General features: G+C 38.8%; 1 protein-coding gene and 3 long non-coding RNA genes across 6 annotated transcripts; 1 reads left to right on the top strand and 3 right to left on the bottom strand.

Moving 5' to 3' along the window:
* Positions 1–12,322: 12,322 nt before the first annotated feature.
* LOC120437597 (coxsackievirus and adenovirus receptor-like) lies at positions 12,323–16,246 on the bottom strand. 3 transcript variants are annotated; one of them, XR_005611275.1, is made up of 5 exons: positions 16,026–16,246; positions 15,473–15,860; positions 15,217–15,276; positions 13,587–13,931; positions 12,323–13,348 (listed from the first exon to the last, which is right to left on the bottom strand). XR_005611275.1 is itself a non-coding variant. In XM_039608145.1 (3 exons), the coding sequence occupies exons 1-3, from the start codon at positions 14,528–14,530 to the stop codon at positions 13,239–13,241; spliced, it is 516 nt and encodes a 171-aa protein (XP_039464079.1). In that variant the 5' UTR covers positions 14,531–15,186; the 3' UTR covers positions 12,323–13,238. The 3 variants fall into 3 exon arrangements, 1 of the variants encoding a protein (XP_039464079.1); XR_005611276.1 differs by lacking the exon at positions 15,473–15,860; XM_039608145.1 differs by lacking the exons at positions 15,217–15,276; positions 15,473–15,860; positions 16,026–16,246 and adding an exon at positions 14,470–15,186.
* A 1,999-nt stretch (positions 16,247–18,245) lies between these two features.
* On the top strand, positions 18,246–18,827 carry LOC120436241. Its single transcript, XR_005610266.1, has 3 exons — positions 18,246–18,357; positions 18,443–18,501; positions 18,579–18,827. It is a non-coding gene; the product is annotated as an uncharacterized LOC120436241 (long non-coding RNA).
* An 8,643-nt stretch (positions 18,828–27,470) lies between these two features.
* Positions 27,471–34,397, bottom strand: LOC120439355. The gene is made up of 3 exons (XR_005612585.1): positions 34,239–34,397; positions 32,715–32,810; positions 27,471–27,516 (listed from the first exon to the last, which is right to left on the bottom strand). It is a non-coding gene; the product is annotated as an uncharacterized LOC120439355 (long non-coding RNA).
* A 13,124-nt stretch (positions 34,398–47,521) lies between these two features.
* On the bottom strand, positions 47,522–49,963 carry LOC120437605. The gene is made up of 4 exons (XR_005611285.1): positions 49,739–49,963; positions 49,186–49,573; positions 48,923–48,982; positions 47,522–47,640 (listed from the first exon to the last, which is right to left on the bottom strand). It is a non-coding gene; the product is annotated as an uncharacterized LOC120437605 (long non-coding RNA).
* Positions 49,964–55,561: the final 5,598 nt, after the last annotated feature.

Here is a 55,561-nt window from a genome sequence, read left to right on the forward strand (position 1 = left end):
AATTTGCTTCCTCTTTTCAAGTCCCACATTTAATTACAAGCTCCAACACATTTGCCCTATATGGCTGTTCCGACGTGTTTCCTGTCAACTTAACAGAGTTATTCTCAAAACTCAGAGCTGAAGTTCCCCTTTTCTAAGTCTGTATGTTCTACAAGAGAGCAAGTCGATAAACAAGTTTATCATCACAAAGGTTATTATATTAAGTTCACATAGACATTTGCTTAGTAACCCTAAAACAGCACATTTCATGTAGCTAATCGCATATATTAACAATTTTCCTTTGACATATCTGTATGTGCACGCCTAAATTATAACCTCTTTTCTAGGAATCAAAAATAACCCAAATGTCATCGAGTAATCCTAAAACCCCTTTCAAATTAAACCTTAAGTCCTGTAACACCCCCCTTTTTGTGACACATCTCATGTGTTACAAACTCAAAATCCTTCACTCATGTTAGGCTATTAAAAACAAAAGTTATATCATATTATGTATAAATTCTCCGCAGCTTCAAACCTGTTTTTAAGGAATGAAATCAAATTAATCATCATGTCAAATCCTTTCTTGGCTCCATCCACAGCCTGCATCCTTGAAACGTCCTAGAACCAAAAACCTGTGTGTTAACCAGAACATCACCTGTTATACTCACTTTCTCCACTTATGATCCAACCTGTGTTATAAAACAAAAGTTAAAACAGAACAATTATCAGTCATGTGTTCAACCTGAGTCCAGTCTTTTATCAGGGTCCAGTCGGTCCAACCTATGGTCTGCCTGGTCCGTCCATTCACCTGTCCATTCCCACACATTCACTCACACGCATGAACATCCGGTAGTGGTAAACGTCCACACAAATAATCACATTTTCCACTCTCTGCAAACTCAGTTTATGTATATAATCATTTATTTTCTTTTTAGTTGTGTCTAGGAAAATATTTCTTGATACTTTTGGACTGGATTGGCTCGCTGCAATCCTTTTAGACAGGGACCCACAATCTGACCCATTGTAATTCGAAAAAGGTCACCTTACTTTTTGTTCTCCTGAGACTATTGTCGGCGCCGTTATGCATTGTTTTCTTTTGCAGGCCTGCTTACAACAAAAATAAGAAAAAAGAGAGAGAGCTGAGTATTAGCTCATCAAAGTACAAAACAAAATCACCTGACAGGTTTTTTCTTTATAAGTGCACTGTTACAAAACCCCTTAAACATGTCCATGTTTATTAAAACTCCCTCTTTAAAATAAAACAACAACCTCAAAAATCTTCAACAATCTTATATTTCACCCATACAACACACCCAAAACGTAAACGTTGTCTGCTTTACTCCTGAAAATAACAAACTAAAACATTTTCATTATTATCACGGACGCCTAAACGACCCATTTCTTTTTTTCTAGTCAAAAATACCAATTATGTCATGTATGTAAGCGTGTTCTTCCTTGCGTTATGTGGTCATGTAAATGCAGTGTAAGCTGTTTCTTAATTGCATGCCAGGTGATCATCTTAATTAAGTGTAAGCAGTTTCTTCATTGCATGAGTGTAAGCTGCTTCTTCATTGCATCCTTATGTATTCATTGCATTTTCATGTATTCATATTTAATTTATGCATCTTTTCACTGAGCTCTACATTCAATCTCACTTCTGAATCGTTTCAAAAATAATCTCACATGTAACAATTTGTATATGTGTGTTTTCTATTCATTAATATAATTGTCAGTTATTTTGATTATCTTTACCTTTTGTATTGTTTACCTCTTTGTTGTGATGTGGTGGACATCCCTAAACTATCCCAAGTTCAGGGTTCAATTTCAATCCAATCATCTCCTATCTTCTCGCAGTCAAACTCGTCCAGCTTCATCTCTCACTGGTCCTTTTCATTCACAGTGTCCTGTTCGGGCTTCAGAGCTCCAGCAAACACAGTGTGTTTCTTCTCTGTTTTGATCTTTCAGTATTTCCTCTTCCTTCAGTCTTATTTTCATTTGCTCTGTTTTCTTCTCCATTCATCTTTTCAGTCTTCTCTTCCAAGATTGCTCCAAGCTTGGCAAATATGCCAGTCAGTGCCTTCAAGCAGACATATCACGCTGTTCTTCACCAGCATGCATGTTGCATCTCGTGCTATCTCCCATGCTGCTGGGCTCATCAGTCGTTGTCAGTGTTACTGCTTTCACCTGCACTGTCTTTTAGCTTCTGTTAAGGTTCGTAATTGGTGGAGAGTACAAAGGCAAGACAGTCCAGAAGGTTTGGGTCAAAGCGATCTTTTATTGAAGTACACGCGCGGGAAGACAGTCACTGCATACATCAGCAAGGGTCTTCGCCCAAATTATACTTCAGACTGCTTTTATAGCATCAGGGTATTATAACGCCCCTTCTTGCGTTTACAAGCACATAATTTGCATGTACAGAACATTCATGTATTTTAAGAATTAACTGCAGCATAGAGGTTCCTCATTTTGGCATCTTCATCCAAAAAAGGCAATCAACTCGGGCCTCTGTGGTCCCCAGGGGCTGGTCCTTGCCACGCGTCACCTGTTGTCAAGAAAGCTCTAGTGCAGCATGTCAGCCAAATACATTCAGGCCTGTACTTAAGTCTGGTTCTAAGTTATATGTAATATATGTGTATATATGTGATGTGTAAGCATGTGTGCTATCTTTCTTAAGCTCCCGGCTTCTTAACCAATGGGTCACCCAGACATTCACGCTGGATGAAGCTTGAGACCTTTATTCCCTGGGAAAGCTTCAACTCCTTATGAGCACATAACTGCAATGTGTATAAAGATATAACGATGTATAAATGTTTATTACTGCACCTGTGAAAGATTAATATGGTGTCAGCATGTTTAAATGTCTCAAGGCCATCTTAAAGCTGTATGCAGTATGGTTAATGCTATGTCAAAGCTATGAAATATATGTTGTGGCAATGAAGCAATTTTCTCTTATCTCGATACTTCCGTTACTTCTTCACGTCCACGATGTTCTATCGGTCTTCATCAGGAAATTGACTGTCCTTTGCGTTTCTTCTCGGGGTCAAGGACAAAGTGAGAGCTCAAGCTGCACAATTTCAAGCCAAAGACTGGCTTATTTTCTCCCAATTCTTTTAATCTACTTTTCTGCTGCTGAACTCAAGGTTGCAAAGTTGAGAGAGTCCACCTGTATTGGCACACTAAAGCATATAATTAGTATCATATTCATTTTTATCTTAAAACCTCCCTTTTGCTTCATCTGCCCAGAGTTAAATCTCTCTCTCTACTCTGGGTGCACACTTGTCACCGTGAGCTTCCCTTTTATGGGCATGCATTTCCTGTCCCAGACACACACACGGTTTCCTGTTTCTACAGCTTCTGCAGAGACTTCCTTTTAATTTCACAGTCTACAAATAATCAGTGATTCTACTAAATCTTTATCTAAAAACAATATACCTTCATTTCACTCACACACATTTTAATAGCGCTCTTTCACACATCAGGACAACTAACACTTCTCCACACACATCACCATTCTTTAGGTCAGTTTTGTAGCATCAGTCACACAATCATTTCTTGAGTGGGTGTACTAAGTGCATATACTTATGTGTTTTTAAACAGAAAAATAAACTCAACCTCTCATAACATCACTCAAGGTCAAATATCTTCATAGACCCAAAAGTAAGCATATTATTTCCCTAGTCAAAAGTCAAACCGTTACTCACAGTATTTTTAATCTCACAGCCTTTGTGTTTTGAGTCATGGTCAGTGGCCCCTATTTCACAGCAAACACGCACCTTTGTTTCAACCAGCCCTGTCTGACCATCCGTTATTGGAGTCAACACAAGACTAAACGTAAAGCCAGTCATATCTCTGCTATCTTCTTCCAAAACTCCATGGTCTGTTTCCTCCATGGAGTGTACAGGTTACATTACAAAACTACATTTGAAAGCCACTCGCACACATGCAAAATGAGACAGACATGTATCATAAAGTAGTCATCGTATTTAACAACCGTAATGCCAACCAAGTAGAAATAAAAGCAATTCTTCCCTTAAAACACCAATACAAGTCGTCCTTAACCCAGGCTCTGCAGTCAGTCATTAGCCACTCATTAGTAAACAGGAAATGTCACTCGAAATAAGTCACAGGCATCTCATTTACATAGACACAGACACACAATCTCAAAATAACCAGCCTGCTGCAGCGCCCGTGGCAGACAGAGCCTATATACAAACATAGGAATTATAACACAGAGACGTCTGATAAATTAAATAATATTTACAAGGCCTTAAATTGCACAACCTACATAATTTAGACAAAATTTGAATTAACCCTCCAAGGGAGAAACTCCAAGTTTTTGATAATCAATCACAGTATCAGGTCCCACCTGTATCTGGTCTAATTGCTAAAGTTCCTAAGTCAATTTAAAAGCGTCCAACGCCCAAGGTCCAACCTTTATTGCCCAAACAAAGTGCAGACACCGTTCCAAACGGTCAACTGATCCAATCAGTAGCTATTTTGGACCGTCCCCAGTTGTCCACGATTGCCAATCGAACTATCCCGTCCAACGGAAGATCTTGATCGTCACCAAGAAATTTGGAGCGTCACCTCCGAACACTGCACTTTCTTAGAACTTCCCACAGTTCCGTTCTACTTAATTTTATTTATGTTTTTAAAGACATCCTATGCAACCACCAAACCGACTTTATTGATGTCCAAGCCCAGCTTTATATTCAATTATGACTGTATTACCATACACAGTTTCCAAATTACCTAATCCTAAATTCAGTAGTCCAACTACTTTAAATTCTCTTTCCTTAGCAGTCCAACTGCATTTCCTTTAATCAGTACTGTCACTTAACCTTACATTATCATTACTTCAACTTCAATTCTCATGAGATTTTCACCAAAATCAAAACAGACCTTTACCAGTAATTTTCAGTGAGTAGACTTTCAATTTTGTCAGGTCCAATCCAGCACTGTTTGGAAATAATTCAACAGGTAGTGCCTTACCTTTGAATAAGCCGGCTTATGTCAACTCACTTCGACCACTGACTCGTGTCTGCCTGTTTGAGCACCTTGGACCCTCTCGGTCTCAACCTCCAACTCTTCTCCTCAACCTCGGCCAATGCACCAAATGTTACGGGTTCGAAATTGAGGATGAGAGTAAAACAATGATAGTCCAGAAGAGGTTGTTCAAACAATTGATTTTAATGAATGCACGCTGCGTGGAGAGGTGCAAACTGCAAAACAGTTGTACATCTCTGCCCAAAATACACTCTAGATTGCTTTTATAACATCAGGGTATTGTAACGCCCCTTCTTGCGTTTACAAGGACATAATTTGCATGTACAGAACATTCATGTATTTTAAGAATTAAATGCAAACACAGAAGTTCCTCCTTGTGGCATACTCTTAAGAATATGGTAATGATCTAAGGCCTTTGAGGTCATCATGGACTGGACATCCTTCTGTCACCTGTAACTAAGCAAACTCGAATACCACAAGAAGCTGAATACATTCAGGCCTTTGCTCAGCTACTATTTTACTGTACCAATATACTCAGCATATGAGTTATGATACATATATATTTAACTCAATCATTTTAAAGTAGTTATAACCGCACCTGTAATAAACATGTTAATATTTGATTATGATAACCCCTATAATATAAATTATAACATAATGCCAGCAGCTTCAATAAACACTTTGATGAAATGATAATTAATACAATGTTAAGGATGGTGGTTATATACAGTTCAGCAGTGACCTAATTTCTTTAAATATTACAACACATAACATACTAAAACTGCACAATCACCTAATGTATATCAATATAATATAGTCAACTTCATCAAGTTTGTTAATATTTTATTTAATATTATTATTTAAACTTTCAGCTTACTTACCTCTCTACCAGGAGCAAAACAGGGAAGTGCTGCCTCACTTCCTGTATTTATAACTTCCCATTTAGTTCTGATGTCACAGGAAGGACCAGGTGAAAAATTGTAATTTAATGAAAGTAAATTTTAGGGTTTTGTTTCCCTGAGAATTATAAGTATTATTGTCAAATGTAACGGCTACACTTCAGAGGTGTCTGTGTTTTCTTGCTAGAGAAAAGTAGCAGCATAAGTGTATGACTATGAATGTAATGTTTAGTCTTACCCATTGAATGGAAAATTCCATAGTGTCTGGATAGCTTGAGTATATAAGTTTTTGTGAATATTCTTTTGGTCACCATGACTGTAAATAAATCACCTGCTACACTGGACAGCATCTGTCTCTTGCCCTTCTTCAGCAACTTTGGCCAAGCTATCACTTTGCTGTTTTCCTTCAGTGTAACCTTTCACATACTTAATTTGGAGTAAAGTTCAGCCATTATAATAATTTCATCACAGTGTTTACATTTTCGTCTTTCCTATGTTGTACTTTGTATTTATCATTAGCTCAATCACATCACTTCAACATCACTTCTTATTAGCTCAGTCTCATATGAATATCAGGAGTCTTTATGATTCCATCATGATCTTTCTTTAACTTGATTATGCAGGAATACTTTTCCTCTTCATCACTGGTTGTCAATCCCAATTTAAAGTTTAAAAAAACACACTGCGATTCATTCACTAATGTGTGAAGAAATGTTGTTAATCTGTTTAAAAACCAAGTAAAATTACATTAAAATTAAATTAATTAAATTTACAGTCAGATTTATAAAGTGTGTGCATGTCAGTGAATAAGAATTATTGCAGGTTTGTGCTCCCTCATTTCTCTGTATGAGGAAACACTTTGACCCTTATTCACAGGCTAAAGTGGAGAAAGTAGGAATGATGCTTTGAGAGAAGTCTGCACCTCTGAGGTAAAAGTAACTAAAGTGTTTGAGGAGGAAGCCAGAAAAGGCACAGCTTTGCAAAATGTTTCCATGACTGATGTCATTAGTGCAGTGAATATCATTCATTTTATGAAACACTTACTGTTTCTCGGAGTAAGAAGTTAACAGCTGGACAACAAGCTAAACCTGATCTGCAGTCCAATCCAAGATAGTGAGTGATGATATGAAGTGATGTTTCATCTAATACCTGCTTTGCCTCGCTTAGTATTGCAATGCTTCGTGATATTTTACAATGAATATACCTCACGGGAGCTCTCCAGTTAAGTTTTTCATCTATTATTACCCCCAGAAATTTATTTTCACCACTTTACAAATGTTATTAAATTGAAGAACTTGGGGCCCAAAACTGACCCTTGTGGTAAACCACATGCAATGTGAATACATACGGAGCAACCACCATTTAATTTCACAAACTGCTTCCTGTAACTTACTTAACTCAGGATCTAATTTAAAACTAGCCTCTGACACCATAGCTTTCCAGTTGTCTTATTAATAATATCGTGACCTATAGTATCAAATGCCTTTGTCAAGTCTATGAATAACCCAGCAACATATTGCTTTTTGTCACTAGAATTTGTGATGTATTCTATTGAATCTAACAGTGCCAATGATGTTGATCTGCTTCATCTGAATCCATACTGACTCTCGGTGAGTAGTTTATGCTTATATGTAGTTTTTTCTTGTCGGCTGTTAAACAGTTTTTCAATCATTTTTGTGAACTGAGGTAGTAAAGAGACAGGCCTGTGGTTTGTGAAATGTTTGTTACCAGATTGGTATAGATGTATAACTTTTGCTATTTTCATTCTGTCTGGAAATCGACCAGTTTTAAATGATAAATTACAGATGTGTGTAAATGGTTTTATAATAACCTCAATGACTTTTTAACTACTATCATTTTAATATCAGATGATGCAACAGTAATGACTGTGGGGTTGAAATTATAGCACTAATGCTGGAAAGACTATATTAAAATAAATGTTATAAACATTAATCAAAGTAAGCCACCAGGATCCTCCAACAGCCACCAGCAGGCATCAACAACTTTTGGTGAGTTGCCATTAACACAATGACACAACCAACTAAATTAACAAGTGTGAATTATACACTGCTGACACAGAGGATTTGTGTGTCACACATGAAATGATCAAACTGAAAACATGGATTGACAGAAAAGTTATCGCTAAATTTGAATAAAATTACATTTATGTTATTTGGACATTAAAACAAGATGCTGGAGCAAAATTCTTGATAAATAATGTTGAGGTGAAGCAAGTTTCTCAGATGAAATCTGCTGGAAACCTCACACAAAGCATCTACAAGCTGAACTGTCAAGAACCATCTCTGTACTTGAAGGTTCACTGAGAGTCTGAGCAGCAGCAGGAGACTCAGAGTTCATTTCAAAGAGGCAGGAATTTAATGCCATGGTCCTGAGAACTCATTAAAACAAGCATCAGAAAGTCTGAATGAACTGGAAACACTTATACAAAATATTAACAATTAGATTTTATAGAATAACACATTTGAATGAGTGCAAATTCAAGATGGCGCTGGTGTGTGTGGCTGCTTGTCTGTCACTCCCAAGTTTCTCTTTATATTATTTCTGACCTGCGTCATTCATGAAACAAAGTCTCTGCTGAGGTATGATCACCAGACACTACTGGACTTCTAACCTTTGGTCCAAAATATTGTGTCGTTGGAGCTGGTGGGCAGCAACACTTGCCCCCAGTTGTATTGAAAATCCTGGGTTACCTATACCGGGTTCACACACTCCCTTTCCAGTGGAAGCGTCATCGTCGCCAGGGTAGACGAAGCAGTCGGCCAGTGAAACTGAAGGTTTCCCTAAGGAATTTTTCAGCTTTTTTCCGACCAGCGTATGGATTGCTCCCAAGATTGTTTGTCTCTCTGCGTTTTCTGGATCCTGTTGATGCCTGCTTGGTGCCCGTGGATTTTTTGCTAAGCTGAGATCACTGCGTCAGGTTTCTCGACTGCTGAAGTCTGTGCTTCATAAAGATAAGAAGCAGCATCCAAAAAACAACATTTTCCTCTGCTATAAGTGAGAGAGGCAGATGTGAGCTGAAACACAGGAATCAAACCAGGGACACTGCTGTTTATTTATTTATTTATTAAGTACAGTTTCAATGCTCTTTTTAAACTGGCATCCAGAACAACCCCTCAATGAAATGTCCTAAAAATTAATCACTTTCTAGAAGAATGTTCCCTGTGTCAAGAAAGAAAAAATCTCCTGATGCTTAGACCACTCCAGATGAATCCCAGTGTTAGGTTTTGTATTGTTTATTGCCATTTATGCTTAGAAATATTTACTCATATATGCTTAGAAGTATATAATCATTTGTAGATTGAAAGAATGTCTCATCCTAGGAGGTCTGTAACAACTCTGTGTAGCATGAAGAGGGGAGTGCGTCCACTCCTCTTTAGAGTGTTCTGGCATAGATCACACGTCTCCTAGGAGAGGGGTATCTTCTCTTGCTGATATATGGTATAGCAAAAACACGTATATCTGGTTAAGTATAAGAGCCTTTTGTTTAGATGGACCGCTAGACTCCTGGCACCAGCTTGGGGAGTCTTCCTGGGGTTACATCTTGACCCCATACACACACAGATGGTATTCTTGGTTCACATGTATACCTATATAAGATGTCATATGTTAATGAACCTATGCATATTCATGTAACCACAATAAAAGAGCAGTGTTACGGGGGAGCGGACGAGAGCAACTGGGGTCAAGCGAAGGAACGGCGCCTGTCCAGTTCTCTCCCGTGCACGTGAAACATAAAGAACTTGCCTACTCGTGTCTTGCTTGCTGTGTAATTACATTGCCTTCAACGTTCCAGCGAATAGGTTCAAGCTAGAAGCTACTCCAGTACAGGAAATCTGAACCAGCTTTCTGTATAAATTGTCAGTCTTTGCTTCTAAAATGTTTACTTTAGTAGAAATGGCTAGAAACGTATGTAATGGCAGCTCTCCTCAAATGATTTGAGTACTTGGTGAATTATGAGGTATTTAGTTTAGTGGCATGGACAACAGGTCCTTGCCTACACCTGCCTGACCCCTCTGGTGATGTATTTAAATAACCAGCACACGTCCATAATACAGCACAGCAGAGAGAGCTGAGAAAAACAAAACAAACAAATAGAAAGTTATAAATCCCCCAGTTCTCCTCATTTTACAATCCAAGTGCAAATGTTTAGTATCCTGAAGATGATCCATGTGCTCAGCAAGGTTTTTAGAAATTAGTTGTTTATTACAGAAGCATGACTTTATACAAAAATACAGATCAGCTGTAAACAACAACAATAAACCCCCACAATCTAGCAAAAGAAAATATAAAAAGTTTTGTCACAGCCTTTAAGTTTCAAAACAAAAATACTCCAATAAACGGTCGTGGGTGGCAACAGGTGGTTTGTTTCACAACACAATTCTGACTTGATTCTTTAAAAAATAAACATCAAATATACCAAAATCAACCACACATCATTTCTTATAACTTAGACGTTAACAAAATTTCGTTTAATCCAATTCCACAAGTTCAAAAAGTAGTTTAAAATAAACCCCAATCATATTACAACCCTCCGTCGCCCCTCCTGACATTTCCACCACACCCCACAGCTTCATTTCATAATTAATGGGAGGATCCAAAACTTACCAAACTAATCACAACTCACAAGAATACAACAAAAATGGCCACAAACTCACACACTGGACATTACCTCACAGATCTGCTTAATGGCTGATATTGTAGCTATGCTCAGGTAAGACCTGAACACTATGTTGTGTATGAAATGACAGACAAAGGTTTGTTTATCATTCAGAGATTAAGTTTATTATGTGCATATGAACAGGATACATTAACAGCAGAATAACAGCAGGTTTTAGTAGCACAGAAGCTAGCTCGCATAGAAAGTGTATCGTGAAATATGAATGTTTGATCATTTCAAAGTACAAATCAACTTGTAGCTCTTCTCATTAACATTTAACATCTTTGTCCCATAAAGATGGCACAAAGATGTTAACACAGAAAAACTGTGTACAGTGTTGTGCTCAGTAACACACCTCATACACAAACATCATGAACAGCCAGGTTTCAACACTGTCTTTTACCTCCTCTGAGAGGAAGCGATACTGAGCTTCCACAGATCACAGGTTGTAATAATGTCAAGTTAAGTATATAATAGAGATGGCACGATACCACTTTTTATGTCCGATACCGATATCATAAATTTGGATATCTGCCGATACCGATATTAATCCGATATAGTGTGTTTTTTAATCAATAAAACTGTTTTTTTAATATCTTGCTGCATTTTGTGTAAGTTCATACTCAAGTTTAAATAAACAACAACACTAAAGCTATTCTGTTATACCTGTATGTAAAAAATACACTGCACCCAAAATATTTCATAGTTCAGCAACACTGATCAATCTAATAAACTTAAACCTACTCCATCCTTCCTATTCTGGTATTTTAAAGAGTACTTAGCAGAAATATTAAGCAACCTAACTAATAGGGTTGCAAACTCCCAGCAAAAAAAAGGGAACCCCCCCCCCCTCCACCTCATGATGCTTAATCGACATAATCAACTTTAATTTGATGCAGTGTGAAAAAAAAATGCACAGAAATAAATTATTTTTCAAGAATAATTAAATAGATTCAACATCTTTCTTCTACAGAATTGCAGACTGCACAGATGGTATCTTCCCAAAGGAAAAAGTACTATAGCTTACTAGGATATATTAGACTTAACAGTTACTATATACAGTAATGGACTTCTATACATTTTACATCAGATTAAAACTTTGGGTGTAAGAGTCAGATAATTATTTATTAAAAGCTACACATTTTAAATGAGAATAAGAAAGAAAAGTATGTCTTTGTGCCCCTTTTCCTGTTAATGCCCTATCGGGCCCCTGGCTAAGCTTTGCTAGATCCGCCCCTGCACAGTTACCAGCGTCAGCTACTAGAAAAGGATCCTGGTGTAGAAAGTAATATTAAATAAATTCTAACAACAGTTTATCAAGCTTAAACGCGCTGCTGTTGTTCAGCTGCTGTTTTCCTCCTTGTGGTGCAAAGTGGGCCAAAAACAAAGAAGAGAGACGGACTCCTGACAGAAAAGCCGATCAGCTGATCATTAAGGAGTTTCATGAAGTAGCGGCAGGAGAGGGAGAGAGAGAGAAGAGGCAGTCGCTCCATATATCGGTGGTTAAGCTTAACGCAGGTACGCTTTACAAACATTCAGAGATGAACTTACACACTTGCTTTACTTCTCTCTGGGATAACTTCCTCGGAGATGGAAATGCTGGTTTGCTAGCGAGGCTACAAATACACACAGCCGCTCTATCACGTGATGCATACTGCTCCGACGTGCTACGGTTATGAGCTGAGTTACGTCGTGTCGCAAGTTTTGTGAGGTGCTTTTTGATATTTAATGGATCGGATTACATTTTTTATTTCGCCGATATCCGATCCAGTAATTTACGTCAGTATCGGACCGATACCTAATATCGGATCGGTCCATCTCTAGTATATAAATGTTCACATTGTTACATTCAAGATCAAATCTGCACACATTTAAACAGGAGGTCAGGAAATGTTTACAGGAAGCAAAGAAAAACATTCAAGAGTAACACGTTTAAACTTTTTCGATAAACAAACTGATATAAATCGTAAATAAAAAATAATCTTGACGTGTTTAAACTGAAGAGTCTCCTTCTTGAAGGAACAAGTTAAGGCTTCATAGATCAGAGGAGGAAACATGTGACTCTGCAGCTCCATGTAACACATTTCTCTTTGGTTTCATAATAATATCAGATTATTCAGTCACTCAGTTCTGGCTGATAAATGGACCCTGAGCACTTTGTGTTGTGTTTGTGTTGTCAGTCAGTGTCTGTAATTATTGTGTAACATCTAAACATGAGGATCAGTCTGTGAGTCTGACCTTACAAACAGCTGAACCTGAAGATGAAACAAACTCACTGATTCTGATATTGTGACAGAGACAACACTGAACTCATCACTGTGAACAAACTTTCTTTGTTTGAATGAGGAAGTCCTGAATGTTCCACATAGAAATAAGGCAAAAGTGTAAATAACACTGTTTAAGGACATAAACTCTTCCACTGAGATGAGCGACTAACCTGGAAACTAAAACAAACTAATAACTAATACTGATGCACACAAAGCAAACAAACAAACAAAAACAGTAACTTCAAATCACCGACAGACGACTAGTGTCTGTCCTCAGATCATCTTCTGAATGTTTAATAACAATAAATGAAGTCTGGCTCATCAGGAGACTCAGACTCCAGGAGTTCAGCTGTAAAGAACTCACATTTCAAACTGCAGTTCAGCAGGAGGCTGTTACGGATCCTGACTCTACGGTTGTTTATGTTTTCTACAGACCAAAAATCCAGCAACACCAGCAACAAGAAGCACAGCAAGAAATGACAGACCGACGATCAGTCCAACAGATCCTCTTGTCTGACCTGCAGGTGAGAAACAGGTGTGAGGTGTCAGCTGTCAGGTAGGTGATGAGTGAAGAACAGAACAGAATCCATTTCCTCTTCAAACTGCTGTCAGACATTATCTACTGCACTCTGATCACATCACTCAGACCAGCTGCTTTCTACAAAGTCTCATCAACAACATCTTTAGAAACAAACATCAACAACCAGGAAGCAGCTTCACCTCTGATCACACACACACTCAACTCTACTCACTCACCTGGAGGAACAACATGAAGGTAGATGCTGCTGATGAGCTTCAAACTGGGTCTCTCTTGGTTTGGTTCTTTTTGGGCAACACGACACTCGTATGTTCCAGTGTCATTAATCGTCACATTCTTCAGAATCAGAGACACGTCTCCATCTTTCATCTGTCTGTCCTGCAGATCCACCCGGTTCTTGAAAGATGGATGCTGGTCGTCTGGAAAAAAACGCTCATCCCGGTAAAAAAGGACATATTTTGTTCCCAGGTCAGCTCTGCTCCAGTTTACTGCTATAATGTTGTTTGAAGCTCGACATGTCAGAGTGACGTTCTGTCCAGACTCAGCTGTGATGATTTCCTGGTCTGAAAGAGGAAACAACACAGAGCAGAGAGGTTAAAGGTCAAAGTACAACTGTCTACTTTGACAGCAGCTACACATATACAATTATTATCTATTCTCTGTAGATTTATACTCCAGTGTTTGGTGCCCCTGAAGTCCTCAGAGAGGTTCAAACATCAGCACAAGATGATTTTGAAAAGAATCTAGAGACCTATAGTTTCTTGTTTTTACATAATGATTTGAGATCCTGCAGCTTCCACAGAACAACAACATGTGCTGATAATAAGTGAACATAATGTGTGAGAGAAAGCAGCCACTCATTATAAGACACTGTGAGTCTCTGCATGCTGCCTTTATGGAGCTACAGCTGTTTGTATACACTGAACAAAAAGCTTTGTAGCTGTATACTGACTCCTGACACTACAACACATCACACAGACACACACAGCCTCCTGTTTCCTTCTCACACACAAAGAAACAGTCAGGATGAAAATTAGTCTCAGGGAAATATGTTTAATATGCAGCCAGTACTTCCTGTTTTATGTCAAAGTTAAATCTCACCTGCAGAGACGAACACGGCAAACATCAAAGTGGAGCAGAGTGACGTAATTACAGCAAACATTTCCGGGTTCTTGATCTGACTCTTAGCTTTTTCTAAATGTCTCAGTCTGTCATGAGATTAAAATTTAGGCTTAAAAAGCAGTTGGATCAGTAACGTTGGTTTACAGGAAGTTGTGTCATTGTGACGTTTGGTGCGCTGCACTGCGGGGTCGAGCAGAAACAAGTGCGTCACAACAGAAGAGGTGAAGTCGAAAGAAAGTTTTATTGCTTCAGTTCTTGAAGCATCCTGGCAGGAAAGATCTGAACCTGTTTCATGTGTCAGTCGTCATGTATGAACAGTTTGTGTCTTTGAATCAGAAGTTTGTTTTGTCTCTGCACCGAGTTTGTTTCCCACAGCAAGTTTCAAGCTCACATCCTGCTCCGCCTCTTCCTGATTCAGCTTCAGCTCCGAGGTCGGAGGTCTGTGTCTGCCGAGCAGCTTATCAAACAACACCGCGACATAACTCTGACTAACCTGAGAACCAGCAGCAGCCTGCACCAGTTTACAAAACCAGTAGCCTGTGTAAATCACCAGTTCATCCAGTGCTGTCCAATTCAAAGAACAAAGAATCACCAGTTTTAGAATTTGAGGTTTTCTGCTAAATTTCCTCCTTTTCTATGGAGGTGAATTGTAAAGTGAAACCTTCAAACAGATTTTTTAGCTTAAAAGACTAAAAGTGAGTTTTAGAAACAGAAAGAAAAACTTACTGTTGTTGTGAAGGACGTCTGGAAGCCTCAAAGGCCTCTGTGGTCATCAGGGTGGAAAATCTAAAGAAAATAAAACACATTAGATTTCTGTGTCTCTGTCACAGCTGCGTCACAGACACGGACGTCCACACAGACCCACCCAGCCTCGTGTCTCCTTCACACACAGACAAACTGGATCAATATGAAAATAATTCTTTGAGAAATATTATTAATAATTTAGTGACACTCAGTTTGTTTTCTAACAGTTAAATCTCACCTGCAGAGACAAACATGAAGACTCCATCGAACATCAGCAAAGTGGAGCAGAGTGACGCAGTTACAGCAGACATGTCCGTGTTCTCTGTTTCTGCTCATCTGACTCTTAGTTTGTCCTAAATGTCTGAGTCTGTTGGTGTTTTCACTCAATAACTGAACCTGAGTTTAAATCTGACGACACAAGATCAAATTTAAGGTTTAAATAAAGCTGAAAGTCACTGACTGTTAGAACCGATCTGTCGTTCAGCCGCTCGCTCAAACTCCACACTTACAGGATGCAACGTCTCGTACGGAAGTGACGTTGGAGTGACGTTTGATGCGTTGGACCAATAAAATTTGAATGATCGAGCAATGATTTCATGGTTCAGGATTTACAGGTTTAACGTCCACTAGAAAGGAAATGACATTTTAAATGAAGTCTCACTCAGTTTTGAAACAGTTTTTCTGTTCAAACATTTTTGTGGGTGGATGTTAACCAAACTGTAACCATGACAACTGAAACTTCTTACCTAAAAGACTGAAAATGATTTTTAGAAAAAGACACAAACACTTACTGTTGTTCTCAAGAAATCTGTTAAATCCTCAAACACTCTTCTGATCATCAGGATGGAACAAAAATCCATATAAAGATAAAAAGTGTGAGGTTGGTGTAATCCATCTGCTTTCTCTGTAGGTCAAAATGAACCTACTGAAGGTTTATTCAACACAAGCAATTAGAAGAAATAGTAAATTAAAATACTCTGTGTGTGAACTCGACTGTGTACCAACCAGCTTAACTAACCTGTCTATCGTTTGGCTTTGACTTCCTGTTTTGCAGACATCTCTTTGCAAAACCATCCAACCGACAGTCGACCACAATTGCAAAGTGACAGACGAATTAAAGTAACAGGAAATGAACCTGTAGAGAAAACCTTCCACTGTCTGTCAGTTAATTGAGATAAACTTGTTCTAATGAATAAAGTCAAAGGTCATGACCTCCTGCACAGCTGTTCTGCAGAACTTTGTCCACCTTTGATTGTCTTTAAGTTGTGTTGGAGCCACAGAGAGCAAATCTTTGTTCTTTATGGAGAACCAGTGAGGCTGTTTGGACTTTCCTATGAAACATCAGTGCAGGAGTCTCTCAGTACATCTGTTTACAGTGAGAAACTATGAAGCAGCAGAAACACACACAGAGAAAACATGTAGAGACAGTCAACAGCAAATAGTCTGCAGGGAGAGAGAGCATGCAGCTGTTGAAGCACTTCCTGGAAATCACATGATTGTAATCACCTAAACAGCTAAAAGATTTTTAAACACTTAATGTTGTTCTGAAGGGTCTCTGAGACCCTCAAACACTCTTCTGATCATCAGGATGGAAAAACAGTTTTGGAAGTTTTATTCCACACAAAGAAAAGTTTTTTGAAAAACTAAAATAGTTCTTTAGAAAGCAACAAGTTCAAATCTGTGGGTAAACTGCTCTGTGCTCCAGACCAACTTCCTGTTATCTCCCTTTGATGTTATGTCTATACAGACACGTCTTATATCTGCAGTGCCCATCACATTAGCAGCCACATCTGCTTCCACCTGCTGTAAGCTCACATATCTGAGTAACAAATCTTGATAAGTGTAGCTGACGCTGAAATATGTGTGTGGGTTGCCATGACAACAGTAGAAGAGGGTGTGAGATCGTTATATTGTTTTTTATTTGTTTTCTTTATTTGGTTCTCGTGTTTATGTTTTATATACTTGTGCACTTTGTGAAAAGAAATAAGTGGCTGAGATGATGTCATATGTGCGATTGATAGCATCTTACTTGTTTCTAGTTTTCACGGTGCACCGTGATTGTGAGAGGAATAAAAAGGAATTGTGGACATGAAGAACCAGAGTGGATACACAAAGCAACAGGAAGTGAACTTGTTTCCATAAAACAGGTTGAACAGATGTCCAGAGACAACGCCCCACTCTGTTTGTGTGCATTTATATGATCATACTCAATGTTTTTTTACTTCACAATCTGCTGACATCCACAGGACATGGACGTAAAAACCTTGTATGGAAGGAAATAAAGGGAATGTACAGTTGGGGACATTCCTTCAGAAAGTGAGGACAGTGAGCTTTCAGGGAGGGACAGTGAAGTGGATCCCTGAATCACGTTTGAGGGACATTTAGGAGTTCAGGTCACATTGTGAGGTCTCGCCTACTTTAAGGGGCCAAATTGCAAAGTAAATCTTTAAATTTTATTACAAGCCTTTTTTTGTAAAATAACAACAATATTAAAACAACGTAAATATTCTTTATAGTGCTGTTTTTTCTTTGTATAACATGTTAAACACAACATTGTGCTACACTCACTGATGCAGGAAATGTGACTCACTGAGTCTTTTTCTCAGGGAAATAATTTAAAATGTCGATCTGATCTACATGCACCTCTAAATGCTGACAATGACGTCAGCTGAACTTTGCTAAGAAAGACAACAGAAGCAATCAGAGACAAAGAGTCAGTGATGCTGTACACAGTTTATCTTTGAGTTACCATGGTAACTCAATGATGAACTACACGAAGAGAACACACCATTGTTCCCAGTTCAGTTTGAATGTATTCCTTTTTTTTTACTTTGAGTATTTTTGTAAGTGTTACAGAAATGGCTTATGTGTAAGAAGTTTAATAGATGGTTCCAGCAGTTAAAATGTTCTTGCTTGTACAGTTCTGTGGACAATATTGTAAAGGTGTGTTTATCTTGTATAGGAGACATGTTTATCTTGTCACAAAGAACAAGGTTTATTACACCGCTATTATCGCGAGGTTTGGGGCGTGACAATATAGACTGTGAGCCCACGTTTAATAATCACGCTAAGGAGTTCAGCGAGCTATCTGCAAAGGCCTGATTAGTCTACCAGCTGTACAAGGTATTTGTCCTTTGCCATAATTATATTGTGATATTGTGAAAATTTGTAATGTATAGTGTTCTAATTATTTTATGGTTTAATTTAGAATGCGCAAGACTGTAAAGGTATTCTTCTAGAACCTCCGAAGTGGCAGGCGGCCACGAGGTAATTTTGTTGTTAAATCACAAGTGTTACCTTTGATAGACTGAAGCGCTTAAAGCCTTTGTGTTTTATGTTTGTAGTTTTCACGGCGTTCAATAAATGCAGCGAAGCGCCCGTCTTGAAGAAGCCGTGCCTGTGTTGTCATTTCGGAGTTACAATTTTTATGATGTTGTTGCAAAGTATGCGTCTGTAGAGCTAAATCATGATGATTGTTCCAAACTAAGAAAATGAAACGATGGACAGAAAATTCAGCAGCAGCTACTAAATCACCAAAGTGTTTCCAGTTGCCCTCCTGTGATGGCTGCAGTTACAGCCACACAGTTGTAAAATCAGTGAAGAGTTGGTTATGTTAGTTTCAGTCAGTTTTTTGTGTGTTTTACCCTTTTTGTGTTTTTGTGGGCTGATCAGCCACTATTTATATTCCCCTTTGTGTCTTAGTTAGGTCCGTTTGTTTGAGTTATCAGCATTGTTTGTTGTCAGCTTTGAGTAGAGTTCTGTTATTGTGACCTAGTGATGGCCAAATGAAGCTTCCTGAAGCTTGTGTTGAAAAAGGGATCATTACTATAAGCTTTAAAACACAGTCCTCTCTGGTGACATCTGGTGGTCAAAAATATGAAGAGCAGCTTGAATCTACAAAAAAAAAGAAAAAAACATAAATGAACTGCATCACTATGACTCTACAGAGTGGAGTTCTGTCTGATATTGGGCCTCCATTGTGTTGCTTTGTATTCTTGTTGTGTGTGAAAAAGATTGTTGTTCATTTGTTTAATAAATAATTTTGATCAATAAACTTTCCTTGTTTAAACATTCACCATGGTGCGCTCTTTCTTAACTTCTTGATTTTGGTAAATACAATAATTGAAAAATACAGATAATAATGTACAACACATGGAGTATGCTTCTGCTCTGAGGTCCCGCCTCCAGGTATTTATGCAATTAATCACTGGACAGGTATGTTTATAAATAATATATATTAGGCCAATTTTCTTTTACATATTTTGACCTGGAGGTAGAATTGATTATGAACTTTAAAGGGAAAATGCTTCTGAACTTGCACAGTAAAAACATGATGCATTTAAGGTAAGCGTGTTTCATTTCTTTGAAGAAGAGGATTTGTTTCACTGTGCGATGGACGACTCTGTTTCTTTTCATGGAGATCGTTTCTCCAGCTTTAAAGAAAATCCTCTCACACGGGACAGAAGAGACTGGAGTGCACAGAAACTCCAATGCAAGTTAGTAGAAATGCAGTTATATGGTCGTTCTGGGTCCCACAGACTATCAGCTAAAAAGAATAAACAAATTAAAATGCTGCACATTTTAAGGTCATTTTTATAAGGTTTCTAATGTGAAAAGCAGATTTATAACATTTTAAGTTTTCATGTTTTTAGATAAAATAAACACAAAACAAAAGTAAACAACAATAACTGAACTGAAACACTGATCAACATCAACTCAAAATACTCCCACATGACAGAACCTCCTCTCTTCCTCGCTGGCTTCATATCTCTCAGTAGAATGATCAGTGGTTTGCTATCTCTCACTATCAAAATACTCCACAAATCCCACAAATGATTCACTTCCCTAAAAAACACTGAATCAGTTACGTTCTAAACGAAGCCTCAGACGTCACTGATCACGTGACTCTGGCCAAACAAATGCAATGTCTGTTCTCTATGTCATGTCAGATCGTTATTGTAATGAGGCAGGAATGGTGGAATTTGGCTCCTCTGGCTCCAACTCACCTCTTTCCTTAAGCAGATTTTTTTTAATGTGTGTGAGACATGAATGATGGGCCCTGGTCAGTCAGTATGTTTCAGGCTGACGACTTGGAAGATGACCTGAAACCGCGCCTGCACCAGAGTCTTTGCTGATATGGTGCATACGGGCACTGCTTCAAGATGTGCATTTCAGTGAAACGGCCTAATGAGGTCCATCCCAAAATGTTCAAACCTCCATTTTTTTGTAGGGGTGCAAAAGCGCTTTTAGAAAGACACTCCGGGCAGAATGCACACCAACAGTGTGCATCAGCTCGGTTGCCCGGTCAATAAATCAGGCCATTACTCACTCCAGAGTTTAATCATATCCCGTATGCCTTTCCATGAGGTTATCATGAGGAAAATCATTTCCCGGCAGCTTTTGGGCACCAAGAATTGTGTGTGTTACTCTTCTGTGCGAGTGTCACAACTCAGTTGATGAAGCCTATCTTCCATTAATACAAATTTGCATTTGCAGCACTATGGGATATTTATAAATGTCACCTTGCACACATCTGACCTCCACCCACTCTGCCTCCAGAACTGCGCCCAGCTGAACCAGGTTTTTGTGGACCAGAGTCCGCTTGCTGCCCAAATCCACCATGGCCTGGTGTATAATATGTCAGCAGGAGAAATGTGAGGAAACACAACAGAAGGGAAGAGAGGAGGAGCAAAGTGTGACCAAGAGGAACCATCAAATGTTCCCTTTGTTTAGGTGTGCACAAGACTTGTCTATGGTCATCAAACAGTCAGTAAACACTAGAATCAGTCAAAGGAATTAAAAACTGTTGGATTCTGGAATTTTTCATTTGTAGTCGGGCTGTGAGAAGTAGTGCTGAGGCTGCAGCAGCGCCCCTGGTGGATGTTAGAGGCTGTGCATGAACTCAAACCTGCACTTCCTCTGTCATCCACCAGTGGGCTCTGCAGCTTCTCAGCAGCCATAATTCCTCTGACCTGGTGACCTTTCAGTGTAAAGATGGCTGCAGTGTGACCAGAAAGACTGAGTGCTGGTGGGATTTAAACAAATGAGGAACAGCTGGAGAAATTTAAGTGTCAGAATTTTCTATTTATGAACTTGACAAACTCATTTAGATGAACTGATGATACAGAATCAGGACATTTCAGCAACTCTGCATCTTATTTTACAGAACATGTTGATCTCAGTTAGTTTGAAGTGAAGCCTTTTTCATATAAACATTACACTGAGAGAAAAACACCTTTATTTTATTTTCTTCTTACAGGAACAGACTCAGATGTCAGTTTGATCTGTCAGTCTGCTGCAGAGAGACGCTCTCAGTGAGCAGCTTTACTCGAAGGTTTTATCTGAGACTGATTCTTTCTTCCATCTGTTCTACATGCAGGAGGTTGGATCAGACCTGCTCAGTGTTTTGTTTGCACTGATTCCAGGTCAGATCAGCTCTGCATCACCTGGTTCAACAAGTCAGAAAACTTCAGTAAATAAACCTCCACAGACACAGAAAACAAATTAATCAAGACTGACAAGAAAAACATTCAGTAATAATGTTTGTAAAACTTTATTAGCAATGAACAAACACATTTGACACATAACATACTAAAACTGCACAATCACCTAATGTATATAATAGATAATGTTCTTCCTCTCTCACCCCCTTTTGCACAAGTATAGGAGCGTGTCAGGTTACATTTCACTGTGTGTTATAGTTGTACAACTATGCATCTGTCGAATAACGAATCTTCACATCCTTCCTTACTTCACAGGCTGAAGTGGAGAAAGCAGCATGATGCTGTGACAGAGAAATCTGTTAAGATAAGATAAGATAATGCTGGTTGTATTTGAAATTAAAGAAAAAAAAACCCAGAATCTTTTAATTTAATATCTTATTAAAATGTCCTGACTTTATCTCTGCCTTATATTTTTTGAGCATTGACCTTAGATAAATTACTATATATAATAACAATAACAGCCAGTTTTAAGTTGTGTGTTTAAAGCTTCGTCTTAATGGTTCCTAAACCAACTCTGGACGTGTTTGATGTTTGTCTGCTGGATGATCAGATCATCTGTCTGTACCTGAATGTTCACTGACAACACAGAGAGTCTGAACAGCAGCAGGAGACTCAGAGTTCATGTGGAAACAAACTAATTTGAAACAGGCTGCAGTTCAACAGGAGGCTGAAATGAATCCTGACTCTGCTTTTGTTTATGTTTTCTGTAAATCAAAAATCGAGCAGCAACTAGAAGAACAGCAAGAACTGACAGACCAACAATCAGTCCAACAGATCCATCCTCTGTGTCTCCTCCTGTCTGACCTGCAGGTGAGAAACAGGTGTGAGGTGTCAGCTGTCAGGTAGGTGATGAGTGAAGAACAGAACAGAATCCATTTCCTCTTCAAACTGCTGTCAGACATTATCTACTGCACTCTGATCACATCACTCAGACCAGCTGCTTTCTACAAAGTCTCATCAACAACATCTTTAGAAACAAACATCAACAACCAGGAAGCAGCTTCACCTCTGATCACACACGGACGTAGGACTCGAAACAGGCCCAAAGCAAAGTCCCGAAAGTCTCAAAACATAGTTCAGGGGACCAGCCCTGAGGTAGCCAGCACAGGAGTCCAGAGTGAAACAGTTCAGGGGGTCGGCCATGCAGAAGGTGACGTGGAAACTGTTCTGGAGGTCAACCCGGAGGTCGCCAGTTCACTAATCCATCACAAAGCCCTCTTGCAGGGTGGCAGCGTGGAAGATGGCGGTGACATGGGCAGAACAAATCAAAAAAGACGATGCAGAAGGCAGTGGCGGAGGAAGGCAGCAGAGGTGATACTGGTCCGAGATACGTCGACGATGGCGAAGATGTCCTACAAGCGGCCTGGAAGATGGCCGACGATGTTGAGGTGGCAGAAGTGGACCAGAATGCGGCGTGACCAGTGGCGTGAGTGGGGGGCTTACTGGGTTGTTTTTCAGAAGCCGGGGTCTTTTGCAGTGTAATTTTTTCATAGTTAGATGGCTGGCTGACAACTGTATAAACAAAACCTATACACAATATTCGAAGCACATAGTGCATAATGTGGGAATTTACTTCTGTGCGTAAATCCCACCTAATATTGGTATGATCCGAGCTCAGGCACTAAGCAATTGAGCGAGGGGGCGGGGGGAGCTGCTGCCTGTTGGAGAAACGGAGCGACGCAGACAGAGGAGAGCTTAAGTTCGACCAGGTACCAAAGCAAATCATTCCTACTATACAAATGATGTCAATATGACAGTGTATCATGAAAGATTAATATCAAACTGATCACTTGACCCATATTACGTTACTTCAAGTGAATCAACAAATGGTGAAATGAAAAGCCGAACAACAACAACGCTGTTTCTTTAGAGAGTCTTAGCTTACGTGTGTTTATTTCATATTTTCAGTTGTTACCCTCCACGGCTAAATAAATCGGTTTCCCTTACTCCCAGCAAATGGGCAACAGAAACCCGATCGGTGCCTATGCCATTCCCAATATGCGCTGGCTGATGCAGCATGAGTACGAGCAATTTTGTTTTTTGTTTTTTTTTGCCAATGCCCGTGATGCCGCCACCCACCACGATGCCGCCCGTATCAAAAACCGCTACTGTACACAGCAGTATATTCACAGTTTAAACCAGATCTTTCCATACACTTTCTGGAAAACACAAGAACATCTTTTACTGTACAACATCAATTTAGAGTAAACTTGTTTTATTTTAGATAAATAAATATTGAAATATCTTTTGAATTAGTTAAATGTCAGAATAAAGAGAGAGGAGCTGCTTTTTTTTTTTTATCACTTTCATCAAATTTAGGAGTAGATAGACACTAAGTTTATTGTTAATTAATAAGAAACTCCAGACGATTCCATTCTGAGCTGAAAAAGCTTCTGATTGGTTAGTAGAGTCCATGTGAGTAAATTGTAGTAAAAGACAAAAGGATTTTCAGTTAACTGACTAAATGTATATATATATGTATATATATATATATATATATATATATATATATATACAAATATATGTACACACTAGTCATTAAATAAAGAAAATCTTAAATAGGAATGTGAGGGGGGGGGGCGCAGATATTGCACAGGAATGAGCAACAGTACAAACTGAAGAGTACAAAAATGTTTGTTTTTTGTGGCAGTTGTTAGAGTATTGCACTTTTTTAAATATAGATATCAGTAAAGTGGAGTGACCAGTGCAGTTATACAGAGTACTTGTGAAGCTGCATGGTAGCTTCTGAGTGCGTCCTGTGCTGTGTGTGTTTAAGCGTTGATGATGCTGTGTGCTTTACGGAGGCATCGCTGGAGATAAATGTCCTGAATGGCAGGAAGGGTTAGGGTTATATACTGAAAAATACTGAGCGCGCTCCTTCGACATTTTCGCCGACCAATCAAAGGGTTGCCGATCAATGTTTCTACTATCGATGCGTAGCCCCTTTTAAGCCACCCAGTGATCTCACATTACTTCATCCAGCTATACTAATCGTCAACAACAGGTGTGTTTGGAGAACCGGATTAGCAAGCTCAAAGTTGGCGCGATGATTTGATCTTGGATGTAGTAAGCGAGGTACGAAGAACGGACCCCAGATCCTTCCCCATAATCTTCCACTCTGCTTATCCCCCGGAACAAACAGTCTCTCCTGCAAGTACAATCAAACAGCTCCAAGGCCTTGCAAACTGTTTTCTAAATATTTGAACTCTCACCTACACATGGGTTTAACTACTGTGTGTGTGTGTGCGTGTGTGCCTAGGCCTCAGCATTCACTCTGTCTATAAGGACAGAGGCCAACCCTTCATGTGTACAATAATCTAACTGAAACCATACATGTAATATGTTGAATAAATGTTCTAATCAAATGTCACTGTTCAAAGCTTAATAAAAGAATATAAAGGAATAAAGGATAATGATGAATAACATGGTATATGTGTTTTGTAAGCGTGTTCTTTCTATAGCTCAAGATCCATAACACAATAGATTGCTCGGTCCTCGCGCCGAACAAAGTTTCCAACCCTCCACTAGTTGATCGAGCCCCCCTCATTGGCAAGCACAAAAATGCAATGCATGTATATGAAAAGGATTATCACGGCCCCTGTAATAGAAAATGTTAATATGGGATTATGACGATACCTGTAATAGGAGTTGTAACATAAGGCCAACAGCCTAAAGAAATTCTCTAATGCAATAACAATTAATGATGATAAGTAAATGAAATAATGAGTAATTATTGCCAATACATACTACTTAAAGGTTAACAAAAGATATAACTAAATAAAAGATCATAAAACAACATGATGTAAGTGTCGTGTAAGCATGTGCAGCCTTCTGTGCTCTGAGCCACTTCCCTCAATAGATCAGCCAGACATCCCGCTGACTGTAGCTTTTAACCCTTACTGACTTGAGCACAACTCCATAATAAGCACCAGGCGGCAATGTGTATAAAGATGATCCAGGTTACACCTGCAATGAAAGATTATATGATTATACTAACAAGTGTAAATAGAAGATTAACATGAGGTTATAACAATCACTGTCATCCAAACTTTAATGTAATGTCAATAGCTTCAATAAATGCTTTAATGCAATGCTTAGTATATGATTCTGATGCAATGATAAAATAACAGTAAAATATATTTTCTCACTACACAAGCCAACGATCGAATTTGGTGTATTTTTTTTAAATTATTTGAATATATATGAGTGCTTTTGTATAAATATACAAACAATACATATGTGCTTTCAATTGTGTAATTTAAGTGATCTAGATAGCTCTGGTTTGGAAGTTCAATTAACACTAGCAATGTGTTTTGGAGTTTGTACATGCTTTGTCTCTAGGGGCCATCATATATATTTATATGTAAACATATATGAATAAAACCATTTTTACACTATTAATTCCTTTTGTGCATAACTTTATATTGTTGTTGGTAATAAATTAATTAAAGGAACAAAACAACCTGAAGTGCCAGTTGGGAGCCGGCTCTTTTCAGTGAGTCGAGCCAAAAGAGCCGGTTCTCTAAAAAGAGACGGAATTCCCATCACTACAAACGAGTCAAAAGTTACGCTTCATGCTTCAGAAATTGGCGCCTCTCCGCAGCAAGATAAAGCAGCTGCGCTCATGTGATTTCTCTTCAAGCGATACGCGCATCGATGTGAGGTTTCACTTTTAAGCTGTGTCCCAATCAGGGACCGCACGCTTCGTAGTACATGCACTTCGCGGACTATTTGAGGTGGGTACCCTGAAGTGTGAGAAGGGTGGAAGTGAGAGCCTTGTGAAAAGGGATGGTCTAGTCGTCATCGGGCTGCTCAGGTTGCCTAGCAACCATGATACTAACCACGAGAAATGTTTCATACAGCTTTGCTTGACAGAAATGAAGGAGAATTTTTTTTATTCTTTTGTTTTTTTTTATGAAATCACTTTGATTTGTTGAGTATCTGAGGCTGAGACCACGGGAATGTACAAAACTTGACTGTTGGGCTTCATTTCTGTACTGAACAGTCATTTTAAGATTAGCTAGTAAACAACAATTAGCTAATGCTGATCATGAGACTAAAGTCATCTTACTTTCGTAATGTAAGTGTAATAATGCCAATACTATAGTTATATTATTATGAATTATCACAGCAGTAAGCTTGAACTCCTTGTCAAATACTGAGCTTCAGTAAAGATTCAAGTTGCATTTATTTATATTTCCTGTCACCTTAAATCTTCACTCAAAGACAAGTGTCTTTTACAGTGTATATACACACACACATACACATATGTTATATTAAATATACGAGATAAATATTGTTATTTTGTTATATTGGCATTAGTAAATTAGGCTCAATGCTCATATATATGTGTAAAAAGAAAATGTACAAGCTGTGATAACTGTTTCTGATACAATGAAGAGTAGACTGATATATGAAATATTCCTTTATTGGGTGAGAAAATCAGACCATGTCATAACTGCTTTAAGTCACACAGAATAGATATCAGAGCCTTAAACAGGCTGACTTCTGCTAAATGGGTCAAACTGGGCAGAAAGTATCCAAACACATAACATCCTTGTAGAATATGATGTAACACTATAGCTCAACTTGCCTTTGAATATATAAAGCATATAAACAATTACAGCAATATGATGCAACAAACACAGCAGTACTACTAATCCAAAATACTAAAAGCTTCATAGAAGCCTCACAGATGATGTGCAGCAGTGGGTCCCTCAGTCTGTCCTCACTCTGGACACTTGCGGTTGTCACACATGGAAATCAAATGCATGAGAAGCTGCAGGTTTCAAACACAAGTGTAACTTATAAATACATGTTCATACTTTTATTCCACAATCAGAAAGAAAGAAAAAGAGAGAGAGTGCAGGACAGACAGACAGGTGACAGTCTCAGGTGTATACACTGCTACAAAACAGCACAAGTGAAGGAGGATTTAGTTTTTGTGTTATTACGAGTGCTGAACAAGAAGAGTTCCCTGATGGTACAGTGGACACATGTGTGACTCCTGAGGAGGGATATTATCAGTATTGGGCAAGTTACTTTGAAAAAGTAATTCAATTATAGTTACTAGTTACTTTTCAAAAAAGTAACTGAGTTAGTAACAGAGTTACAATATTCTAAAAGTAATTAATTATTTGAAAAGTAACTATTGCGGTACTTTAATAATAATAAAAAAAAAAGGTTTAACCCTCTGGGGTCCAGGGTATAATTGGCTATTTTTAACTACTTTTGATTTTCCCTCCACATTTTACCTTTAAAAACGATTTACTTTGCCTTGTTTGGCATCATCCTTTTCAGCACAACCTCACGTGCCTGAATTTACAGTCATGTTTTCATTTTACATACTGTATTAACACAATTGATCTAAAATCAGACAAAAACCATAAAATCAGAGTAGAAAAAGTTATTTTTACCGTAACAACCACAAACATGTTTAATAAATCATATTTCATAACTTCAAATGCAAATATTAATTGTCAATTTTAAAATCCTACGGACAAGTTTGGCAAAAAAAAGTTATTTGCATCCATTTACCTTTTACCTTGATTTTTTTAAATAACCATTTCAAACTATTTACAGAACAATCAGCTGTTCTTCAATAAGATGCCACACAAACTATTTGTGCCACTCCAAAAAAATAATTTCTGTCCACTATAAAGGAGAACATCACAGCCTGATACCTGCAGGTCTGACAACAGCAGGTGTATCACTCCTGTTTCTACCTGGAGGCAGCAGTCACCTCATTGTTCTGACATAAAAAACAAAACTATCCACAACACTACACACTAACTACACAAGACAACACATTAACTACACACTCCAAACACACTACACCTCACAAATCTCTCACATCTCAAAACTCGCTCTCTCTCTTTCTCTGCTCTCTCTCTCTCGCCATCACTCCTAAAACGTCCCCTGTTTTGTTTTGTTGCTCATAAGCAGAGTGTTTGCTAGCGCTAACGAAACTATTGAGGAAAACACGCCGCGTATATATTGTTTATCATGACTCTGGTTTTACATGGCCTATCGACACAATTTATAAACTGGTATATATCACCCTGTTGCTTTGTCTTTAAGTGGTCATGTGATTGGCTTACCACGACTCCTTTATTCTTCCTCAGTCAAACAGCAGCATTCATGCAATTGTTTTGCCCCTTTAGCTCCAGCTGTTGTGCTAGATGTAACATTATCTACAGCTACTTTAAGTACCACTGATATTCATTTAGACTCTTTTTCTCCAATCGATCTTTCTGAGTTAACTTCAATAATTAATTCCTCCAAACAATCAACATGTCTTTTAGACCCCATTCCTAAAAAAACTGCTCAAAGAAGTCCTGCCATTAATTAATGCTTAAATCTTAAATATAATCAACCTATCTCTAATAATTGGCTATGTACCACAGGCCTTCAAGGTGGCTGTAGTTAAACCTTTACTCAAAAAGCAATCTCTAGACCCAGCTGTCTTAGCTAATTACAGGCCAATCTCCAACCTTCCTTTCATATCAAAAATCCTTGAAAGAGTAGTTGTCAAACAGCTAACTGATCATCTGCAGAGGAATGGCTTATTTGAAGCGTTTCAGTCAGGTTTCAGAGCTCATCACAGCACAGAAACAGCTTTAGTGAAGGTTACAAATGATCTTCTTATGGCCTCTGACAGTGGACTCATCTCTGTGCTTGTCCTGCTAGACCTTAGTGCAGCGTTCGATACTGTTGACCATAATATCCTATTAGCGCGATTAGAACATGCTGTAGGTATTACAGGTACTGCACTGCAGTGGTTTAAATCATATCTAATAGACTCCAATTTGTACATGTAAATGGAGAGTCCTCTTCACCCACTAAGGTCAATTATGGTGTTCCACAGGGTTCAGTGCTTGGACCAATTCTATTTACATTATACATGCTTCCCCTAGGCAGCATCATTAGAAGACATAGCATATATTTTCACTGCTATGCAAATGACACGCAGCTCTATCTATCCATGAAGCCAGGTAACACACAACAATTAGTTAAACTGCAGGAATCTCTTACAGACATAAAGACCTGGATGGCCGCTAACTTTCTGCTTCTTAATTCAGATAAAACTGAGGTTATTGTACTCGGCCCTGAAAATATTAGAAATATGTCTAATATCTAACCAGATTCTTACTCTGGATGGCATTACCTTGGCCTCCAGTAATGCTGTGAGGAACCTTGGAGTCATTTTTGACCATGATTTCCCAGATGGTACCCCAAATGAGCCCCTCCCAAATGGCTGAACTTCTCACCCTCTCTAAGGGAGAGGCCAGCCACCCTTTGGAGGAAGCCCATTTCCGCCGCTTGTATTCGTGAACTTGTTCTTTTGGTCACTACCTACAGCTTGCGACCATAGGTGAGGGTAGGGGTGTAGATTGACTGCACTTGGCTATGCCTAGAAATTCTGTCCATAAAGATTTTGAACAGAATCTGTGACAAAGGGCAGCCCTGGCAGGAACAAGTCAGAGTTACTGCTGGCTATGCGGACCAAGCTCTTGCAACGGTCGTATAAGGATTGATTGGCCCGTAGCAATGGGCCAGACACCCCATACTCTCGGAGCGCTACCCCACAGGACCCCCCGAGAGACACGGTTAAATGCCTTCTGCAAGTCCACAAAGCACAGTTTGGTTGGGCAAACTCCCATGCACCCTTGAGTATCCTTGAGAGGATAAAGAGCTGGTCCAGTGTTCCATGACCAGGACGAAAACCGCATTGTTACTCCTGTATTAGAGTTTTGACTAACGGACAGACACTTCTCTCCAGCACCCTGGCATAGACTTTCCCAGGGATGCTGAGGAGTGTGATTCCCCTGTAGTTGGAACACACCCTTCAGTCCCCTTTGTTACAGATGGGGACCACCACCCTGGTCTGCCAGTCCAGGGTTACTGCCCCTGAACTTCACGCGACATTGCAGAGACGTGTCAACCAAGACAACCCTACGACATCCAGAGCCCCCTGGGGCACCCCAGGGATGTGCAGGTAGAACACCGCTTTCCCCTCCTGAGTCACCTGACGGTTTGCCAGAATCTCTTTGAGGCAGTCCGGAAGTCTTTTTCCATGGTCTCTCTGAACTCCTCCCACACCCAAGTTTTTGCTTCCGCCACCACCCGCGCTGCATTCCACTTGGCCTGTCAGTACCTATTAGCTTCTCCACAGGCTAACCAAGCCTGGAAGGACGACTCCTTCAGCTTTGTGGTTTCCCTCACCTCTGATGTCCACCATTAGGTTCGGGGATTACCACCACAACAGGCACCAACTATCTTGCGGCCACAGCTCATTGCAGCTTGGGCAATGGAGGTGCTGAACATGATCCATTTGGACTCAATGTCCCCAGTCTCCCTCGGAATGCGGTTGAAGATCTCGTGTTCCAGGGCCTCTGCTAGACATTCCCAGAACACCCTCACTTTACGTTTGGGTGTGCCAGGTCTGTCCAGCATCCTCCCTCGCCACTTGGAGACTATACGCCCCCCCCTTTTTTTTTTAATTGTCTAAAGGCAAAGAAAGATGCCCCACTCTTTACCTGAGTGTCCAAAACATATGGCCTCAGGTCTGGTGATACGATTACAAAATTGATCATCGACCTGTGGCCTAGAGTGTCCTGGTGCTACGTGCACTTATGGACACTCTTATGTTTGAACATGGTGTTCGTTATGGCCAAACTGTGGTTTGCACAGAAGACCATTACAGAAGAAATGTAAACTTTTTAAAATTATGGGAAATTGCAAAGCTATTAACTTTTAAACTTCGGTAACTTTGCTCTACTTCACTTCAGCAGCATCAGGTAATGTTTACATGTTGATTCATAGTTCAGTTTTTGTTCGACTGCAAAATATTTTTAAGGTTATCTGCTATAAAAAGGCATATGCTGTGATGCTCACACCTCTGATAGTCTCACAAGTGTCAGCTTTCTTTTGATGGATGTAGAAATCTGGATGTGTACTGATAAATGATCAGAATTATGATATTTTTGACTGAGGCCAAATTTCCCCGAATCAAATAGATTCTAGAAATCAGTGACAATATCTAGCCCTAGAGTCAACTTATTTTCTGTGTTTAGAGTTTGGAGAAATGTTTCTCCAAATGGTGTCTACGTGTTCTTCCTGTCTTTAAAGTTAACAGCCTGGTGTTGAAACACCTGCAGCTGAAGTGTTTTCTTTCTATCAGAAACAGGATGCTGGACGACTGCAGAGCTGTTAGCTTCAGTTAACCACAGACCACAAACACATAGTCCAGCTCACAGTGAGCAACACTCACTACGCATAGTTTTAAAGACATTTGACCATACTAATTAAATTTTACATAAAGGAAACTCATGCAAAAAAAAAGCAAAAAGCAAAAAAAAAGCATACATTTAAATATCGGGATTACATTTTCTGAACCTCCCTCATGTGCCCCATAATGTCCTCATAATCACTCATATTATCAGTTAGCATGAACTGTCTTCATGAATTAAATCTGATTCTGTTTTCATACTAAACTACCAAACTCGGCGTTTGATGAGAAATGTCCTTATAATCCAAACTATGCTCATGATTCCAATTTTCCCAGTTTTTTTTTTTTTTTTTTTTTTTTTTTTTTAAATACCATCACTCCTATGTTGCCACTGTAAACATTCACCAAGGTCCTTAGAAGCAGATTTTACCACTCAGCAGTCAAACTACTAAAACCTGTCCGAAATATGGGTGAAGCTCTGTGCAATCAAGCTTAATGAAAATATCAAACAAACCAGACAGAAACTTCCAGAGCCGAAGAATGAACTAGGGAGAAAAAAAATAAATACAAATAATAATAAAAAAATGCAGTTCCTCTAATGTCCACTTGAGGCTACAAAAGTGAATGAGTCTCCACAGACAGCCACGTTGTCCAATAAAACAACAAGTACACTGACCATCATCTTTACTACGATAACAAGGAGCTGAAACTGTCCAAACCTCACCATGGAGAAAACGCTACATTACCTCTGCTTCGTCTGATTGGTTGTTGTTGATGATTTATTGTTTTGATGTTGTACTTGACATGAGTGATGATTTCATCTTCTCCAGTTTCTTCTTGATCTGATGAAATGATTCAACATAAAAAATGTAATTAAATATCTAAACAGAGATTACATATGAGAAATATGTTACTGCCCCCCCCCCCAAAAAAAAAAAATTAAACCAAACAATCACTTTGTCCCTGATTCAAACTCATGTTCTAGTATGATCAGTCTATTGAGTAAAAAGCTTTTGTGTAAAATATTTAAAATAGGTTTAAAACTAGTGTAGCCAAAAATATAGCACATAGTAGAGCCATTGTCTTTAACACGTCTGCCAAGTGGGCTCGTTTTGACCCCATCCTCCAACAACAGCAATCCAAAGAAGTATTTTCTTCTAGATGTAAAGTAAATAAAGTTCTTATTATAGTTGTCATTCTAATTTGAAGTAGAATTTGACAATCCATATTTAAACCTCTGGTCTCTATGCTGACCATTTGCGTTCCCCTGTTGCTCTACACAGCCACATAATCCCCCTCCCCCTCCCAGTGATTGTCCATAGGTGATGTCTTCCCAATTACTGCAGATACAATAGTATTGGTACAGGAATAGTAATAGACAGCTGCTATAAAAATGTTATTTATTCTTGTTTATGAACAAAATAAGTCCCAACCTTTACAAACATCAGAAGCTTTTCACAGTTTTTTTCCCCACGTCTTAACACCTCTGCAGAGAAATGCTAACAGATGACAAAGACCTGCGTGATGTTTGTGTGAAAACTGAAGGTGAACAACCACAAAACTGCTATCTTCTCTCAGTGCAAAGTGACACATTTCACCACAGAGCACAAAGCAAATGTATTCTAACAACAAGCAGACTATTCTTACCCAAACTAGAAAAGATGGCTTCCTACTATACATGTAAGTGTGTAAAACCTGCAGATAGAGACAAAATACTGACAAAACCTTGACACTTGTGAAGGTGAAGCCAAAGGGCAGATATGCTTCACCATATTTTCTAGTCTTTGGCTTAGAATGAAGTTGGTTTGGAAACATATTCAGTGATGCTTCATCTCCTGATTTGAGTTTGTTTGGGAGCCCCGTCAAAAAACTGTCCATTATGCTAGCAAAATCTCTTTACATTATAAAAAAATGACCACTGATCACCAAAAATATTTAAATTTACATATACGCAAAAAAATAAATAAAAAAAATCTACCCCTCACCCCGACCCCCTAAAACAGCAAAACAAATTAACAACATATAAGATGTATACAAGATGGATAAAAAAAAGCTACATTAACAGTAATGAATGCATCTCTGGAATTTAGGCAAAACATAACTGACAATCACTTTCCAGTTAGCAAACACATCTGCTGTGTCTAACACCAACCACTCAGCACACAAAATATACATCAGCAAATTTCTTTGCTGTGAATGTGATGAATGAATGTGAACTTTATTCTTCTAACAAAATGAAATTATAAAAGATCAGGAAGTCTGAGTCTCACCTTCAGGTTTCCTGTGGACACATCGTCTCACCATCAGAACCATTAACACCAGTAGAACCACAACACAGACTGATCCAACACATGACAACACAGAGAGAACAGGAGGAAGAGTGATGGAGATGGAACCAGGAGGTGTGGATGTAGGTGGAGGTGTGGATGTAGGTGGAGGTGTGGTGGTGTGTTTGTCTAAAGTAAAGCAAACACAGTCATTAAGTTGTCGTCACATTGTGAATGTTGAAAGCTGCAGAAACACAGACAGGTGAGTGTGTCACCTGTGACAGTGATCCAGCTGGATGGAGACTCTCCATGACCGCTGATGTCACACTTGTAGAGGCCTTCATCAGACCTGGAAACATGCTGGATGGTCATGTGACCTGTAGGCTGCTTCCTGATGAGGGAGCCATCTTTATAGAAAGCAGCTGGGAGGTTGGAGGGAGTGGTCTTTGTTTTACAGAGCAGAGTGACGTCATCTCCCTCCATCACAGGGAGGACAGGACTCTGCAGGATCACTGATCCACCTCAACACAGAGACAAACTACAGCATTTCATCCATTTACACACAGCTTCATCAACACTAACTCCACACACTCAGCTTACCAGTGACTGTCAGGTTAACCATGTTACTGATGGGACCCTCTCTGGACTCACACCAGTAAACTCCACTGTCAAACAGGGCAAAGTAGCTGATGTTACAGGAAGAATGAGCTGGTTTTCCCCACCCATCTCCACACTGAGTCCTCTGTAAATTGCTTGTGTTTCTCCTCAGAGTCCATCCAGCAGAGCTGTCGTCCTCCTCACAGCTCAGAGACACAGAGTCATATTCAAAGAACTGAGAGCTGCTGGGACTCACAGTCAGACGAGCTGTGAGGGTTGAAATGAAAAACTGATGATTTGTTAGACTTTACATTGTTAAACATGAACCCAATCAGGTCATATCAGTGAGCATTTCTCAGGTTTAAACTGTGACAGAAGAAGGTTACTGACCTTGGTTTGTTGTGCAGCTCAGCAGTGAGATCAGAACTAAAGAGAAATGACACTCAGGTTGATTTGAGGTGAACATAAAGAACAACTCCACACAAAGCTGACAAACACACAAACTCGTCGCTCTCTAATACAGGCGTCTCAAACTCCAGGCCTCAAGTGTCCTACAGGTTGTAGATCTCACCCTGGGTCAACACACCTGAATCAGATGATTAGTTTATTACCAGGCCTCTGGAGAACTTCAAGAGATGTTGAGGAGGTAATTTAATAATTTATGACGCAGTGGTGGATTTCACATTGTTAAAGAAAAAGACCAAGGAGAGGGGTGTTATCTTAAATTCGCATACAGTGCAGGAATATATTAATCAGTATTATAGTTATGTCAAAATCTACACGGATGCATCAAAGAATACAGCCAACCAGAGTGGGATAGCCTTTATAGTTCCTCAATTTAATATCAAGGTGGGGAAAAGGATCAGTGACGATTTGTCAGTATACACAGGGGAAATGGTTTCCATATTGTTAGCAGTCCAGGGGATTGAGGAAACGACACCACTAAGATCTGTGGTGTGCTCAGACTCGAGCTCATCACTGGCCAGCTTGCAAGACAGCCACTCAGACTGCAGACCTGACATTCTGCTAGAGATCCAGCAAACATTGTTCAGACTTGTTATGATGGAGCTTGTGGTCACATTCTTATGGGTACCAGCGCATCATGGAGTTAAAGGAAATGAAATGGCAGATAGGACAGCAAAAGACACAACAAGGAGACTGATGGTAGATGTGGTTATTAGTGTGAGTAGGACAGAGCTCAAGAGCAGAATACGACACAAAATGAAGGAAAGGTGGCAAAAGCAATGGGAGGAACAGAGGAAAGGGCGATGGTTGTACAACATCCAAAGGAAAGTGGGGGAGATGAGAAGTACAGGACGAAACAGGAGAGAGGAGACGATTATATCTCGACTGAGATTTGGACACACTGGTTTAAATAGCACATTATTTTTAATGGGTAAACACAGTAAAGGGGAGTGTGACTGCAGTATGGAACAGGAAACAATAGAACATGTTTTATTGCATTGTCAGAAGTATGATGTGGAGAGGAGACAGCTGGTCAAAAAGCTGGACGATATGAAAGTGAAGTTGGACTTGTTTGATTTATTTCCCGTGAGCTCTATGAGTAAAAGTTATCAAGCTGTATTTTAAGACAGACCCATTTGTTCGGGAGAATTTGAATATTTTCTTTTCTTTTAATTAATTAATTTATTTGTTTAATTATTTATTTTTTGTCATTTCAGTCCACACTCCAAAACCAGTTGGTGGCGGTAATGCACCATTTTGCTGTTTGCCAACCGCCAATAAACCCTATACAGAAGAAGAAGATTTAATAATTTAAATAAGCATCTAAAACCTGTAGGATACCGGCCCTTGAGGCCTGGAATTCGACACCTGTGCAATAAAAGCTAAGAGGAGTAGCGGATTAAAGTGACAGGAGGAGGTTATTATAAGTAGAATACAAACAGGCCACTGTTCGTATTCGTAGGGAAACATCCGACTGGGTTGTGTGATGGGCTATGGAGACGGTTGAGCATGTTTTCCTTGGTTGTAGGAAGTATGCAAGTCACAGGAGGGTGATGAGGGGTGAAATGAGTGGTGGGAGGGAACTTATGTTTGATCAAGTGGTTAATAAGTTAGGTCACGGTGAAGGGAAAGTGGTGGTTTTTGTTTTTTGAGGAATACTGGTCTCATCAAGAGGACCTGAGGATTCAAGAGTGTCGGAAGATTAAAAGCCAGGAGATGGCAGTAATGCAACAATTTTGGATGCAAGCTGCCGTTATACTTGACAGAAGAAGAAGAACAAGAAGGAGGCCCTCGAGGCCTGGAGCTTGACACCTCTGCTACAGGTTGCTAGCCCTTTGAGCATAACACAGAAAGGCAACCATTTACTTTCACAGGAATGGTAGCTTGGGTGGTAGAACAGGACGCCCCTGGCTGCTGCCTTTTGCATGCCAAGTATCATTCCATCCTTTGGAGTATGGATGTATATACTTCAGTATAGAAGAAAGTGCTTGTATGACTTACAGAAATAAAACATTTTGTATAATGCGCAAATCAGTCCATTTACCATTTAAATGTAAATTTACAGTCAGTTTAAATGGCTGGTCAGATAACCGGTTATTACCCATCCAACTGTGGGAGGAAACCTACACAGACACTAAGCTGCTTGCCACCTGTTCTATTTAATATAATTTAAAATCTTTAAATTCTATGTAAATATTTCTCTTCAAATCGTAGAAAGGTGATTCTGTTCATCTCCACATACCGTTTTCAGTTGGAGAAACATTTCATTACTCATCTAAGTGTAACCATCCTTATAAACAGTACCCTCACCCTCACCTTTACTACAGAGCCCTCTCCCCACTCTCCTACCTCCCTCGCTTCCCCCCCTTCCCGACACTATGACACTCCCTCTCTCAGCAGCAAGACATATTCTTCCCCCCCCTCCTCCCAATCATCTCCCAGTGTCACAGTGGATCAGGTCAGGAGACAACTGAGGAAGCTTCGCCCCAGGAAGGCAGCAGACCTGCAGTTGGTCCTCGTGGTGTTTTGAACTTGAATTCAGCCTGATTTGTTTTTCATGTCTTCTCCTCCATCATCAGTTATCAGGAGAGCAGACAGTCAAAGTACAAGAATTCAAACAAACACAGAGATTCTACTTACAGAGCAGACACAGCACAGATGTTTCCTTCATCGTCCTTCTCACTCATTTCAGCTTTTTTTTCATTTCTGTCACTGACACCAAGTAAAGCCCGCCCTCTTCCTCAGAGCACCAGCTTTCTATTGGTTAAGATACACTGTTGGGGAACTAACTGTTTTCAACAGTTATGCGTACTGTTATGTGCAACACGACTATTCATACTGCCACAATATACAAAATTAGCACATGAGTGTACTTTAAAAAGCCCTCTGAACATATTAATGCCATCCTCACACATGTTTATATGTGGCCACTAGAGGGAGATGTTGGACTTTAAATACTAGAACATAGATGGACCAGTGAATCAATAGGTTTTCAACTGAGCTGGATTTGTACAACGTCCACATCACTCCAGGTCATCAGTTCGTCTGTCAATCTCACACTCCTCTCTCCCCACACTCGTGAGCAAGATTTAAACTTCCACCAGAAAACCCAGAGTGACCATTCCACTCATTTCATGCAAGAAACTATGGCTTCACATTCTCATTCCTGTCACTCCTTAAACTTCAGCCTCTGCTCTTGTACATCAAAGCTATTTTTCATCCTAGGTGGCACCTAGAAACTAATCAACACCAAGAAATGTTTGTGACCTACAATTTGTTCAAGATTCAGTATCAACAAAGAAGAGTTGAAAGACAGTATTTAAAAAATATATTATTTAATAATTATTTTCAATAATTATTTTTATAAACTTTACAACCAAAGTGGTCATCTGATTTACAATGTATAAAAAATCATATACCAAAAAGACACTGTACATCACTGTAACACTGTCACTGTCAAACATTGCTTGTTTTCATTTAAATGCTTTATGGCTTTTCTTATAATACCTGGTTGGCCGGTCTCTAGTGTGAATGCTTGTCCCAGTCCAGCCCTGCGTGTGTTTAGTTACATTTATGTCTGTCTGACTCACTCTCTGTCCCGTGGATTTGACCAATGTTAATTCGACAAGATAAGTCATTTGAACTGTTAATCCTGCTTCCTCTAAAGAAATTCTGGCCTGCGTGACCTTGCAGGTCAAGTGCAATCCTGCAGTTGCATGGTAAATGGCCTGCATTTGTATAGCGCTTTACTCAGTCCCTAAGGACCCCAAAGCGCTTCACACTACATTCAGTCATTCACCCATTCACACACTGGCAATGGCAAGCTACAATGCAGCCACAGCTGCCCTGAACCACCGACCTTCTGATTAGTGGCTGACCTGCTCTGCCACCTGAGCTACCATCCATTATTAGCAGCTCTTCTCTGTGCCTTTTGTAACTAACACGGTTAAAATTCAGTGGCCTGGAAAATAGGCCTTAAATGTCTGTTAAGTTTTAATTTTAACGAAACCTGTAAGAACTGTTTGACTGATGCTATAATTCATAGGCTTTAATCTTTACCATTTCACAAAGGGTCAGTAGAAAATGTCCACAATTTAGACTTTGTTTGCTGGCTATTTTATTAAATAAATTTAGCAGGAGCAAAGCTGAAACAAATAATATTAATCACATAATAATCACTGGAATTATTTGTGTCCAATTAATCTACTGAGCAGTTTAAATACTGATCTTGAAAGGAACGAGAGAGGAGAATGGGTACATCCAGACCTAAAGATGCTCTTATCTCTGTTCTATGTCAATAGAGTCCAATAGGAAGGGAGCCAAATCATTGGAAATTACAATTAAGCAGGAAAATGACTCAGCTATAATCCAACACAGCAGAAATGAGCAGAGGAAAAAGCTTAAAAATGTAATTCTAATTTATAAGTACACTATGTTCAGCAGTTAATCTTTTATAATTTCTTGGTGTAATTTTATACGTGCTCCCCTTCTCCCTCCTCCACATTGAACGGTCTCCCCTAGGTTGAGCCACACTGTGAAAAAGTAGGTGAGAACACCATTTGCCCAGAGTTCAGGCTTGTTATTCTTAGTTAATATTCTTGTTTTGATTTAGCCACGCCTCATCTTTATTGTGTATCTTGCAAATATTGACTATCCCAGGTTTGTTTATGTTTTGCACTTTTATGGATTACTTATTATAAAATCTTGGTTTAAATCAACGTCATCGAGTTTGTTAAAATTTTATTTAAAATTTTATTTAATATTATATAATATATATTATATAATATAAAACTGTTAGTTTGTGCAGTTTACTTTGTTTGAGAAGTCAGCTTACTTACCTCTCTACCAGGAGCAAATCGTGGAAGTGCTGCCTCACTTCCTGTATTTATAACTTCCCATTTAGTTCTGATGTCACAGGAAGGACCAGGTGAAAAATTGTAATTTAATGAAAGTAAATTTTAGGGTTTTGTTTCCCTGAGAATTATGAGTATTATTGTCAAATGTAATGGCTACACTTCAGAGGTGTCTGTGTTCTCTTGCTAAAGAAAAGTAGCAGCATAAGTGTATGACTATGAATGTAATGTTTAGTCTTACCCACTGAATGGAAAATTCCATAGTGTCTGGATAGCTTGAGTATTTAAGTTTTTGTGAATATTCTTTTGGTCACCATGACTATAGATAAATCACCTGCTACACTGGACAGCATCTGTCTCTTGCCCTTCTTCAGGAACTTTGGCCAAGCTATCACTTTGCTGTTTTCCTTCAGTGTAACCTTTCACATATTTCATTTGGAGCAAAGTCCAGCCATTATAATAATTTAATCACATGTTTACATTTTCTTCTTTCCTATGTTGTACTTTGTATTTATCATTAGCTTAATCACATCACTTCAACATCACTTCTTGTTAGCTCAGTCTCATATGAATATCAGGAGTCTTTATGATTCCATCATGATCTTTCTTTAACTTGATTATGCAGGAATCCTTTTCCTCTTCATCACTGGTTGTCAATCCCAATTTAAAGTAAAAAAAAAACACACTGGGATTCATTCACTAATGTGTGAAGAAATGTTGTTAAATGTTTTAAAAAAAACAAGTTCTTATGTAAAATTACAGTCAGATTTATAAAGTGTGTGCATGTCAGTGAATAAGAATTATTGCAGGTTTGTGCTCCCTCATTTCTCTGTATGAGGAAACACTTTGACCTCCTTAATTCACAGGCTAAAGTGGAGAAAGTAGGAATGATGCTTTGAGAGAAGTCTGCACCTCTGAGGTAAAAGTAACTAAAGTGTTTGAGGAGGAAGCCAGAAAAGGCACAGCTTTGCAAAATGTTCCCACAGGAGTGATGACTGATGTCATTAGTGCAGTGAATATCATTCATGTTATGAAACACTTACTGTTGCTCGGAGTAAGAAGTTAACAAGCTAAACCTGATCTGCAGTCCAATCCAAGATAGTGAGTGATGATGAAGTCATGTCTCATCTAATACCTGCTTTGCCTCACTTAGTATTGCAATGATTCGTGATGTTTTGGAATGAATATATCTCACGCGAGCTCTCCAGTTAAGTTCTTCATCTATTATTACCCCCAGAAATTTATTTTCACCACTTTACAAATCTCATTAAATTGAAGAATTTGGGGCCCTTGTGGTAAACCACATGCAATGTGAATACATACGGAGCAACCACCATTTAATTTCACAAACTGCTTCCTGTAACTTACTTAACTCAGGATCTAATTTAAAACTACCCTCTGACACTGTAGCTTTCCAGTTGTCTTATTAATAATATCGTGACCTATAGTACCAAATGCCTTTGTCAAGTCTATGAATAACCCAGCCACATATTGCTTTTTGTCACTGGAATTTTTGATGTATTCTATTGAATCTAATAGTGCCAATGATGTTGATCTGCTTCATCTGAATCCATACTGACTCTCGGTGAGTAGTTTATGCTTATATATAATTTTTTCTTGTCGGCTGTTAAACAGTTTTTCAATCATTTTTGTGAACTGAAGAGACAGACCTGTAGTTTGTGAAGTGTTTGTTACCAGATTGGTATAGATGTATAACTTTTGCTATTTTCATTCTGTCTGGAAATCGACAAGTTTTAAATGATAAATTACAGATGTGTGTAAATGGTTTTATAATAACCTCAATGACTTTTTAACTACTATCATTTTAATATCAGATGATGCAACAGTAATGACTGTGGGGTTGAAATTATAGCACTAATGCTGGAAAGTCTATTTTAAAATAAATGTTATAAACATTCAAAGTAAGCCACCAGGCCCAAGATCCTCCAACAGCCACCAGCAACTTTTGGTGAGTTGCCATTAACACAATGACACAACCAACTATTTTAACAAGTGTGAATTATACACTGCTGACACAGAGGATTTGTGTGTCACCGAGAAATGATCAAACTGAAAACATGGATTGACAGAAAACTTATCGCTAAATTTGAATAAAACTACATTTATGTTATTTGGACATTAGAAAAAAGATGCTGGAGCAAAATTCTTGATAAATAATGTTGAGGTGAAGCAAGTTTCTCAGATGAAATCTGCTGGAAACCTCACACAAAGCATCTACAAGCTGGACTGTCAAGAACCATCTCTGTACTTGAAGGTTCACTGAGAGTCTGAGCAGCAGCAGGAGACTCAGAGTTCATTTCAAAGAGGCAGGAATTTAATGCCATGGTCCTGAGAACTGATTAAAACAAGCATCAGAAAGTCTGAATGAACTGGAAACACTTATACAAACTATTAAGAATTAGATTTTATAGAATAACACATTTGAATAAGTGCAAATTCAAGATGGCGCCGGTGTGTGTGGCTGCTTGTCTGTCACTCCCAAGTTTCTCTTTATATTATTTCTGACCTGCGTCATTCACGAAACAAAGTCTCTGCTGAGGTATGTTCACCAGACACTACTGGACATTTGGTCCAAAATATTGTGTCGTTGCAGCTGGTGGGCAGCAACTCTTGCCCCAGTTGTATTGAAAATCCTGGGTTACCTATACTGGGTTCACACACTCCCTTTCCGGTGAAAGCGTCACCGTAGCCGGGGTAGACGAAGCGGTCGGCCAGTGAAACTGAAGGTTTCCCTAAGGAATTGTTCAGCTTTCTTCCGAGCAGCGTATGGATTGTTCCCAAGATTGTTTGTCTCTCTGCTTTTTCTGGATCCTGTGGATGCCTGCAGATTTTTTGCTAAGCCGAAATCGCTGAATCAGGTTTCTCGACTGCTGAAGTCTGTGCTTCATAAAGATAAAAAGCAGCATCCGAAAAACAACATTTTCCTCTGCTATAAGTGAGAGAGGCAGATGTGAGCTGAAACACAGGAATCAAACCAGGGACACTGCTGTTTATTTATTTATTTATTAAGTACAGTTTCAATGCTCTTTTTAAACTGGCATCCAGAACAACCCCTCAATGAAATGTCCTAAAAATTAATCACTTTCAAGAAGAATGTTCCCTGTGTGTCAACAAAGAAAAAATCTCCTGATGCTTAGACCACTCCAGATGAATCCCAGAAAGACAAACCTCTCATCTCTACTCTGTCACTCTATTGGGCTCGATGCACCACAGCCCAGCTGTCCTCCACAATGAGTCTCTGTGGATCCCAGCTACTCCAGTACAGGAAGTCTGAACCAGCTTTCTGTATAAATTGTCAGTCTTTGCTTCTAAAATGTTTACTTTAGTAGAAATGGCTAGAAACGTATGTAATGGCAGCTCTCCTCAAATGATTTGAGTACTTAGTGAATCATGAGGTATTTAGTTTAGTGGCATGGACAACAGGTCCTTGCCTACACCTGCCTGCCCCCTCTGGTGATGTATTTAAATAACCAGCACACGTCCATAATACAGCACAGCAGAGAGAGCAGAGAAAAACAAAACAAACAAATAGAAAGTTATACATCCCCCAGGTCTGCTCATTTTACAATCCAAGTGCAAATGTTTAGTATAATCCTTCCCTCAAGATGATCCATGTGCTCAGCAAGGTTCTTAGAAATGAGTTGTTTATTACCGAAGCATGACTTTATACAAAAATACAGATCAGCTGTAAACAACAACAATAAACCCCCACAATCTAGCAAAAGAAAATATAAAAAGTTTTGTCACAGCCTTTAAGTTTCAAAACAAAAATACTCCAATAAACGGTCGTGGGTGGCAACAGGTGGTTTGTTTCACAACACAATTCTGACTTGATTCTTTAAAAAAATAAACATCAAATATACCAAAAATCAACCACATCATTTCTTATAACTTAGACGTTAACAAAATTTCGTTTAATCCAATTCCACAAGTTCAAAAAGTAGTTTAAAATAAACCCCAATCATATTACAACCCTCCCGTCGCCCCTCCTGACATTTCCACCACACCCCACAGCTTCATTTCATAATTAATGGGAGGATCCAAAACTTACCAAACTAATCACAACTCACAAGAATACAACAAAAATGGCCACAAACTCACACACTGGACATTACCTCACAGATCTGCTTAATGGCTGATATTGTAGCTATGCTCAGGTAAGACCTGAACACTATGTTGTGTATGAAATGACAGACAAAGGTTTGTTTATCATTCAGAGATTAAGTTTATTATGTGCATATGAACAGGATACATTAACAGCAGAATAACAGCAGGTTTTAGTAGCACAGAAGCTAGCTCGCATAGAAAGTGTATCGTGAAATATGAATGTTTGATCATTTCAAAGTACAAATCAACTTGTAGCTCTTCTCATTAACATTTAACATCTTTGTCCCATAAAGATGGCACAAAGATGTTAACACAGAAAAACTGTGTACAGTGTTGTGCTCAGTAACACACCTCATACACAAACATCATGAACAGCCAGGTTTCAACACTGTCTTTTACCTCCTCTGAGAGGAAGCGATACTGAGCTTCCACAGATCACAGGTTGTAATAATGTCAAGTTAAGTATATAATAGAGATGGCACGATACCACTTTTTTATGTCCGATACCGATATCATAAATTTGGATATCTGCCGATACCGATATTAATCCGATATAGTGTGTTTTTTAATCAATAAAACTGTTTTTTTAATATCTTGCTGCAATTTTGTGTAAGTTCATACTCAAGTTTAAATAAACAACAACACTAAAGCTATTCTGTTATACCTGTATGTAAAAATACACTGCACCCAAAATATTTCATAGTTCAGCAATACTGATCAATCTAATAAACTTAAACCTACTCCATCCTTCCTATTCTGGTATTTTAAAGAGTACTTAGCAGAAATATTAAGCAACCTAACTAATAGGGTTGCAAACTCCCAACAAAAAAAGGAACCCCCCTCCACCTCATGATGCTTAATCGACATAATCAACTTTAATTTGATGCAGTGTGAAAAAAAAATGCACAGAAATAAATTATTTTTCAAGAATAATTAAATAGATTCAACATCTTTCTTCTACAGAATTGCAGACTGCACAGATGGTACCTTCCCAAAGGAAAAAGTACTATAGCTTACTAGGGTATATTAGACTTAACAGTTACTATATACAGTAATGGACTTCTATACATTTTACATCAGATTAAAACTTTGGGTGTAAGAGTCAGATAATTATTTATTAAAAGCTACACATTTTAAATGAGAATAAGAAAGAAAAGTATGTCTTTGTGCCCCCTTTTCCCTGTTAATGCCCTATCGGGCCCCCTGGCTAAGCTTTGCTAGATCCGCCCCTGCACAGTTACCAGCCGTCAGCTACTAGAAAAGGATCCTGGTGTAGAAAGTAATATTAAATAAATTCTAACAACAGTTTATCAAGCTTAAACGCGCTGCTGTTGTTCAGCTGCTGTTTTCCTCCTTGTGGTGCAAAGTGGGCCAAAAAAACAAAGAAGAGACGGACTCCTGACAGAAAAGCCGATCAGCTGATCATTAAGGAGTTTCATGAAGTAGCGGCAGGAGAGGGAGAGAGAGAGAAGAGGCAGTCGCTCCATATATCGGTGGTTAAGCTTAACGCAGGTACGCTTTACAAACATTCAGAGATGAACTTACACACTTGCTTTACTTCTCTCTGGGATAACTTCCTCGGAGATGGAAATGCTGGTTTGCTAGCGAGGCTACAAATACACACAGCCACTCTATCACGTGATGCATACTGCTCCGACGTGCTACGGTTATGAGCTGAGTTACGTCGTGTCGCAAGTTTTGTGAGGTGCTTTTTTGATATTTAATGGATCGGATTACATTTTTTATTTCTCGCCGATATCCGATCCAGTAATTTACGTCAGTATCGGACCGATACCTAATATCGGATCGGTCCATCTCTAGTATATAAATGTTCACATTGTTACATTCAAGATCAAATCTGCACACATTTAAACAGGAGGTCAGGAAATGTTTACAGGAAGCAAAGAAAAACATTCAAGAGTAACACGTTTAAACTTTTTCGATAAACAAACTGATATAAATCGTAAATAAAAAAATAATCTTGACGTGTTTAAACTGAAGAGTCTCCTTCTTGAAGGAACAAGTTAAGGCTTCATAGATCAGAGGAGGAAACATGTGACTCTGCAGCTCCATGTAACACATTTCTCTTTGGTTTCATAATAATATCAGATTATTCAGTCACTCAGTTCTGGCTGATAAATGGACCCTGAGCACTTTGTGTTGTGTTTGTGTTGTCAGTCAGTGTCTGTAATTATTGTGTAACATCTAAACATGAGAATCAGTCTGTGAGTCTGACCTTACAAACAGCTGAACCTGAAGATGAAACAAACTCACTGATTCTGATATTGTGACAGAGACAACACTGAACTCATCACTGTGAACAAACTTTCTTTGTTTGAATGAGGAAGTCCTGAATGTTCCACATAGAAATAAGGCAAAAGTGTAAATAACACTGTTTAAGGACATAAACTCTTCCACTGAGATGAGCGACTAACCTGGAAACTAAAACAAACTAATAACTAATACTGATGCACACAAAGCAAACAAACAAACAAAAACAGTAACTTCAAATCACCGACAGGCGACTAGTGTCTGTCCTCAGATCATCTTCTGAATGTTTAATAACAATAAATGAAGTCTGGCTCATCAGGAGACTCAGACTCCAGGAGTTCAGCTGTAAAGAACTCACATTTCAAACTGCAGTTCAGCAGGAGGCTGTTACGGATCCTGACTCACGGTTGTTTATGTTTTCTACAGACCAAAAATCCAGCAACACCAGCAACAAGAAGCACAGCAAGAAATGACAGACCGACGATCAGTCCAACAGATCCTCCTGTCTGACCTGCAGGTGAGAAACAGGTGTGAGGTGTCAGCTGTCAGGTAGGTGATGAGTGAAGAACAGAACAGAATCCATTTCCTCTTCAAACTGCTGTCAGACATTATCTACTGCACTCTGATCACATCACTCAGACCAGCTGCTTTCTACAAAGTCTCATCAACAACATCTTTAGAAACAAACATCAACAACCAGGAAGCAGCTTCACCTCTGATCACACACACACTCAACTCTACTCACTCACCTGGAGGAACAACATGAAGGTAGATGCTGCTGATGAGCTTCAAACTGGGTCTCTCTTGGTTTGGTTCTTTTTGGGCAACACGACACTCGTATGTTCCAGTGTCATTAATCGTCACATTCTTCAGAATCAGAGACACGTCTCCATCTTTCATCTGTCTGTCCTGCAGATCCACCCGGTTCTTGAAAGATGGATGCTGGTCGTCTGGAAAAAACGCTCATCCGGTAAAAAGGACATATTTTGTTCCCAGGTCAGCTCTGCTCCAGTTTACTGCTATAATGTTGTTTGAAGCTCGACATGTCAGAGTGACGTTCTGTCCAGACTCAGCTGTGATGATTTCCTGGTCTGAAAGAGGAAACAACACAGAGCAGAGAGGTTAAAGGTCAAAGTACAACTGTCTACTTTGACAGCAGCTACACATATACAATTATTATCTATTCTCTGTAGATTTATACTCCAGTGTTTGGTGCCCTGAAGTCCTCAGAGAGGTTCAAACATCAGCACAAGATGATTTTGAAAAGAATCTAGAGACCTATAGTTTCTTGTTTTTACATAATGATTTGAGATCCTGCAGCTTCCACAGAACAACAACATGTGCTGATAATAAGTGAACATAATGTGAGAGAAAGCAGCCACTCATTATAAGACACTGTGAGTCTCTGCATGCTGCCTTTATGGAGCTACAGCTGTTTGTATACACTGAACAAAAAGCTTTGTAGCTGTATACTGACTCCTGACACTACAACACATCACACAGACACACACAGCCTCCTGTTTCCTTCTCACACACAAAGAAACAGTCAGGATGAAAATTAGTCTCAGGGAAATATGTTTAATATGCAGCCAGTACTTCCTGTTTTATGTCAAAGTTAAATCTCACCTGCAGAGACGAACACGGCAAACATCAAAGTGGAGCAGAGTGACGTAATTACAGCAAACATTTCCGGGTTCTTGATCTGACTCTTAGCTTTTTCTAAATGTCTCAGTCTGTCATGAGATTAAAATTTAGGCTTAAAAAGCAGTTGGATCAGTAACGTTGGTTTACAGGAAGTTGTGTCATTGTGACGTTTGGTGCGCTGCACTGCGGGGTCGAGCAGAAACAAGTGCGTCACAACAGAAGAGGTGAAGTCGAAAGAAAGTTTTATTGCTTCAGTTCTTGAAGCATCCTGGCAGGAAAGATCTGAACCTGTTTCATGTGTCAGTCGTCATGTATGAACAGTTTGTGTCTTTGAATCAGAAGTTTGTTTTGTCTCTGCACCGAGTTTGTTTCCCACAGCAAGTTTCAAGCTCACATCCTGCTCCGCCTCTTCCTGATTCAGCTTCAGCTCCGAGGTCGGAGGTCTGTGTCTGCCGAGCAGCTTATCAAACAACACCGCGACATAACTCTGACTAACCTGAGAACCAGCAGCAGCCTGCACCAGTTTACAAAACCAGTAGCCTGTGTAAATCACCAGTTCATCCAGTGCTGTCCAATTCAAAGAACAAAGAATCACCAGTTTTAGAATTTGAGGTTTTCTGCTAAATTTCCTCCTTTTCTATGGAGGTGAATTGTAAAGTGAAACCTTCAAACAGATTTTTTAGCTTAAAAGACTAAAAGTGAGTTTTAGAAACAGAAAGAAAAACTTACTGTTGTTGTGAAGGACGTCTGGAAGCCTCAAAGGCCTCTGTGGTCATCAGGGTGGAAAATCTAAAGAAAATAAAACACATTAGATTTCTGTGTCTCTGTCACAGCTGCGTCACAGACACGGACGTCCACACAGACCCACCAGCCTCGTGTCTCCTTCACACACACAGAGAAACTGAATCAATATGAAAATAATTCTTTGAGAAATATTATTAATAATTTAACCAGAGTGACACTCAGTTTGTTTTCTAACAGTTAAATCTCACCTGCAGAGACAAACATGAAGACTCCATCGAACATCAGCAAAGTGGAGCAGAGTGACGCAGTTACAGCAGACATGTCCGTGTTCTCTGTTTCTGCTCATCTGACTCTTAGTTTGTCCTAAATGTCTGAGTCTGTTGGTATTTTCACTCAATAACTGAACCTGAGTTTAAATCTGACGACACAAGATTAAATTTAAGGTTTAAATAAAGCTGAAAGTCACTGACTGTTAGAACCGATCTGTCGTTCAGCCGCTCGGTCAAACTCCACACTTACAGGATGCAACGTCTCGTACGGAAGTGACGTTGGAGTCACGTTTGATGCGTTGGACCAATAAAATTTGAATTATCGAGCAATGATTTCATGGTTCAGGATTTACAGGTTTAACGTCCACTAGAAAGGAAATTACATTTTAAATGAAGTCTCACTCAGTTTTGAAACAGTTTTTCTGTTCAAACATTTTTGTGGGTGGATGTTAACCAAACTGTAACCATGACAACTGAAACTTGTTACCTAAAAGACTGAAAATGATTTTTAGAAAAAGACACAAACACTTACTGTTGTTCTCAAGAAATCTGTTAAATCCTCAAACACTCTTCTGATCATCAGGATGGAACAAAAATCCATATAAAGATAAAAAGTGTCAGGTTGGTGTAATCCATCTGCTTTCTCTGTAGGTCAAAATGAACCTACTGAAGGTTTATTCAACACAAGCAATTAGAAGAAATAGTAAATTAAAATACTCTGTGTGTGAACTCGACTGTGTACAACCAGCTTAACTAACCTGTCTATCGTTTGGCTTTGACTTCCTGTTTTGCAGACATCTCTTTGCAAAACCATCCAACCGACAGTCGACCACAATTGCAAAGTGACAGAAGAATTAAAGTAACAGGAAATGAACCTGTAGAGAAAACCTTCCACTGTCTGTCAGTTAATTGAGATAAACTTGTTCTAATGAATAAAGTCAAAGGTCATGACCTCCTGCACAGCTGTTCTGCAGAACTTTGTCCACCTTTGATTGTCTTTAAGTTGTGTTGGAGCCACAGAGAGCAAATCTTTGTTCTTCATGGAGAACCAGTGAGGCTGTTTGGACTTTCCTATGAAACATCAGTGCAGGAGTCTCTCAGTACATCTGTTTACAGTGAGAAACTATGAAGCAGCAGAAACACACACAGAGGAAACATGTAGAGACAGGCAGCAGCAAATAGTCTGCAGGGAGAGAGAGCATGCAGCGTTGCAGCACTTCCTGGAAATCACATGATTGTAATCACCTAAACAGCTTAAAGATTTTTAAACACTTAATGTTGTTCTGAAGGGTCTCTGAGACCCTCAAACACTCTTCTGATCATCAGGATGGAAAAACAGTTTTGGAAGTTTTATTCCACACAAAGAAAAGTTTTTTGAAAAATTAAAATAGTTCTTCAGAAAGCAACAAGTTCAAATCTGTGGGTAAACTGCTCTGTGCTCCAGACCAACTTCCTGTTATCTCCCTTTGATGTTATGTCTATACAGACACGTCTTATATCTGCAGTGCCCATCACATTAGCAGCCACATCTGCTTCCACCTGCTGTAAGCTCACGTATCTGAGTAACAAATCTTGACAAGTGTAGCTGACGCTGAAATATGTGTGTGGGTTGCCATGACAACAGTAGAAGAGCGTCTGAGATCGTTATATTGTTTTCTATTTGTTTTCTTTATTTGGTACTCATGTTTATGTTTTATATACTTGTGCACTTTGTGAAAAGAAATAAGTGGCTGAGATGATGTCATATCTGCGATTGATAGCATCTTACTTGTTTCTAGTTTTCACGGTGCGCCGTGATTGTGAGAGGAATAAAAAAGAATTGTGGACATGAAGCGTGGATTCTTTTGACCAGAGTAGATACACAAAGCAACAGGAAGTGAACCTGTTTGCATAAAACAGGTTGAACAGATGTCCAGAGACAACGCCCCACTCTGTGAATTTAGATCATCTTGGTCTGATTAATAAAAGTCAAAGGTCGTGGCCTCCTGTACAAACACAAAACAGAATAAAGGACATGACTCTACAGGCCTCAGTGATCAGGAAAAATCTTGAAGTTCATGACACAATTAGAAAAAGACTGCAAGCTGCACTACATGAGAGCAATCTCCATTGGCAGGAAAGATAAAGATCACTATTTTACATCTTTACAGTGAAAAAGAAGACTATAACAAATACTTGTATGTGCACGAATGTGTTAAGAAGTATATTTGATCGTTTGTTCTACTTTTTAAAATTTATTTATACAGTAAAACTGTTAATTTTCATTTGTTGCCTCAAGACCACACTCTGCACTTAGCCTATTTTTTTTCAGGCGATATAATAAATTTGCATATGTGTGTAGAGATGTGTTTGTGTGCATTTATATGATCATAGTCAATGTTTTTTACTTCACAATCTGCTGACATCCACAGGACATGGACGTAAAAACCTTGTATGGAAGGAAATAAAGGGAATGTACAGTTGGGGACATTCCTTCAGAAAGTGAGGACAGTGAGCTTTCAGGGAGGGACAGTGAAGTGGATCCCTGAATCACGTTTGAGGGACACTTAGGAGTTCAGGGGTCAGTTGGTAAAGTAATTATGTGTGTGTGTCTGTTTACACAGTCACATTGTGAGGTCTCACCTACTTTAAGGGGCCAAATTGCAAAGTAAATCTTTAAATTTTATTACAAGCCTTTTATGTAAAATAACAAAATATTAAAACAACTTAAATATTCTTTATAGTGCTGTTTTTTCTTTGTATAACATGCTAAACACAACATTGTGCTACACTCACTGAGTCTTTTTCTCAGGGAAATAATTTAAATGTTGATCTGATCTACATGCACCTCTAAATGCTGACAATGACTTCAGCTGAACTTTGCTAAGGAAGACAACAGAAGCAATCAGAGACAAAGAGTCTGCAGTCAGTGATGCTGTACGCAGTTTATCTTTGAGTTACCATGGTAATGCAAAGATGAACACACCATCATTCCCAGTTCAGTTTCAATGTATTCTTTTTTTTGTACTCGAGTGTTTTTTATGATGTTTTTACAAAGTAAACATCTGAAGAGCTAAATCATGATGATTGTTCCAAACTAAGAAAATGAAACGATGGACAGAAAATTCAGCAGCAGCTACTAAATCACCAAAGTGTTTCCAGCTGCCCTCCTGTGATGGCTGCAGTTACAGCCACACAGTTGTAAAATCAGTGAAGAGTTGGTTATGTTAGTTTCAGTCAGGTTTTGTGTGTTTTACCCCTTTTTGTGTTTTTGTGGGCTGATCAGCCACGATTTATATTCCCCTTTGTCTCTTAGTTAGGTTAATTCTGGCCTGGGTGACCTTGCAGTTCAAGTGCAATCCTGCAGTTGCATCCATTATTAGCAGCTCTCCTCTGTGCCTTTTCTAACTAACAGGTTTAAGATTCAGTGGCCTGGAAAATAGGCCTTAAGTGTCTGTTAATTTTTAATTTTAAAGAAACCTGCAAGAACTATTTGACTGATACTATAATTCACAGGCTTTAATCTTTACCATTTCACAAAGGGTCAATAGAGAATGTCCACAATTTAGACTTTGTTTGCTGGCTTTTTTATTAAATAAATTTAGCAGGAGCAAAGCAAAAGCTGAAACAAATAATATTAGTCACATAATGATCACTGGAATTATTTGTGTCCAATTAATCTACTGAGCAGTTTAAATACTGATCTTGAAAGGAACGAGAGAGGAGAATGGGTACATCCAGACCTGAAGATGCCCTTATCTCTGTTCTATGTCAATAGAGTCCAATAGGAAGGGAGCCAAATCATTGGAAATTATAATTAAGCAGGAAAATGACTCAGCTATAATCCAACACAGCAGAAATGAGCAGAGGAAAAAGCTTAAAAATGTAATTCTAATTTATAAGTACACTATGTTCAGCAGTTAATCTTTTATAATTTCTTGGTGTAATTTTATACATGCTCCCCTTCTCCCTCCTCCACATTGAACGGTCTCCCCTAGGTTGAGCCACACTGTGACAAAGTAGGTGAGAACACCATTTGCCCAGAGTTCAGGCTTGTTATTCTTAGTTAATATTCTTGTTTTGATTTAGCCCCGCCTTATCTTTATTGTGTATCTTGCAAATATTGACTATCCCAGGTTTGTTTATGTTCTGGATTACTTATTATAAAATCTTGGTTTAAATCAACTTCATCAAGTTTGTTAATATTTTATTTAATATTATTATTTAAACTGTTAGTTTGTCCAGTTTAAGAAGGTAAGAAGTCAGCTTACTTACCTCTCTACCAGGAGCAAAACGGGGACGTGCTGCCTCACTTCCTGTATTTATAGCTTCCCATTTAGTTCTGATGCCACAGGAATGGACCAGGTGAAAAATTGTAGTTTAATGAAAGCAAATTTTAGGGTTTTGTTTCCCTGAGAATTATAAGTATTATTGTAAAATGTGATGGCTACACTGCAGAGGTGTCTGTGTTTTCCTGCTAGAGAAAAGTAGCAGCATAAGTGTATGACTATGAATGTAATGTTTAGTCTTACCCATTGAATGGAAAATTCCATAGTGTCTGGATAGCTTGAGTATATAAGTTTTTGTGAATATTCTTTTGGTCACCATGACTGTAAATAAATCACCTGCTACACTGGACAGCATCTGTCTCTTGCTTTTCTTCAGCAACTTTGGCCAAGCTATCACTCTGCTGTTTTCCTTCAGTGTAACCTTTCACATACTTCATTTGGAGTAAAGTCCAGCCATTATAATAATTTCATCACACTGTTTACATTTTCGTCTTTCCTATGTTGTACTTTGTATTTATTATTAGCTCAATCACATCACTTCAACATCACTTCTTATTAGCTCAGTCTCATATGAATATCAGGAGTCTTTATGATTCCATCATGATCTTTCTTTAACTTGATTATGCAGGAATACTTTTCCTCTTCATCACTGGTTGCCACTCACAATTTAAAGTTTAAAAAACACACTGGGATTCATTCACTAATGTGTGAAGAAATGTTGTTAATTGTTTTTAAAAAAAAACAAGTTCTCATGTAAAATTAGTCAGATTTATAAAGTGTGTGCATGTCAGTGAATAGGAATTATTGCAGGTTTGTGCTCCCTCATTTCTCTGTATGAGGAAACACTTTGACCTCCTTAATTCACAGGCTAAAGTGGAGAAAGTAGGAATGATGCTTTGAGAGAAGTCTACACCTCTGAGGTAAAAATAACTAATGTGTTTGAGGAGGAAGCCAGAAAAGGCACAGCTTTGCAAAATGTTCCCATGACTGATGTCATTAGTGCAGTGAATATCATTCATTTCATGAAACACTTACTGTTGCTCGGAGTAAAAAGTTAACAGCTCGACAACAAGCTAAACCTGATCTGCAGCCCAATCCAAGATGGGAAAAGAGAATATGAAGTGATGATATGAAGTCATGTCTCATCTAATAGCTGCTTTGCCTCACTTAGTATTGCAATGATTCGTGATGTTTTGGAATGAATATATCTCATGTGAGCTCTCCATTTAAGTTTTTCATCTATTATTACCCCCAAATATTTATTTTCACCACTTTACAAATGTCATTAAGTTGAAGAATTTGGGGCCCAAAACTGACCCTTGTGGTACACCACATGCAATGTCTATACATACGGAGCAACCACCATTTAATTTCACAAACTGCTTCCTGTAACTTACTTAACTCAGGATCTAATTTAAAACTAGCCTCTGACACCATAGCTTTCCAGTTGTCTTATTAATATATCGTGACCTATAGTATCAAATGCCTTTGTCAAGTCTATGAATAACCCAGCCACATATTGCTTTTTGTCACTGCAATTTGTGATGTATTCTATTGAATCTAACAGTGCCAATGATGTTGATCTGCTTCATCTGAATCCATACTGACTCTCGGTGAGTAGTTTATGCTTATATGTAATTTTTTCTTGTCGGCTGTTAAACAGTTTTTCAATCATTTTTGTGAACTGAGGTAGTAAAGAGACAGGCCTGTGGTTTGTGAAATGTTTGTTACCAGATTGGTATAGATGTATAACTTTTGCTATTTTCATTCTGTCTGGAAATCGACCAGTTTTAAATGATAAATTACAGATGTGTGTAAATGGTTTTATAATAACCTCAATGACTTTTTAACTACTATCATTTTAATATCAGATGATGCAACAGTAATGACTGTGGGGTTGAAATTATAGCACTAATGCTGGAAAGTCTATTTTAAAATAAATGTTATAAACATTCAAAGTAAACCACCAGGATCCTCCAACAGCCACCAGCAGGCATCAACAACTTTTGGTGAGTTGCCATTAACACAATGACACAACCAACTAAATTAACAAGTGTGAATTATACACTGCTGACACAGAGGATTTG

The sequence above is a fragment of the Oreochromis aureus genome, linkage group 3 (assembly GCF_013358895.1).
Source record: "Oreochromis aureus strain Israel breed Guangdong linkage group 3, ZZ_aureus, whole genome shotgun sequence".
NCBI lineage: Eukaryota > Metazoa > Chordata > Actinopteri > Cichliformes > Cichlidae > Oreochromis > Oreochromis aureus.

Bases quoted from the DNA above. Each gene is read 5' to 3' on its own strand.
- LOC120437597 (XM_039608145.1), bottom strand. From the start codon at position 14,530: ATGTTTGCTGTAATTACGTCACTCTGCTCCACTTTGATGTTTGCCGTG. The intron at 13,932-14,469 runs GTGAGATTTAAC...TTCCTCTTTCAG, and splicing joins TGCCGTGTTCGTCTCTGCAG to ACCAGGAAATCATCACAGCT. The intron at 13,349-13,586 runs GTGAGTGAGTAG...TCTCACCTGCAG, and splicing joins CCTTCATGTTGTTCCTCCAG to GTCAGACAAGAGGATCTGTT.